A 72,089-nucleotide genomic window follows, 5' to 3' on the forward strand; every position below is an offset into this window, starting at 1 on the left:
CAATGAGCAGCAATCCCTGATTACAATGTGTGTATCTTTAATAGGGTCTGGCCAGTGGTTTAGTTTCACTTCCTGTCCTCGTCTTCTATGTATTCACGGGTAGAGTCTCCTAGGAGCAGTCACTTCACACGTCCTGACCGTGTCCTATAGACTACTTTGTTTCAGTTTGCGTGTATCCATTGGTTGATGTACCTGATTCGCATTCTGCCAGTTTGTCCCCAGACTTTCCCCCATTACCACAGTCACTGTCTCCGGTGGGGACGACATCATGACCTCTTCTCGTCGTGAGGTCACTTTCATCATGGGTGGGTCCCATTGGTTGTCCATTATAGAAATCGTAGTTCCTGACAGGAGTGATGCTGCTCTCTCTCCTAGTCATGGGGTCTCTTCTAGCTCGTGAGGGTCGTATGAACTGCCGATTCCTCCTGTATCTTTTCCTTCTCTACTTTCAACTTCATAGGTTCTACTCTTGAGTCTCTTGGTGACTGTTGCTTCTTTCCATTCTTGTGTCTTACTGTCAAGGGGCTGCATTCTCACCGTCTCTCCAAACTTAAAAGGCCTCAGAGGTGTCCAGTTCTGGTAGCTCTCGGCAATAACACTCCTTGTCCTCCATCAGTTGTAGCTCTTTATTTAGAGAGTATCCTTTGGGCTTGAGTAATGAATCACAAGTGGGCACCAGTGTTGCTGTACGTCTCCCCATCAGTCTCTGTACAGGGCTCATAGTCAGTCCCTCCTGAGGTGTGTTCCGGATATTCAAGAGTCCTAGGTACATATCTTCTTTCGCCTTCAGGCTTCGTTCTTCACAGTCTACCACTGCCTCAGCAGGCCCATTGGCCTTGCTGATGCCTGGGCTTGATGTTCATGGTATATGTTCCAAGCTTTGGTAAACTATCTGAAGTGCCCAGATGTGAACTGTGGTCCATTGTCACTAATCAACGTTTCAGGAGTGCCATGCCGGCCAAACTGACCTTTGAGTTTGTGAACAACAGCCTCAGCATCGGCTACCGGTAAGTAAATTTCTATGAACTGACTGAAATAGTCCACAGTCACTAAGTAGTCTCGATGACAGATTGTGAACATGTCTGTCCCTACCTTTTTCCATGGTCTATCTGGTACATCAAGCATATACAGTGGTTCAGGGGTTTATCTATTAGATAAGGAGGAACAAATGTCGCAAGTATATATCCACTGTCTAATTTCTGCTGACATTCCAGGCCAAAAAATTCGTTCCCTTGCGCGTCTCAAACATGACTTTATTCCAGAATGTCCTGCATGGAATTTATGAATAATGCCACTCCTCAGTTCCTTAGGAATTATGACTCTCCCACCTGTCAATAACACGCCATCCTGTACTGTCATTTCATCCCTATAACTGAAACATGGCAACACACTCTTAGGGACATTACATCTGTTATTTGGCCACCCTCTAAAAACTACAAGTTTTAACTGGCTTGAGACTTCATCATTCTCGGTAGCCTCTCTTACTTCAGATAGTCTTCCAGCCATGAAAGGAGTGTAACTCAAATTATGTACCGGCAACGTCATTTCTTGAGGACTATCCACGGGAGCTCTTGATAATGTATCAGCTACAGCAACATCTTTGCCAGATTTATGGCTCAGTTTGTAGTGATATAACTTTGTTCCCATCAACATTGCCTGCAGTCGTTTAGGGGCACGAGACAAAAGCTTATCCCTGATGTCGACAAGAGGCTTGTGATCTGGTATGACATGTACAAAGTGGCCAAAAGTGTAGTGATGGAATTTCTAGAGTCCATACACAACTGCAAGCATTTCCTTATCTTATTTGTGCATAGTTTTTCTCTGCTTCACTCAAAGATCTACTGGCAAAAGCAACAGGCTTCCCTTCTTGTAGGAGCACAGAACCAAGTCCATATTCACTGGGATAAATTTTAAGTGTTAGCTCTTTATTTGGATCATAGAACATCAGTAGGGAACTTGCAGCTATCATATCTTTAACCTTTTCAAAAGCCTGATCATCTGCACATGACCAGATTCAAGGCACATCACTCTTTAGAAGATTGTGAAGAGGGTGCAGGATATCGTGCACATTAGGGAGGAACTTGGACATGTAGTTCACCATGCCTAGAAAGGATCTAAGGCCAGTTTTGGAATCTGGGGCCGGAAAATTCCTTATTACTCTTATGTTGTCAAGGTCAGGTAGAAGGCCCTCTTTGGTGATCCGCAACTCAATTTTGTCCTTGTTAAGCTGAATATTGTTCTCTCTACAGCACTTCAAGAAATTCTTTATATTAGTGTCATGGTCAGCAGTGTCTGCCCCATGTATTATAACATCATCAGCAATGCAGACAACTCCCTTCAAACCTGTCAGAATCTCAAGTAGTCTCTTTTGAAATATTTCAGAAGATACATTTAATCCAAAAGGTAGACGCAGCCACCTATATCTCCCATGACATGTCTGAAATGTTGTTAAGTAGCTAGATGGGGTATCAAGTTTCACATGCCAATAGCCTGATGCTAGGTCAACTTTTGATAAAAACCCTAGACTGGCCCAATTCATGAAGAGTGTCTTCAAGAATGGGGAGTGTGTAATGTTCTCTCTGGAGAGCCTTATTCAATTCTCTTGGATCTATGCAAATTCTAATTTTCCCGTCCTTTGGGGGGCTTACTACAACTTGGCTGACCCAGGGAGTTGGTTCATCAACAGGTTCTATTACTTTCATTTTGACTAGTCTCTCTAGCTATTGGCATGTGTCTGTCAGGCATAATTACAGGCTTCACACTCGGGTCAACCTTGAGGGACTGTATACCTGGAAACGTCCCCAAGGATCCTCTCATTACATCTGAATACTCATTTTCTATCTTTACATTATTCACTCTCTCAAAATTTCCCACTTTTACCTCAACAAGTCCCATCATCTGGCTAGCTTTCATTCCCAAAAGAGGGGTAAGGTTCTCTTTGAAAACAACATAGTCAATGGCATACTTTTGACCAGTTACAGGGTTATATACAGTCCTAGTGCACATCCCCATCGGAACCTGACTGCCTTGGTTCCACGTTCTGAGAATCACATCCGAGGGACAGACATTCTTGGCAAAGCTGAGAGGGGGGTATTCACGGTGGAACCAGTATCTACTTGAAAAACTATATTCCTACCTCTTCTTCTCATTCTACACTTGGCCTCTCGACTGCTAGTATCATGTGGCCTGGAATTAGGGCTATCAGGAGACACAGAATGTATAAAATCAGTTGCTTCCTCAGCTGATGATAATTCAGAGTCAGAATTATTACAGTCAGCAACTTGCACCCTATGGATCTTCTGGCCTTTCTTCTGTGCTATTTTTTCTCCCCTGTTTGACTTTTCTGGGACTTGCAAACACTAGCAAAATGATTGAGGATACCATATGATGCACACTTCTTACCACATGCTGGGCATTTATCTTTAGCAAAAACATGTTTGTGGCCATAATACTTAGAATCCCTTTTGAGTCTTTGGTCATCAGAGGCTAAACCTATTTTATTTACCACATCGCCTCTCATCATTCTGTTTTGTGCTGTGGCGTTATCTGCACCTTTGCACATGTCTACACATTTCTCTAGTGTGAGGTCCCTTACCTTAAGTAGCTCTGTCTGCAAACACGATTCTTTAATGCCTAGAACAACATAGTCCCTGACCATTGAAGGCAAACAATTTTCACAATACACACATGGTTTTACAAGGGATCTAAGGCTGGAATAAGATTGATCAAAAGATTCACCCTCTTCCTGGTTTCTATTGTTAAAGATACATCTTTCGTATACTTCATTCACTTGCCTGACAGCATACTCTTCAAACTTTGTCATAATTTCCCCTACAGTCCTTTCAGACTCCTCAGCTGTAAACACAAATCTGTTGTAAACCTTAAGAGCATCATCTGCCAGTACATGTATAAACAGAGCTACCTGAACTACCTTATCATGTGTGTCCAATTGAGAAATAACAGCAAAGTCTTTCCACCTCATTCTCACCAATATTGGGGCCCAGAGTCAAGGGTTGTGGTGGCTTAATTCCTGGTATGGGGCTAGCTGCCATCGCAACTGCGGTGGAACACTTTGCTCTGAGATGAAGCAGGATGCAGGAGTGTTGACTAACGTTGCTAGCGGCAGCAGTCACCTTCCCATGGGCGTCTCAGTAGTGATAGCACATCTAGAGGTCACTGTCGGTCTGCAGCAGGCTAGGGCTAGGCGACTCTTGGGCTTATCAGCAGTCTGGGCAGGGGTTAGGCTCAGCTGGCTGGCGGCGTTCGATTCAAACACTGCCCTTACTCACGTCTTCTCAGCTTATCACCAATTTCTTTGTGTTCCTCCTCACTGAGCATCCCACCACTGCTCACCATCGTGCGTGTTCATCAAAGTTTGTGGGTCTGTTGTGAGTATTAGGGCAGAGAGACACAACTTGGGAGGTACAGGGATTACTTGGCCGCCATGATGAACAACAACAATACAAACAAAACACTATCAAGAAGCGCAGTGTGCCACATTTGAATTATCACTTAACAGCCACCATTACATCACAGCACTGCAAGTGGATGCCCATCACCACTGGAAGAGAAGGGACATGTGAGGAAAAGGCAGGAGGAAAAGTGGGAAATGAATATTGCGAAGAAAAAGCGCAATCTTGGTGAAGAATACATGGCATATGGCACAAAGAAAGTGATGCCAGTAAGACAAGTTGGCCCAGCCTGCAACGATGGTTGCTTTGGAATATTAGGCATGGATGTTATCGAAGGCATTTTTAAGAATTTTTGGGCCATTGGGAACTTTGATGCCCAAAATGCTTACCTCCAGGGCCATATCCGTACTTAGGAGGTAAAAAGAAAACGTACCAATGCTGAAGTGAGCCGATGGCCCATTACTTTATTTTTTTGTTAAGGTGCGTGGCAGTGATTTCCGGGTGTGCTGCAAAGCCTTCACCTCTATGTTCGGACTTGGCGAAAAGAACATGAAATTACTTATTAAGAGGGTGAGGGGATCACCAAGTGGAACACAAGTAACAGACAAACGTGGAAAACACCCCTCACCTCAAGCTATTGGTGGTGTGAAGTTGCAATGTGTTCATGAGCATGTTGCAACACTTCCATTGACTGCCAGCCACTACGGCCATGCCACCACCCCTCATCAACGCTACCTGAAGTTTGGAACGAGCATCTCTGATGTGTTGTTCCAGTATAAGCAGTGGATGTTCACTAATTACCCAGGGAAGCAAACAGTGTAGGAGCAGTTTTACTACACAGTCTTCATGCTGGACTATTACATCGTGTTCTCAACACCCAGGACCGATGTTTGCACCACCTGTGAGAGGCTGGACCGGCAAGTTAGGAATGGGATGGAAGAAGGCAGTGAAATCACTGGCCTGGAGACAGAGTTAGCAGAGCACAAGGCTTCTGCTCTGCTGCCTCGTGACCTGCAACGGGCTGAAAATTGGGACTTCAGTGACGAGGTGAAGGTCATTGCCATCGACCTTCAGCAAAATCTTCCCTGTCCACGTCTGCAAGCCAGTGTTGCCTACTACAAGCAGAAGTTGTGGGTGTACAACTTCTGCATTTATGACATCAATCAGCAGGAGGCAATGATGTTTGTCAGGGACGAGGTGACGGATGGCTGTGGCTCTAACCAGGTGGCCAGCTGTCTCATCAAGTGGCTGGACATCAAGATCGGCCAGCAAGGACAGGATTTCATGACCCTGCGCATCTTTGGCGATAACTGTGCAGGACGAAATAAGAACATTAACATGATGTTAATGGCTCTGCAACAGGTGCATGCCAAACGCCTATCACGAGTGGAGTTTGTGTTCATGAAGCTTGGTCACTCCTACCTCCCCTGTGATTGTGTATTTGGCCACATCGAGAAGAAAGTGCGCCAGACTGCCATCAGCAGCAGCACCAAGGAGTACTGCCACCTCCGTCAAGAGACACTTCCCTGTGGTGGCAATGAAGAGGGAAGAGTTTAAAGATGTGAAGGTCCTGAAGTAGCGTTGATAGAGCAGAAGGCACCAGGCTTCTCTCAGGCATGTCAGATGGTGGTGGATGTCAGCTACAGGCAAGGATACTTGATCAAGTCCATCTGTGCTTACTTCCCAGATGTCCCTGCCAGCATTACGAGAGTCAGCCTTATGAGGGCAAAGGAGTCATTCACACTTAGCAAATTCAGTCTCTCAAATGTGACACTGTGTGAAAAGTACCTTCATGAATGACTTTTAACACCGGAGAAGTGTGCCAACCTGCTTTCCCTGACATGCCTGCTGGAAGCTGCAGCCAAGCAGTGGCTCCAGTCTCTCCTCGACCGCCAGCAGGAGCTTCGGCAGCAAGGGACACCAGTGCAGGAGGAACAGGCAGAGGTTGACCCTGATGACAGCACACTGTTTTATGAGACTGCAGCCTCGTTCCTCCACAGCTCCATAGTGCCATAACACACCGCCTCCCATGACCCCTTCATTGACTTATGGACCGAAAATGGATTATCCTTTGCAGAATGCTTGGAAAACATACAACTTTACAACTACTGCAGCCACTACACTACTGGTGAGTTATCCATAATCTGATTTATCAGTTTTGCTCATTTTTATGGTATTGGTTCGTTGGGCCCTTGAGGCAGGCACACACACATACAGACAGATAGATAGACAAACAGATAAACAGGCATTACTTTTTATTGATCATCATTCATTAACTTTTCATACATGTTACATGCATTACCTGTGGATGCATAATGTGTCAGAAATCGCACCCAAATTTCGGCTTTAAAAACCACCCCTAATTTCATTGCATTTTTAAAAATAGAAAATATTAAATTTTTTCAAAATAATCCTAACCACCAACTTTGTCAAGCCCAGAAGTATAATTCCACCAAAAATGAACACTGCAGCATTATTATTAACGGAGATAATTTGACTGGAATATTGCTGAACTTTGGGGGTGGTTTCTGATCACTTTTGTTTTGAGCTTGTTTGGCCCTTAAGATGCGCGACCCCTCGGATAACCATAACTAGTAACCCCATACTATATAACTATACCTTATAACCCCATACTGTATAACCATACCTTGTAACCCCATACTGTGAAAGCCCTGCCTGGGCTCCTAACCTCACCAAAACACACTACAACACTCTACAGACCATACAGAACAAGGCCCTAAAAATAAACACAGGCTACACAGCTACTACACCCACAGACCACCTACATCAAGAAACCAACGTCCTCAAAGTCAAGACATGAGAGGCACCCAGTTTCTTGCTTCAGCCTCCACAAACACACAACATCCACTATATTACATGACTGCCTAGGGAGCAACTACTACTACTACTACCCCATACTGTGTAACCATATATCAATGATATCTTAAAATTGCAAACTAGAACTAACAGTGTATAAGTATATAAGTTTACAGTATATATGTATCTAGTAATGAGTGCCTCACCTACGTGACAATTATTGTATTATCAGCTGAATTCATCAACTGCAAATGCAAGCATGCCAGCTCCCACCGCACTGACATCTGGATTCCTCGTAACTGAGGACACAAGAGGGGGTGGAACAAATTGGTAACAGCAGTGAGTCGTATCTCATTCACAGCACCTCTGTACAGTATATTCTCTGTGAAATAGTCCCTTGGCCACACCTCGCTTGTGCCAGTGCTCTGTTCCTGCTCCGCTCCAGTCACAACACCTACCACACTCCTTTCTGTTCACCTGCCTTGTTGTTGTGTTGCCTACGTATTTCTGGGTGAGATCCTCCTACAGTGAGTTCCTGAATTTCACCACTACACCAATCTTCAGCCCCCATCAATCCTCACCAGCAGTTGCACGGCTTAAGAATCAATAAGCCACTCACTATCGCATACCAGTTCTCACGCCGCTCTTGTTTTAGGAAATTATAACCGTTACACAACCCTCCACATCCCAACTGCCTAGCTCTCACCCCCCTTGCACTTTGCTGACCCAGCCCCCCACCAGCCTGCACCCTAACCAGCCAGCCCCACTACTACACCCAGCATTTGCCTCTCCACCCCACCACCTAAGTCACCTTCCCTAGGTCTTTGGCCAGCCAACCAGTGAAGTCTACGTCAACGTTGCCTTCTTCAATCAACATCTTAGTTGCGATCATCTGATGCTCCAGGTTGCCTCTGATTGGTGGATTTCAGTAGTGACATCAATATCCTCTCTATCCAACTAGAGTCTCGGTTCCTTTGCGTGGGAGGGGCTCGCCTCACTGAAGTGGCTCCTCCAGCCGCATAAGTTCACTTCCTTTAGCGATGCTTCCTATTCAATACCGTACATGTAAATAGATTGTTTAATTTCATCTGTCCATACCTGACTTTCAGTAGAGTTCAACCTGCGGATATTCTCTACAGATGATGACTCATATTATCTTTCATTTGTTTTTATTCACTGTATCGCATCCACTATATTAATCAGTCCTCTCGCCCACTTCATTCATCAAACTCCTCTCTCACTTTATTCTCCCTTCGCCCAAGCGATTTTCTATCATATCCGCCTTCATTGTTCATATTCCCCTTCACTATAGTTGCATATATTCCATATTCCCTCATACTTTCACTGTATAATATATTTTTTCATTCTCATAACTATTAATATCAATTTTCTAACTTTATTACGTATTTAAAAAAAAAATAATAATCGTTCTCCTGTTCACCAGCAACTTGAGACTGAAAGTGAACATGTTAATCTCGGTGATGTAAATACTTTGATTCATCTCCAGAGCGGAAAGTCGTAAGTAAAACCCACTGTATACAACACCTGCCACTGAACTCTCACGCCACTCTCACTACCACCACTACTAACACTACTATAACTATTCTAGAAAATCCTGATAATTTTCTTCCAGATAAAATAAATCCATATACATCATCTTCTCTGAATCATTCTCTAGAAATTCTCTCTGCCCATTTTCCAACTACTCCATCCAGTTTCTCTACTACGTCATCACAGCTCCCAACTCAGCCACAAAGAACTACTACTTTCTCTGCATCTCAGTACATTACTTGCTTTCATAACTTCTCAACTTCAAACTCTTCCTGCGATGGCGAACCCGACTTCCCTTCCACACTCCATATATTTGGACGACTGTAACCGACCAAAATAAACCACTGAAGATAACTCTGTCTGTCTATGACTTCCTCAGAGAAGTCGAAACTGATATTCACAATTGACAAATCACGACTGAACCCCTTCAAATCTCCTATCTTCAAGGCCGGTTACATGAAGGAAAATCACAAATGGGAGCTGTGATTAGAGCTGTCTGCTTTGATCGCTCTAATACATTTGATGAATTCTGTCAGAAATTAATACAGCTCTGTTGTACACATTCCAAGGCCGGGTCTCTCTTTGGTATCTAATTTTCTCAGTCAAATGTAGGAGGATATGCAAATTCGAACTAAAGATGCAACACTGAGGTAGCAGCTGCATCAAAAGTTACAGGCTCAGAGATAAGCCAGTTGTTGCGAGATACTCCATGGGTAACTCGTAGTGATGGAAATTATGTACTTCAATTGCACGATTTTGAAGACTTAATGGGTTACCTTAGAATTATCAATTGGCTGGATGGTAAACAACAGGAAGTAGCCTTACAGACTGGCTTTAATCCATCAGACGAGTTGTTAGGCGTCTCAACGGGTATAGCCAAAAAACTGGGACCAAAAATCACTCGCCAGGCAAGTACTCGCACCTCAACCTCTCACGCCCCGGACGGAAATGAAAAAGTCTTTCATACCTCTACCGCCTCATCAGATTTCTCACGTTCACGACTGACTGCCAGAGGCAAACCTAACACTGTCTGTTCCTACTCGCAATGCCGATCGCCAGCAAGTGGTCAAGACCAGTCCAATGTACGACGGGGCAAAAAAAAAAAAAACTTGATTGTGCGCTGGGACTGCGGTTCTGCCGGTCATTGAGAATCAAGCTGTTATCACAAACATGGACGGAACCACTCACAAGGGCGAGAGCACGCACCTTCGCGATTGTGTCATCCTACTTGCAAGTATCACAAGGACTGTACTATTTACACCACTGATGGGTGTCGTTACCTTGCAAGAGACCAGTCAGGGGAAGAGGAGTGCCCTTATCGGAAAATGTCACATAACAGATCAACTCCCCATTCGCCAGAAAGGGCCTCTAACTTCTTTCAGTATAGTTATTCTGGGGTGGAGCAAAGGAGTCAAAACATCATTTTCATGGACACAGGATCAATGGTAACTTTAATCTCAGAAACCTCTGTAACCAGCAGTAGGAGAACAATTAGAAAGGTCGGGATCCTTGAACCACCTGATATTCACCTGTGTAGTGTGAATGGCTCAGAGTTTAATGTCAAAGGAAGTCACTGTAGAGATACAACTTGATGAAACCTTAAAATCCTTCATAGCAGAGTTTCATGTAACAAATTATCTCAAGTATCCTGCAGATACACTTACTGGTTTACCCACCATGGCTCAACAATCCATTACCCTAATACCTGCTTGTGGTATTGACATTAAAGCCTTCCCAGTAACTACCATGGAGTGCCCACGTCCTGTACTTTCCCAAATAAACTCAGTCATTTAGTCTAACGTGACACCACCACCACCTGAGAGTGAAGAAGTAATTTCATTAACATCTAATGACACCCCCTCTAAGCATTCAATAGTGGCTCATGACAACCCCTCTAACAGTGACACAATTGCTGACTCAAATAAGTCTCATTTAACTACATCAAATAGTTTGAATGACGTTACACAGTGCGTGGAGATGAGGCAAGCCGTAACAAAATAGTGCACACGTTTGTTGCTGCATGAGTTTACAAAACTCTCTGTTCGTGTTGTGGGTGCGAAAAAAGGAATGGGTGTACTATTATTACCAGAGATATGTTTTGTGAATGGAATAACTTTCAAGTCAACATTGTGCACCGTGTTGGAGGATAATTTGTGTTATCTCTACTTGTTACATGTCACAAATGCACCACTGAAGCTTAAAAGTGGTATAAAGATTGGGGATTTCCTGGTATACCCATTGACCGTTAAGGTGTGCCAGGATGTATCACTCTCCCTACTTACTAACCCCTCCATGGCCAATGGTCCGGAATTTTATGTGCACCGCAGGCCAACGCCAAGGATATTTTCTGAAGTTTTGATAACTTATTTTTTTTCTTGCCGTATTGAAGAGAAAGTTCAGACGCACCTAACAGTGCAAATCGCAGCTTCCTAGACCCATCCTATGGCTTGCAATGGAGCACAAAAGTTGCAGAAATATTGGCAACCGATATCTCCCGCGAAGAGATGCTGCTGAGCTGCAACATCGCAGATGTTGTTATCATTTTTTTTAACACCCCAAACCAATGTGAATGGTGCTGAAATGTTGTGCATATATTAGATGTGATGATATCAAATCATGCTAGTAAATAATGTTAGGATTGGCTAAAACAATTATGAATATTTTTCACCTTTTTTATATAAAATATGTTTATGGTTGTGTCGAGTTATTTTTTATGTTATCACTGTGCCCATGCTTGGAAAAGGGAGTGAAAGCGTTGAATTTTCAGCCCTAGTGAGAAAATTGCCTGTCCCCGGAGGCTAGTCTCTCCCACGAGGGATGAAAGTGGAGGGTCAGATCCGAAGAGGAATAGGGAGTCACAACCTGCAGCTCCCACACCACATGCATGGCTAAAAACAGAATTGTAAGGCAGTTTCAAAACTACGAATAAGTCTAATTATTACGAATGGAGAAACAAAGCAGAAATAAACATGTTTACAGACGGGAGGAAATGTATTTTTCCGTAATAACACGTTCACCTTTTTCTATCATTTTACCTTGTTATATTCGCAATAAATGTTGCTGTCTGTCTGTCCTGAGTGTGGGAAAGAATGATATTTTCTGCCTGAGTAAGGAAAAAGTGTACAGCTGGATGTTTCCCAACACTTTACACGGTCAGAATTGCAAGACGACCTGCCATTCGCAACTCGCACAGGCTGATAAGCAGGAGGGGAAGGAAGTTCTTTCCATCCACACAAGTATCACGTGAACACAGAAAACTTTCCTGTTATGCTTGTAAAAGGCAAAAAATATGTAAAATGATTCAAACCACTGCAACAAACCTGAGCAAATAGGTAAAGATACCAGACAAAAATTAATTTTTCTTTTATTTTCATGACTTTTTTGTTTATGCCTGTGTTTATTTATAATCGTAAACAGGGTGGTTGTGTGTGTTTTGCAAGGCAGGGGAAATTTGGTATTTTCTGTATGGGTGGAGATAATAGATGTAACTGTGTGTGTTTAGGCATGGCCACGAGCGAAAAAATCATGCACCCACTCTTCTTAGCAGCAGGTGGTGAACTGAAGGATGAGGTGTGAGAGCGGTAAGTGAAGGTCAGTCTCATGTCTCAGATGTTCGTTCACTTCCCGAAAGTTTTCACAGTTTTCTACATGTCGCACTGCATCGAATGATCCAAACCAGTACAACAAACCTGAGCAAATAGGTGAAGACACCAAGACAAAAACGTATTTTTCACTTATCATGTCTTTTTTGTTTGCGCCTGTATTTATTCATAATCGTAAACAGGTGGTTGTGTGTGTTTTGCAAGAGAGGACAAAGATATTTTCTTCCTGGGTCGAGATAATGGGTGTAGTTGTGCTTGTTTAAGCATTGGGCAGGAGCTAAAAAATCGAAAATCCACTCATCACAGCAGCAGGCTCTGAACTGCTTGATGAGGAGTATGGGAGTGTAGTGTAGGTCAGTCTGAAGACGTTCATAACGTTCATTCACTTCCCAAAAAATTTTGCCATTATTTATAGGCTGCGCTCAGACGATGCCTGCAGCCATTTATCGGCTTCACGTCATTCAGTGCTGGCGGCCACAGAGGGGTTAAGGATGATGATTGTGAACCATCTGGTGTGTATGCCATCAACTCTAAGGGATCTGCAATAACTCACCTGACCTAGTTTCATAAACATCTTCCAGTCATTTCCCACAGCATAAGGATTAATTAGTCAATCTTTTGCAGACTTATCGACGTAATAGCCTTACCTGGGGAACCTATGGGTAGGACGGATCTAGTGCAACATCACATACAACTAGTGCCAGGAATTCAGCCAACTTACATACCAGCATATCGATTACCCCACAGTTCGAGAGAAGAAACAGACCAGATAGTACGAAATATGTTATATATATCAGGACCTTCTTGAGCACTTTGTCAGTCCATGCAATAGCCCACTTTTCCTAGTTCCAAAGAAGGCCGGACAATTTAGACCAGTAGTGGACTATCGTAAAGTAAATTCGTCATTGTACCCAATCGTTTTCCATTGCCAGTTTTAACTGATTTCTTAGAGTCAGTAGGTGAGAACAACGTGGTATTTACATCCCTTGACCTACTCAGTGGCTAGTGATAAGTAGAAATGGAAGAGTCGTCTTCCCTGTAACAGCATTTAACATCCCCTCTGGCCATTTTCAGTTCAAGAGGCTTCCTTTTGGATTAAGGAATGCCCCTTTAGTATCCATGAGACTCATTCATTCAGCCTTCAGTTGCATGATTGGCCACTCTCTTTTTGCCTACTTGGATGCAATAAATGTAGTGAGCAAGTCTATCCCAGAACAATTTACTAAACTTCAACAAGTATTTGATTGCCTTCAGATGGCTGGTCTAAAATTTTACCTCAGTAAATGTGACTCCTAAGAAAAAAAATTAAATTCCTAAGGTATGTAGTTCATACTGCAGCTATTCACCCTTTCGTGCATGGAAAAGTTAATAAGTTTTGTGGGACATGATGCACCTGCTTTTCTCCCCTCCCCCCCACCTGCCACGCGCTCCAAATATGTGTATTCTCGGCTTATTTTCACCACCCAACATATTTATTTTGCCACAAAACCCACATATTCCTATTCGTCGATGTTTAGTCTACACGATAAGCAAAACATACCAAAAAAAAAACAAAAAAAAACACATGCAATACATACATCATGGCTGTGTGAATAAACATTCAAGAGCATACATTTCTCTTCCCAACATCATAAGTCGAACGTTTACTATTCAATCTCTACAGGAATACCATCACTGGAAAGAGAATTTTATTAACTTTCAAATGTCGGAGGTCCCAGTTTGATACGAAGTATGGTGTTCGAGTAATAAGCGAAAAAATAAAACCCATTTCCGACAGACAACAGATTTTTCTGTTCGGGGAGCTCGTGAAAAAATTTTCGTGCCACTGTCATGTTTTTTATTTTATCATCCTATGCAGAATTTAATTGGCTTTCATTTGAGCGCACAATGGTGATCTTAGGCCACATAGTTTTTTTTAGAATAATACAAAAAACTACAGTGCACCCATGTCGTGTTGTGACTGTAGGGCAGTTTCCTGCCTTCCTCTAAGCTACTGCAAGTATTTCACCAATTGTTTGTACACTAGATATGCACAGTATTTTCACATGATCCACTGTCACTATTATTATAGCTGAATACTCACATTTGGTGCAGGGTAGAGGCAGTGTAGTTGATTAGAAACAGTGGCATAATCTTCGTTGGGCCAACAGTTGATAACGACCAGGATTGCTTCACAAACACCAAATATCCTATTGCAAACACCAAAGCTAATCACAACAGTGCCCAAACACTATACATAAGCACAACTGGTATAGTGACATGTGTTGCACAGCCGGGATGGGAGAAAGAGTGGAAATTTAAAGGGACAGAGCCATGCAGTACCTTGCCCACTCACAGCTCATTTGGTACTGAATAACCTGTCCGCTCTAATGCTGGCATCGGGACCCACAGTTGCCAACTCATTACTTTTGACAAGGAGCAGGGAAGCTATGACGCCTCCAAAAATGATGCCGATCAGCTGAAAACTTTTCCTCTGACAAAAGTTTTTATGTTTTAATGATGCCAAAAGCATCAACAGGTATAGTTGCAGCCACACCCATATGACGACAAACGCGTCATCGTGTACAAAGGGGTTCATACTACTGAAGATAAGATAAAGGCAGTCATCAACTTCTCAGAACCTACCAGCACAGATGCTGTTAGGAGTTTTCTTGGTCTGAGTGCTTAGTACAGGCGATTTATTAAAGGTTATGCACAGATCGCCATCCCTCTGAATCAGTTACTATAGAAGAATGCTCCTTTTATGTGGACTAAAGATCAGTCACAAGCCTTCAAAGCACTGAAAATAACCCTTGTAAATGCCCCAGCCTTAGCATTCCCTGAAAATAAGAAACAGTTCCTTCTGTGCACAGATGCATCAGGTGCAGAAATTGGTGTAGTACTGATGCAACTAGATCAGGCATCCAGAAAGCATGTAATAGTGTAGGCCTATGCTAGTCACTCCCTCAGCCCTGCGGAACGTAATTCCAGTGTTATGGATTTGGAATCCCTAGCAGTGGTCAAGTCCCTGAAACAATTCAGAGATACAGTATAGCATATGGTTTCCCAATGCATATCCAGACAGACCACCTCCCTATTTGTGATTTGTTCAGAAGAAACCTTACAGGTTGGCTGGCTCAATTGTCAGTCATCATCCAAGACTTTAATCCAGCCTTTCATTACGTGTCAGGGAAATTGAATGTTGTCACAGATGCACTTTCACACCATGTAGCGGCTCCAGTATCATCATATCAGCCAAACGAAACTTCTAGCACCACTTTAACCTCTGAGGTCGTTCAAAATTGTCAGTACAGACACCCTGTATGGTCCAAGGTAATTTATTTCCTAGAATCAGGAGATAATTCGACATTACTCCTCTGCCAGTCCCAACAGATGAGTTCGTGTTAAGTAATGCTATCTTGTACAGGAAAACATTACTTACAGGAAACGACATACCCATTAGGGAAGTACATCAACTCGTTTTCCATACTGACCTAATACCTGCAGTACTCCAAATCATTCATAACACTTCTCATTCTTCCCATCCAGGTAAAGATCGATGTTTGAGACAAACATGTCTCAGATACTATTGGCCCACAATGCGGCGAGACATTAACATGCACTGCAACTCTTGTATTTCTTGTAATCACCACAAAGGATCAACTGGATCACCTGCATCGCTCATGCCATATCTAATTCCATCACACCCATGGGACACTATCTCTATCGACCTCCTCAAATTACCCCTTACAGAGTCTCGCACAGAGTATTTATTTGTAGCAGCAGATCACATCACGCTACTGTGTCCCCATGGCTTTCCCACATCAGACTGCGAAAATTGCTACACGTGCTTTCATAGACCATGTCATTAAGCTTTCCCTACCCAGTCTACTATTATTAAAGATAATGGCATGTAGTTTAACAACAGTTTCCTGGTAGAAAATTGTAAGCAGTACAAAATCAACAAATGTAATGTTATTCCTAACCATTCAGGTTCAAATGGCCTCTTACAGTGCCATACCCAAAAGGTTATCAACTGTCTAGGATCACAAAGTGCGTCCTTGGATGAGTGGATATCCCAAGTTCCAGCCTCTATAAATAGATCCATCAGTGCTTCTATTGGCGAATCTCTCTTCTTTGTCTTATATGGATTCGATAAAAACCTCCTCTATTCTATGTTATCATCAAGGCCTGGTCCACTCTGTAACATGGACGACTATGTAAAGGTGAAAATGTAAAATTTCCAGAAAAGACATCAGTGTGTACAAGCAAATTTGGCTTCATCTCTGGAGAGCATGTTGCAATGCCAGCATAAGTCTGCCTTACCTATCAGTATCAATATTAGAGATCTGGTATTTGCTCGTTCATTTACATGCATCTCAAAATTGGATGACAAATATACGGGCCCACAATGTGTAATAACTCGACAGGGTAACAAGTTTGAAAAACAGGAATTGTCAACGAGAGATACCAAGTGGGTGCATGCAAACGATCTTGAGTGTGCACCGACAGGTTTGCATGTTGGAGGAGTCACTTACACAAACTACATGTACGTGCAATATGGTGAGCAAAGATTTCTTTCAAGTGCAAAAAAATGTAATTGTGATATGAAGTACAGTATAAATGCTTTGAACATAAGTTGTAGGGTTAGTATTATAACTGATACCAGAAGACAGTAAAGAAAAACAAGCAACATAACTTTTTCAGGACACGTACAGAGCATAGTGCCACTCGGTTACAGCTGGAAAACCAGTGGTGAGCCATATAGACAGGTTGATGACTCATGTGTTTGACGGTTCTCAAGGAAAAGTGGAATGAAGTGTGGAAAAATTTAGGTGTTTGCGAAGGAAGGGCGATCAATGTTACAATCACCACTCCAGTTAGTGCTGCCAACGCTAGCCAGGCTGGCCAAAGTGACTGCCAGCATGCACACTTGGAGACTCCCCATCAAAACACCAACAACCACTCATCTATTCATTACTCATCAATGGGACAGCCTGGAACCCTGGGATGGTTTCATTTGCAAGGAAATGAGTTGGTGAGTAATATGGTTTTTAAATTATTTCTCGAACTTTTGCACTTTTGCAGATATAAAGGTTTGAAAGAGAGAGAGAGAGAGAGAGAGAGAGAGAGAGAGACTTTACCAGGAATGCCCGTAGTGAAAGAGCACTAGGCTCAAAATTTGCCCAGCCTATAAGGATTAATAACTCTCCCCTGAAGATATGAAAGCACTGGAGATATTTATCGTTTTCTTTTCCTTGCATATATACATATATATATATATATATATATATATATATATATATATATATATATATATACAGATAGATAGATATAGATATAGATAGATAGATAGATGGATAGATAGATGGATATGTCTGACCACTACCTTGTGGAGAGAAAGTTGAGACTAGGTATGAGATGGGTGAGAGCTAGGAGAGTTAGATGTAGTAGGGAGCTTTTGAAGTGAGTGAGCTCTATAAAAGAGAGAAAATGATACAGTATCAGGATAAGTTGAAAGATGAGTGGAACCCAGTGAAACGTCAGGAAAATGGCAGTGTGGATAAATGTGTTGGGAGAGTTGAATGATTCTTTGCTCACGATGGAGGAAATGCGGGAGGCAGTAAAGGAGATGTAAGCAGGGAAAGCTGCTGGTATGGACAAGCGTGCTGTGGAATGTCTGAAAGGTGGTGGAGCAACTATTGTTGCATGGTCAGTAAGACTGCTGAATGTGTGTTTTGTGAGCAGTATGGTGTCGATTGACTGGACAAGTGCTTGTGCAGTTCCGTTGTATAAAGGTAAGGGTGATAAGTATGAATGTACAAGTTTTAGTGGTATAAGTCTGTTGAGTGTTGTAGGTAATGTGTATGGTAAAGTATTAATTTAGAGAGTTAGAGTGGGTACAGAGGGAGTGATTGGTGATGAGCAGTGTGGCTTTAGGAGAGGGTGGGGATCCATGGATCAGGTGTTTGCTGTGAGACAGTTATGTGAAAAATAATTAGCAAAAGGTAAGGATGTGTTTTGGGCGTTCATGATAGAACTGATAAGGAGGCTTTATGGACTGTTTTGAGATTGTATGGACTTGTTGGTAGGTTGTTAAAACGAGTGAAAAGTTTTTATGCAAAAATTAGAGCGTGTGTAAGAGTAGGGAATACTATGAATTTGTTGTTGTTGTGGAATATTCGCCCCGCACTTGTTGGGGCACAGGCAAACAAAGAGCCCGTCAGGGAAGAAGCAGAAACAAGCTCTCCAATGAAAGCATAGCGGGGACGGCAAACTGGCGAACGAGGAAAAGGCGGCAGAGGCAGGGGAAAGTGCGTTGGTTGGTGGTGAGATAGGTTGGCCGATGATCGACGAGTTAGGGCGGGGCTTGACGGTAGATGGTGAGGCCGGCTGCACAATGGTCTAAACGAGGGCAGGGCGGGACGAGAGCCAAGTAGACAGTACGGCGCCGATGGAGGAGGCACCAAAGAGCTCAGGTGGAAACCCCCCCGACGCTGCCCTCAACCTCCACGCCCCTGATGGAAAAGGCGAAAAACACTCGCCCAGCTCTCCAGCAGCAGGAGGTGAAAGCACAGAGGGGAGGCCTGGTCCTGGCCGTCACAGATGGCACAGCCCCGGTCCAGGTCGTGGCGGAGGGAGGGTCGTCGGCTGGGTAGTCTAGGGCGGAGGAGCCTTGATCTTCTGATGGACAGACCAGGGCACTCCCTCAGATAGAAACGATGGGCCCGTCCCTTGGCTGGTACGGCTGCTGTAGAGAGATGTTCCCACCGGGAGGTCTTGCCGCGACGAGAGATGGGCTGCGAGTGATATATACTGTGAGAGATTGGTTTCTCGTGAAGGTGGGGCTGTGGCAGGGTTGTGTGACATTGCCTTGGTTAATATTTATATAGATGGTGTTGTAATGGAGGTAAATGTGAGAGTGCTAGGTGGAGGCTTGAGTTTGGTGAATGATAATGATAGAGACTGGAATCTGAATCAGCTGCTGTTTTGCGGATGATACTGCATTGGTGGCTGGTTCGGAGGAGAGATTGAGACAGTTAGTACAGGAGTTGGAAGGGTGTGTGAAAGGAGGAAATTGAGAGTAAATGAGAATAAGAGTTAACTGATGAAGTGTGCAAGGTTGGTAGATGGTAGGAGGATGAATATAGTTTTGAATGGTGAGTTGCTTGAGTGAGGTAGGGCGTTTTAAGTATTTGGGGTCACATGCTGCTGTGGGTGGAAGAATAGATGTAGAAGTAAAGTTTCAAAAAAGTAGAAAAGGTGTTGGGAGGAATGAAAAGTATTTAGATGTCGTTTGCTTAGAATGGATGTAAAGAGGCTGTATGAGGGTGTATGAAGTGAGTTATATGGGGCTGAGACATGGAATATGGGTGTAGCAGAAAGAAAAGTTTGAATGTAATGGAGATGAGGTGTCTGAGGAGTATGTGTGGAGTAACGCATATGGATCAAGTAAGAAATGATGAAGTGTGAAGGAGAACTGAAGTTATGCAGGAGATGGCTGATTAAGTTGAGCAGAGAGCTTTGCAATAGTTTAGGCGTATGGAAAGAATGGATGAAGAGCAATTGATGACGATAAATGGATCAGATGTGAGAGGTCTAAGGCTGAGACGAAGACAACGAAGAAACTGTGAATGAATGAATGGTGATGCAGCCATGAGGGGATATTCTCATGCATTAGATCTGATCAGCTGATCAGGTCAGCTGCGGGTAAGGGATGGGTCCCTGATCACGTGGCAGATGTAAACCAGCTCTGCTGTCGGGCCCTGCTGCAGATGTCGCTGATTGCACTGCACAGTTGACCCACGTCTGATGTGGAGGATGAGGATCTGTACCATCTCCCCTTGGGGACTAAGATATGAATAAATGTGTGTGTGCAGATGAGTAAATTGGCAATGTGTTGTCCTGTCTCAGCTACCTATCTTTCTTTGGGGGAAGCAGGAAGCAACATATATATATATATATATATATATATATATATATATATATATCGGCTACCTCTCTTTCTTTGGGGGAAGCAGCCTATATATATATATATATATATATTGAAATATCCACACGGTAGGGTGAACCCGACACCACCACCCCAGGAGGGAAATACAAGGGGGTGACACCCACCTCATGAAGAGATGACGGGGAGGTTGTTTTCCCTAACACGTCGTCCAGGCAAGAGCAACATATTTCCCACGTGACCCGATGCCCCTCTTTCCCGCAGCCAGACTACCCAGCAGTGTACAGTAAAAGTACACTTCGCTTCAGTGGAGGGAACACTCGCAAGAATCGGGGTGGGACTTGCAGTGGCAAGATGCCAAATAAACCCTCGAATGCCGAGTCCACCGGATCGGTTCCACTAAGAAAGAGGATTAAGGAGGAGCCTCGAGGTTTGTTACACCCCAAGGGAGTAGTGGCACAGTAGACTCCACCGGGTATACTGTGGGTGGAGTGACCACCGGTTCTCCATCCTCTGCCACCGACCTTCGAGAGCCGGTACATCGGCTCTTCCACCAGACGACCTTCACTGGTACTCTCCAGGAGGGAGGCAGGCCCTGGGGTAGACTCCGTCGGAGATACCACTCGGGACTGACCACCAGTCGTCCCCCAGGGCCGCCCCAACCCCAATGGACGGAGGATAGACTCCACCAGACCTGCGGCTTAGGCCGGGAGCGGCCACCGGGCCTCTTCCTCCCTACGTACCTGAGACAGGTGTCCCAGTCCCTATGGCGAAAGAGCAGTGTCCACTGGAGCTGTGGCTATTGCCGGGAGAGCCCACCAGGTGCCATCTTCCAGTTGCCAGGGTCTGTGGTCCCTGGAGGAGTCCCCTCAGACTCCCCTTCTACCCCTGTCCCTAGTAGGAGCACAGACAGTGCCCAGTGGGGCTGCCTAGTGGAGGAAGTGTTCCCCGGACCTCCCAGTTACACCCCGGACTGAAGTTTTGGCAGGGGTTGTCAGGCCCGCCAAGTAGGAGAGCAGGCCCTCAGCCACTCTCCCTCCACGAGTCCCAGGGCTCCTACAGAGGGAAGCGCCTCTTGCTCCACCTGTCCCTCCTGTGGCAGAGCAAGGTGCTGCTATACCCGCCTATCCCCCCAAGAGGGTGAAATCTGCTACCCTGCAGGTACCCCACCGGAGACCAGACCAGGCGAGACGTCCCTAAGGCCAGGTGTCCTGTCCTTGCAGCCCCGTCCTCCCAAGGCGCTGCCAGACTCCGCTGGAGTGAGTGGCCACAGTCCATCCATGATGGCCTCCTCCTGCAGATGAGGCTGCAGCCCCAGGAGCCAGTGGGCCTCTCCTGACGCCTACTGCAGCCGCCAGACCTCCCCCAGTGCAGGTGGCCACAGTTCTCCCCTGATGGCCGCCCCTGCCAGACATAACAGTGGCTCACCCATGACGCTGCCCTCGCCGCAGCCAACCTTCGGCCCGGGCCTCCCCAGGTCCGCCGCCAGGACCCCGACGACAACTAGGGGCCAGCGCCGTGCGGCACACTTCTTGGCCCTCTTCGGCCCTAGACCAGAAAGCCCTGCCTCCTGCAGGGCCTCTACGGCAAGGGAGCCACCCACCACACGACCCACCAACTCCTCCAGGACTCATAGCGACCCTACAGGTGATCTACCCCTGTATTACACTCTGGATGGCCCACCCCCAATGCCTGGCCACCACCTGAGGTTCCCGGCGTAGGGCCTCCTGCCGCCGGTGACCCATGCCTTCCTCTCCGCCAGTGCTGTGAGTAAACAACTCTGAGGTTGTGTGTTCCCTAGTGTTCATGAGCCCACCTCAGTGGACCAGCCTCTTTTCCCTTCTCACCCTCAGTCCACCCCCTCTCTCTCGTGCTCCCCCAGTGTTGTTCCCCCTATGTAGAATTTTGAACTCTCGTACCTATAACCTTATGCGCGGAGTGCGTGGCGCTAGGCCACAGGTTGCCCCCAAGTGTGACTCTCACCCCCCAGTGTTACATATGGACCAACAGCACCAGTTCCCACTCCTGTTCTCTCATCCCCCCTTGTGTTGTCTCTGCTGCACCAAACCCCAAGTGATATACCCCCAGTTACCTGCCATGTCAGAAATCCCATATTACCAGCCCCTCCCCCCCTCCCCCTGAGCCCCTCACGCGCAGATAGATCCTAAGTGCTGTATTCTCTTGTCCTCTGCAATGTGCACATAGCATGAGGATAGCTAGGGTATCGCCCATGTCATGCAGATGCATATAACTAGCATAGGAAACCGTTTATGTTACCCAACTGCAATATAAGGATTTGAGTATATCCTGCCGTCTATGTCACGTGTTTGGGTATATTGAGATACTGTATACTTGACTGTCTTTGTCATATGTCTGAGACCTAGTGCATTATGTGAACCATACCTGTGACACTGTGTGGGAATTATTCCGTGTCAAGAAAAGTAGGATACTGTGTAGGGGTCAAACTTGCTGAACTAGGTGGAAGTAGTTATTGCAAGAGGTAGCCTTCTGAGATTACCTGGTTACTGTATGTTTCAGGGTTTTGATCACAGATTGTGTATGTGTCATTGGCTATTGTTAGTATAAAAGTGTACCTATTGACCAGTGGTGCCTGGACTTTCCTTGCTTGCCTGTACCTGACCCGGTCAAGAACAAAGAACCCAAGGTTGTACCGTACCTGTGCCCGAGAAGTCAGGACTCGGAATACGCTGCATAACACTGGTGGTTAGCGGTGATTCTTGACCCGGTGATGGAACAGCAAGGAATAAAAAATTCGCAGACATGGCGGCCAAACCACATGTACAACTTTCCAAGTATGATTCCGAACTCTATGGCATACACACCTATATGTCTATGATCAAAGCTATACTAGATATATGTTATGAAATGACCGGTAGAAGATAGCCATTACACTCCCCCACCTTGGAAAAACTGTTTCAAGTATAGTCTCGAAAATAGTCCCGGAGTTGAAATGGGACCAGTTTCAACAAATTGTGACCCAAGCCGTCACACCCTCGTTAGCGAAAGTTGTCGCCTTCTCCCAGCTGGACGTGCAATAATACAATGGGAACCTTGACAACACCCTCATTCAAACCTGACGTCTCATCACCATCGCCTACATGGAGGCAGATATACAAACCCGGAACCATCATGTATTCAATATCCTGCTAAGGATACTCCCCAGCATCGTCAGGGAACATTTTACCATATATAACCCAACCGGGGATATCGACAGGGACATCCAGTTGGTAAGACACCTACTCGCCGCCCACACCACCCCCCAACAATTAGGGGCGATAAGCAGAATCACCACCCACAAACCACCTCCCACCAAGCCTCAAAGGCCCCCCGCAAACCTGCCACCCCCAGAACCTCCGGTCCTACCAAGAGCCATCCCCACCAAAAAACACCCCACTCCCAGGGAGACATCCAACCTCATCTCCATTAACCTCTGGGAGTTCACTGCATGCAGCCATTGCTGCCCCATATGCCACATTCGGGAACAGCTGAAAGCTGCCAGGTGTAGGGCAGCAAACCAGGGGCGCTGCAAGGTGTCGGCCATTGAGGACGACCCACCAGACAAACCATCCCCCCCCATTGATGCCCGCAACATTGAATAGGCAGAACTAGCTGGCGAGAGGGAGGGCGCCTTACCCCAACTGGATGTTTAGGACTGCCCTAGCACCTCCCCATGGTGGTGGGGGCCACCTAACACAAATATTGCCCCCCAAATCTACGATAAGGTCAGGTTGAATGAGGTGAAAGCTCGACTGCTGGTTGATACGGGAGAAGCCAGACCTTGCTTATACCATCATTTCTACTCCCATCATGCCAGAGCCTTCGGCCCTCTCCTTCCCACCTCAGCCCACCTCGTAGACGCGGGGAATGGCCCCCTGCCTATCCGTGGGTAGACACAGGCCCTCCGTGTCCAGACACACCAGACAGCAACTGCCCAACATCAGTTGATTATATTTTACTCCACTTGCCGTGCCTATGATGGTTACCTGGGGTTGGATCTGTTACAGAAACTCAGCACCAACATTGATTGCCACGGAAGGTGGTTGCACTTCAACAAACCACCAGATCCACCCCCACAACCCCTCTGTATGTGCCACACCACAACACTACCACCCTCACCGGACACCCCTGACACCCCCCCCGTGCTCCCTCTCATTCCCCCGCCCGACCCCATATCCAATCCTCCTGCTTCATCCCCTACCTTCCCCGCTACCATCGCCTCCACCATCACCATCCCCCCCCCACCACGAGGCCTGTCTCCCCTTGCACCGACCCACCGGAACCCACGTAGTGTTCTCCCCAACTTCTCCAGCAGGTGCCACCACCTCCTGTCTCCTGTCCCCCACCTTCCTCCCTCCCCACCTCACCACAGTCCGCATGGCGAATCTATCCACATCACCCCTCACTCTCCCTAAGGGCTCAGCAGTGGGTGAGATGCAAGGAGCTGAGCCCTGCACAGCCCCCCCATCACCTCCCCTGCCCTGCCCCCTCTCCCCAACTACTTCTCCCCCCAACAAGCAAATGATCTGAGATGCCTCCACCTGGAGTTTCAGAACATCTTGTTGGGACCCACAGACGTCAGCCACACCACCCCTCTGTCCCACGAGATACACATGATGGCGCCCCCCATCCAGCAACCCTCACACTGGAAAAATCCCAAGCAATGGGTGGAAGAAGACTGGCAGGTCCAGGACATGTTGAATGCCAGCGTCATATCACCCTCAACCAGCCCGTGGTCCTCCCCTGTTGTCATCTTAAAGAAGAAAGACGGGTTTTGCGTGGACTACCGTCGCCTTAATGATGTCACAATGAAGGATGCCACCCCCCTACCCAGAATCGACGACTCTCTGGACTCCCTTTACGGGCCACCTTGGTTCTCTACATTGGACCTCCAGTCAGGATACTGGCAGGTCCCCGTACATCCCGAGGACTGAGGAAAAAATGTTTTTTTCACTAGCAATGGGAAGCACTACAAATTTAATGTGCTCCCCTTCAGCCTCCGCAATGCCCCAGCCACATTCTCCCAACTGATGGAGTCTGTGCTCAGTAGCCTCACCTGGGAGATCTGCCTTGCCTGCCTTGATGACATTATCATCTACCTGGGCCAACCACCTCCACCGCCTATGCTAGATCTTCTTCAGGATATGCCAAGCCAGGCTCAAACTCCACCCATTTAAGTGCGTCTTGGACCAGAGATTAGTCTCCTTTCTGGAGCACGTCATATCTAGGGAAGGCATCACTCCTGACACCAAGAAACTCAGGGCCATCGCCGAACTCCCCCTGCCCAGAAATATACACGAGATCCGAGCATTCATAGGCCTCGCCTCCTACTACCAGTGCTTTGTGAAAGGATTTGCAACCATTGCCAAGCCGCTGCATGATCACCAAAAAGGGGGAGCCTTTCACATGGACAGGAGATTGCCTCCAGGCCTTCTGGACTCTCAAAAACAAGTTAATCACAGCCCCTGTAGTGGTAATCCCTGATTATACTATCCCCTTCTACTTGTACACTGACATCTCGCTATTGGCTATCGGTGCTGTTCTAGCTGAAGCACAAGACAGCAAGGAACACATCGCCTGTGCCAGCATCACTCTTAACTTGGCGGAACACAACTATGCAGCTACAAAACTGGAGTGCCTCGGCATCATATGGGCACTCTAGTACTTCCGCACTTACCTGGCGGGGCCTAACATTACCATCATCACAGATCATCAGTCCCTCCAATGGTTGCGCTAGTCCGACACCAAGAATCGCAGATGATCCTCTGGAGAGAGACCCTAGAAGAATATAACTTAGACATTGCATACCGACCAGGCAAACTCCACACAAATGCCAACGCCCTCTCCAGACGCCATCCAGGCCACACCCACCCTTGTGCAGCAATGGCAGGCCCAGGATCGCCCCGACTGGATGCCAGCCCATCTCTTCTCCAAGTTGCAACGGCATGGCGACCTCTTATGCACCCACTCTGGTTACATTGCTCTTGACCCTGATGCCACCCTGGACACCCTCACACACCTCCACGCTGATAACAAGATCCACCTCGGCACGAAGAAATTACTCCAGGTCTTTAATGACACCTTCTGGTCCCCAAACCCCTCCAAACTCATGCAACAAGTTGTGCAGGCCTGTCTTGCATGCACCCTAGGAAAAGATACCACCCACGCCAGGCCCCTCTCGCCACCTCATAGCCAACAAATCGTGGCAGCTGCTATCCATTGATGTTGTTGACCCCCTCCCACTTAAATCAGGCTACCGATACATAATTACGTTCATGGACACATACCCTAAATTTCTGATAGCATGCCCGGTGAAAGAACATCACACCCTCGCCATCGCTGATGCCCTGACTTGTCATGTGTTCCCGTATTTCGGTATTCCCCAGGCCCTTCACTCCGATATTCCACCAGAATTCACAGGCAAAATCTGGCCAGAACTATTTACTCTCATCGGATATAACATCTCCCATTCTTCCCCATACTGGGCGAAGGGAAACAGCATCTGCGAGTGCAGCCACCACACTCTGCTCAATCAAGTGCGGACCAGAATTCTAGCCACACAAAGTGATGACTGGCCAGCACATGTCAAAATAATATAATGAGGCATGAACACCTGCCCATGTGAGGACAGAATCACACCACATGAGTGGGCATTTGGTAAGGCACCCCTGCTGCTACCCCTCAGATGTCACCTACAAGTCCCCACCAACCCTACCTCATCCAACCCCCTGCATCACCTCAAACAAATGCTCCAACACCTTCAAGCCACACAAGATCTAGCCCCCAATGCTACATCTAACACCTACCAACCCTTACAAACCGGGCGATTTCGTCATGGTCGCAGCCCTACCCAACCCACACAAGCTAGCCCCCCGCTATACAGGCCACTACGAATTAGTGAGTGTCCCCAACCCTTACCTAGTCATGATCAGATACCACAACACCACCCGTACCCACCGGCACCGCCAAGTGTGTCGCTCCCTGACACCAAACACACTGCCCCCTCCACCACACAGCCCACTGGCCCCGCCTCGCACCTTCCCTTTGGCGCTGGAAAATTCCTATACCTGCTACCTTTCCCCTTCCTTCTACCCCAGCACTCCCACCATGTCCACCACTCCCAGTCTGCCCACCACCACCCCCTCGCTCGCACCTGGGCCTCCGACATGCACCCCCTCGCTCGCACCTGGGCCTCCGACATCCACCCCCTCGCTCGCACCTGGGCCTCCGACATCCACCCCCTCCCCATACTGTACCCCTACCCTGCCTTCCCCCTCGAGCCCCGCACCACCCCCGTGCCCCTCCCGCCACCTCCCTGTTGCCCTCTTCCTCTCCAACCTCCACCAGCCAGCACTCACCAAACCTCGTCTCCACACTCGCCCGCACTACTGATGCCCGTGCCCCACCTCAACACCCCTCATTACCACAACCACCATCCACGGCACCTCAACCCTCCACACCATCTGCGTGCTCACCCCCTGCCACCTCTTGCCTGCCCACACCTGTCCTCACCACCACCCGCACCAGATCTGGCCGTCTATCCTGCCCACCCACCCTACCATCCACCTGTACCCCTAATACCGCTCCCCTCATCCCCAAATCATGCCACTCGCCAGGGAATATCCCAATTGCCAGCCCTACTAAGCCGATTAGCCGGAGACGTCCTCATAAAAGCACAACAGCCTCCTCCCTCTCCAGTCTCCAGCCAGACATCATCCATTGTGCCCCTCCACCGATATCACCCGACATGAGAATCAAACACATTCTCTCGACCCTGCACCAAGGGCTCAAGCGCAGCATCAAGGGCACCGCCCAGCATCTCCACCTCCTGTGGCATACACCCGTACCATCGACCCTCACCATTGTCTACTCCCCGTACCACCAACCCAACCAGCAGATCACCCACTGGACAACTCTCCTACACCACCTCACGCATCACACCGCCAAAGCCAAATTTTTTCAACTCCAGTTACGGAGACATGATTTTTACCCCCACAATGGTAGTGAAATACCCACGTGGTGGGGTGAACCCGATGCCACCACCCCAGGGAGGAGAGTACAAAGGGGTGACACCCACCCCACAAGGAGATGATGGGGAGGTTGTTTTTCCTGACACGCTGTCCAGGCAAGAGCGACATATTTCCCCCTTGACCCAACACCCCTCTCCCCCGCAGCCAGACTACCCAGCAGTGTACAGTAATAGTACACTAAACTTCAGTGGAGGGTACACACACCGGAATCATGGTGGGACTTGCAGTGGCAAGATCTCAAACAAACCCTTGGACGCTGAGACCATCAGATCGGCCTCCACTGAGAACGAGGACTCAGAAGGAGCCTCGAGATTTGTTACAACCCAAGGGAGCAGCAGCACAGTACGCTCCACCGGGTATACTGTGGGTGGAGTGACCACCGGTTCTCCACCCTCTGCCACCCACCTTTGGGAGCCGGCACGTCGGCACGTCCACCAGACGACCTTCGCCAGTACTCACCAGGAGGGAGGTAGGCCCCGGGGTAGACTCCACCGGATATACCACTCGGGACTGACCACCAGTCATCCCCCAGGGCTGCCCCAACCCTGACGGATGGAGGATAGGCTCCACCGGAGCTGCGGCTTAGGCTGGGAGTGCCCACTGGGCCTCTTCCTCCTGACGTCCCTGAGACAGGCATCCCAATCCTTACGGCAGAAGAGCAGTCTCCACCGGAGCTGTGGCTATCGCCGGGAGAGCCCACCAGGTGCCTTCTTCCAGTCGCCAGGATCTGTGGTCCCTGAAGAAGTCCCCTCAGACTCCCCCTCCACCCCTGTCCCCAGTAGGAGAGCAGACAGTGCCCAATGGGGCTTCCTGGCGGAGAGAATGTTCCCTGGACCTCCCATGCACACCCTGGACAGGAGTTTCGGCAGGGCTTGTCAGGCCTGCCAAGTAGGAGAGCAGGACCTCGGCCACTTTCCCTATGCGAGTCCAAGGGCTCCTATATAGGGAAGCGCCTTTTGCTCTGCCTGCCCATTCTGTGGCAGACCGAGGTGTCCCTCTCCCCACCTCTCTCTCCGAGAGGGTGGGATCTGCTACCCTGCTAGTACCCTGCCTGAGACCAGACCGGCAAAGCGTCCCTGAGGCCATGTGTCCTGTCAATGCAGCCCCGTCCTCCCCAGGCGCTGCCGGACTCCGCTGGAGTGAGAGGCCACAGTCCATCCGTGATGGCCTCCTCCCACAGACGAGGCAGCAGCCCCAGGAGCCAGCAGGCCTCCCCAGTCATCTGCTACAGCCGCCAGACCTCCCCTGGCGCAGGTGGCCGCGGTTCTCCTCTGATGGCCACCCCTGCTGGACGTGACAGTGGCCCAGCCAGGGCACTGCCCTCGCCACAGCTGACCTTTGGCCCAGGCCTGCCCAGATCCGCTCCCAGGACCCCGACAACTACTAGGGGCCAGCGCTGTGCGGTGCGCCTCTTGGCCCTCTTCGGCCCTGGCCCAGAAAGCCCCACCTCCTGCAGGGCCTCTACGACAAGGGAGCCACCCACCTCGCCACCCACCAACTCCTCCAGGACTCGTGGCGACCCTACAGGTGATCTACCCTTGATTGCACTCCGTACAGCCCACCCCCAATGCCTAGCTGCCACCTGAGGTTCCCGGTGTAGGGCCTCCTGCTGCCCGTGACCCATGCCTTCCTCTCCGCCAGTGCTGTGAGTAAGCATTTCTAAGGTTGTGTGTCCCCTAGTGTTCGTGAGCCCACCCCAGTGGACTAGCCCCTTTTCCCTTCTCACCCTCAGTGCACCCCCCCTCTCGTGCTCCCCCAGCGTTTCCCCTCCCGTGTGAAATTGTGAACTCTTGTACCTATAACCTTATACGCAGAGTGCGTGGCGCTAGGCCACGGATTGCCCCCAAGTGTGACTCTACCTCCCCAGTGTTACATACAGACTAACAACACCAGTGTCCCCCATTCCTTCCCCCCCCTTGTGTTGTCCCCTGTCCCCCAAACCCCAAGTAATACCCCCAGTTACCTGCCCTGTCAGAAATCCTATATTACAAGCCCCCTCCCCCCCTCCCCCTGAGCCCCTCATGCGCTGATAGATCCTAAGTGCTATATTCTCTCGTCCACTGTAATGCACACGTAGCATAAGGATAACTAGGGTATTGCCCATGTCACGCGGATGCATATAACTAGCAGGGGAAACCGTTTATGTTACGCGACTGTATATAATAGGATCTGAGTATACCCTGCCGTCTGTGTCACATGTCTGGGTATATTGAGATATACTTGACTGTCTTTGTCTTATGTCTGAGACCTAGTGCACCTGGTGTATCGTGTGATCCATACCCTGTGACACTGTTTGGGAATTATTCTATGTCAAGAAAGGTAGAATACTGTAAAGGTCAAACTTATTGAACTAGGTGGAAGTATTTACTGTAAGAGGTAGCTTTCTGAGATTACCTGGTTATTGTATGTTTTAGGGTTTTGATCACAGATTGTGTGTGTGTCATTGTCAATTGTTAATATATAAGTGTGCCTTTTGACCAATGGTGTTTGGACTTTCCTTGCTTGCCTGTGACTGACACGGTCGAGAACAAAGAACCCAAGGTTGCTCCATACTGTACCTGTGTACGAGAAGTCAGGACTCAGAATATCGGTGTGGGCGTGCGAGAAGGCTGTATGATGTCCCCATGGTTCTTCAATATATATGTATGTATATGTATATATATATATATATATATATATATATATATATATATGGGGTGATAAGAGAAGTAAAAACACGAGTAATGGAGAGAGGGATGGCGTTGGTAATTAATGCTGATGGATGGAATATCTCAAACTTGTTATATGGTGATGATGCAGTACTTCTTGCAAATACAGGACAAGAACTTGGTAGGCTAGTGCAGAGTTTTGCTGATGTCTGTGAGCATCGTTCCTTGAGAGTAAATGTAGAAAAGAGTAAAGTGATGATTATTGAGAGAGAAGATGACTACTAGTGTGATGTTACAGTGAATGGAGAGAGACTGGAAATTGTGAGAGAGTTCTAATTCCTGGGTACAGTGATGGAAAAGATAGGAAAATGTGCAAAAGAAGTTGAAAGTTGAGTGACACAAGAAAGAAAGGTAGCTACTGCAATGAAGGACTTCATAAGAAACAGAGGCTTGAGTGTTGCTGCTGCACGATGCTTACATGAAGCAGTGTTAGTGCCAGCTTTAACATATAGATGTAAGACTATGGAGTGGCATGAAAATGAAAAGTCAAGAGTAAGAGCAGTGGAGATGACACTGCTGAGGAATTTATGTGGAATATAGAGGGTGGATAGGATTCGAAATAATATGATTCGTGAAAGATGTGGAGCGAGGAAGTCGGTGGACACCAGAATCGAGGAGAGTGTACTGAGATTGTATGGTCATGTGGAGAGAATGGATAACAAAAGAGTAGTGAAAAAGGTATACCTGAGCGAATTTGAAGGAGGGAGGAGGCGAGGTAGGCCCAGGAGAAGATGGAGAGATATGGTGGATGAGAGTGTGAGGAAGAGAGGTTAGGAAGTTGGTGAGGCAAGGGAACTGACAAGAGATCGAGCTGGCTGGATGAACTTTGTGAGAAGAAGTGCATGATCAGGGATTTGGCACCCCTTTTTAACGTGGCAGCATCTGGATTGACTCAGTCGGATACATTTATGTGAAGCTACAGAAAGTGACGAATGTTTTTGGCGTATCTGACAGGGCCAGGATTCCAGAGGCTTGCATGATGAGTGATTGGAAGCGTGGCCCATTGAATTGGGCAAGACTGGGCTGACTGAACATTGCGACTCCTCGCCCTGCCCTAGGGTGGGAGAGGAGGTCCGGATGATGATGATGATGATGATGTTATATATATATATATATATATATATATATATATATATATATATATATGTGTGTGTGTGTGTGTGTGTGTGTGTGTGTGTAAATCGCAAATACAGCAAGAAAAATGAGAAAGTGAACTACCAAGCTTTTTTCAGCTCTTTCAAGACGTAATTATTCAGGGTAAATGCCAATGAAGAATGAACGAAAGCTGGGTAATCAACTTTATCTCTCTCTCTCTCTCTCTCTCTCTCTCTCTCTATATATATATATATATATATATATGGAGCCTCTGTGGTACAGTGGTAAAGTGTGCATTTCGTACACGGGTGAGCCAGGGTTGGCGCCCCACCAGGGTAATAAACTTTGGGAGCATTCACCTGGCCATGTACTGCATTGGCGAACACAAGGGGTGCTGTGGTTGAACCAGTGTCGCTTACTATAAAGTATGCTTGCACCCAGTCGGCTTGGGCAGGCCGATTACACTTGGGTCACAGACTACACACACATCCAAAGGCACTCCAACACTAAAATTACACTTACAAGCACTTCTCACCTGACATACAATCTCTACGAGACAGCCTAAGCCACTTGATAGAGATGCAATGGCTGTATCGTCCCGACTTTGGTCGGGATAGGCCGGTCCTGCAGTGGATACTCAAACGGCTGCTGCTGCTGATTATATATATAGATATATATATATATATATATATATATATATGTATATATAATATATATATATATATATATATATATATATATATATATATATATATATATATATATATATATTTATGCGAGGAAGAAGGAACCAAAGGCCATGAGCCCGCAGTAACAGTTCCCTCCAAGAGAAAAACAAAATACAATAGAGAGCCAAATTCAAGATCCGATCATTTTGAGATGCCTGGACACACTGCGTTTGAAAGACTGGAGGTCATAGGCAGCAGGAAATACAGACAGAGGGAGACAGTTCCAGAGCTGACCTGTTGCATAAATGAAAGACTGGGAGTAACGGTTAACTCTTGCATTAGAGAGTTGGACAGAAAAGGGATGAGAGTTTGCTGCCAGACGGGTGCTACGCGCCCGTCGTAGAGGTGGAGGAATGCAAGCAGACAGTTCAGAGGAGCAGTGACCATTAAAGTAGCGATAGAAAAGAGATAAAGATGCAACATATATATATATATATATATATATATATATATATATATATATATATATGTGTGTGTGTGTGTGTGTGTGTGTGTGTGTGTGTGTAAATCGCAAATATCTGTGACATAATATGCATATACCTTGCAAGGAAAATGGCAAAGTGAACTACCGAGCTTTCGTCAGCTGTTTCAAGTATCAAATGAACAAGTACCTACCCATTCTAGGTTGGTTGGAATAGTTACCCCTATCATAGAAAACATGAGAACAGCATCGCAGGTCCAGAGAAGACGGTACCAGGTGTGGGGAAGGTCACCTGTACAGAGCACTTTTAAGCTCAGGTGAGCACTTTTTTGTGATTTACCCTTGTTTCTCATAAAAAGCATAGGTTTAGGCCAAAAATAAAAATCGCCGGGACTGGGGGGAGGGGGGGAGGGGCATTGGTGAAAAATCGGCCAGGATGCGGCAGGTAAAGTAAAGAGTGCAGCCATGCTGGGGGGAAAGTATTTCCCACAGGAAATGAACCTTGCAGCGCCATTCCACCATCACGTGGGTCACCACACCTGGTACCAGTGTTCCACCCTAAGTTGCTCCTGAGTAGTAATGTAGCGAACATACTGTTGTACACTCATGATCACTAATCTCTGACCAGAGAGTTAGCCAAAGTCGTGGGAAGGAGTAAGCTACACAGTCAGACACACTCCACCATTGTTTCAGAAAGGTTTAGTGCTCCAATGAACAATTTTCTAAGCATCACTGCAGCACTTTTGTTTCACACATTATATTACTTTCTCAAGTAATATATGCATGGTAAGAAATAAACAAATTTGGTTATATCTGTTATTTTTAGTCTACAGTGAGTGCCTGATGATATTTAAATTTCATACTGTGTTTTGTGTGTATGCTCCAACAGAGGATCGAGTGGCAAGAGTGAAAGATGAGTTTTGGGCGAGAGCAGAAGCATGTATGGACAAGTTTGAGAGGAGTGAGAGAATGCTGTTGATTGGAGACATGAATGGCAAAGTTGGGAATGTACGAGTGGATGGAGTGGTTGGTCAGTGGGGTGTGCCAGCTGAAGTAGATGGGAATGGTAGTGCTTTGGTGGACATCTGTGCTTGTAAGGGGTTGGCAATAGCCAACACCTACTTTCGTCATGAGATGATCCACCGGTATACATGGAGAGTAATGAGGAGGATGGATGGTGAACTTGTTGAACGAAAGGCAATGATAGACTACGTGTGTGTGGATGAGCGAATGAGAAGACAAGTGTTGGATGCAAGAGTGTGGAGAGGGTGGGGGAATGGAGTCTCGGACCATCACTTAGTGATGGCCAAGGTAGAGCTGCAAAGAAAGTGGTTGAGGAGACGAAGGGGAAGACAGGAGGAAGCAGCTCCTGTGGGAAGAGTGGAGAATTTGCAAGATAGTGAGAAAATAACAGAGTATAAGAGCATAGTGGAAGAAAGATTGGGAAGGTATGAGCTAGGGCAGATGGTAGGGGTGGAAGACGTATGTAAGATATTCACAGAAGAGATAAGCGCAGCGTTTGAGGTGGTTTGTGGAGTGAGGAGGAGATGCAAGGGTGTGCAAGGGACAGCATGGTAGAATGATGAGGTGAAACGAGCTGTGGAACAAAAGAAGAAGGCATATGGTGAATGGTTGGCGAGTAGAGGTAGGGGAGAAGATGAGAGAGAGAAGAGAGAGGTATTTGTGAGAGGAGAAGGGAGGTTAAGAGACTGGTGAAGGAGAGTAAGAAGAAAGTGGATGAAGAGTTTGGGAGGAATCTGAGTGTGAAATGGAGGGAGAGTAAGAAATTGTTTTGGAAGGAGGTAAAGAAAGTAAGGCAGTGTGAAAGGGGAAATAGTAGGGGAGTGAAAGATAGGAATAATAGATTGTTGGTGGAGAAGAGAGAGAAATTGAGGAGATGGAAGGAGCACTTTGAGGATTTGTTGAATGTAGAGAGTGAGAGCAGTGTGAGTATAAGTGGTTGGGGAATGGCTGGGAGAAGAAAAGATGAGAGGAGGGAGGAAGTGATCAGTAGGTCGGAAGTAGTGGAAGCAATGAAGAAGATTAAGCTGGGAAAGGCCCCAGGAATTGATGGAGTGTGTGGTGAAATGCTTAGGTATGGGGGTAAGATTGTTGTGGAGTGGATATGGAAGCTGTGTAGATTGGCTTGGGAAGTGGGAAGGGTTCCAGAGGACTGGAAATCAGGTATAATTGTTCCTCTGTACAAAGGAAAAGGGGAGAGAGAAGTATGTGGTACCATAGGGGTATTTGCCTTCTTAGTGTGACTGGTAAAATATATGGTAGAATACTCATTGATAGGATTAGGCATATGACAGAGGAGCTAGATGGAGAAGAACAAGAGGGATTTACGAAGGGAAAAGGGTGTGTAGATCAGATATTTGTTCTAAGATGTTTAGTGGAGAAGTATCTAGAGAAGGGAAGGAAAGTGTATGCTGCATTCATGGACTTGGAGAAAGCTTATGACAGAATAGATAGGCGAGGTATGTGGAAGGTATTAAGAATATATGGAGTGGAGGGGAAATTGTTGAGTGCTGTGAAGAGTATGTACGAGGGAGCTAGGGCTACGGTGCGAGTGGATGGTGAGCTGAGTGAGTTCTTTGATCTCAATGTGGGACTGAAACAGGGGTGTGTGATGTCTCCATGGCTGTTTAATATATATATATATGGATGGGGTTGTAAAGGAGGTGCAAGGTAGGGCAGTGGATGTGGGGGTGGCCCTAATGAATGAGGGTGAGATTTGGAAGCTTCCGGTGTTGCTGTTTGCTGATGATACAGTATTGTTGAGTGAAGATGAATGGGAGTTGGAAGGCTTGGTGAATGAATCTGGGACAGTGTGTAGGAGGAGGAAGCTGAAAGTTAATGTAAACAAAAGTAAAGTTATGGTGTTTGAGAGGAATGAAGTCACAGAGTGTGCAGTGAGGTTGGATGGTGAGGATATGGAGAATGTGAGAGCACTCAAGTAGCCTACTTGGGTAGTGTGATGAGTAAGGATGGAACTTTGGGGGATGAAGTACATGAAAGGGTACAGCAGGGAAGAAAGGTTGTTGGTACACTGAAAGCAGTGATGAGAAATAGGGAGGTGAGTATGGAAGTTAAGAAGTCACTGCATGATGGTATTGTGATCCCTACCCTGACGTATGGAAGCGAGGCGTGGACCTTGCTAGAGGGGAACAAGTCAAGAGTGAGAGCAGTGGAAATGAATTACTTGAGAGGAGCATGTGGAGTGACGTGGAGGGACAGGTTGACGAATGAAGAAGTGAAGGAACGTTGTGGGGTAGATGTGGATGTGGTTGAAAAGATTAGGAGAAATACACTGAGGTGGTTTCGACATGTGGAGAGAATGGAGAATGAAAGACTGACTAAGAGGGTGTATGTAGGTGAGGTGGAGGGAGGGAGAGGGAGGGTAGACCGAGGATGAGGTGGAGGGATGGAGTTGAGAGGTATATGAGGGAGGGGGGGGTGAGTTGGGGGGAGGGTAGTCATATGGTGGGTGACAGAGTGACTTGAAGGCGTTTTGTCTGCAGCCACCCTCTGCGGGATTAGGGCGTCGGGCTATAGATAGATAGATAGATAGTTTTATTAATCTGTTAATTATTTCACTGGCCTATTTCTTGAGGCGAACCTTTAACCCGCTGTGTGCCAGCTATTTTTAGCCCTATGGGTCGCCCCAGTGCCGGCCATTTTTCGACCTTTTTTTTTTCCCCCCTAAAATGATTGATTTTTATGCGAGAAAGCCATTTTCTATATGAGGTATATTCAGGTATTTTTGCTGTGAAGGTAAAGCAATGTTCAGTACACTTTTCTGATTACTTATTACTTCAACATCTATCACAATTTGTGTGTCTTTCTCACTGTGAATGCATTATCTTACACTTACTTGTAGACAGGTACAACCTTGCTTCATTACGTACAATCCTGGCACTTACAAGAAGGTATTTACAACTTGACTTCATTATATAGTCCTTACACTTATAAGAATATATTTACATCTTACACTTACATGAAAATATTTACAAAATGCCTTCACTATGTACAGCACTGGGTGAGGCACACAGGCAGAGTGAGGCAGAGCGAGCATGAGGAGGGGGAAGCGAGTGAGTATATGGCCTTGACATCCTGGGGGATGGTAGAGGAACAGTTACCATACATGCCTTCCAATTTTTACCCATGAATCTTGAAAAATGAGGTCACAGTGAATGTTTTTATTCTAGACCGTTTTAAATCGGCACTGGCACTGGCCGCGGAATTATGTCAGACTGTTTTAAAACGGCACTGGCATATGGGTTAACCAAGCTGTTGGTAAGTGATTGCAGAGAAATATCCAGAGATGCCACAGCAGCCGGCATCCACACTACATATTCTAATTAACACGCCATGTCCCGTTGATGTGAATGAACATCCATACGTTTTGTCACTGCCAATCCCGTTGATGTACATAAACGCGAATCAGTTGCAAGGTCCCTAATTTGCACAATTTTCAATTTTCGCGAGTGATTTTTGGTACGTATACATGAGACACCTTCCTCTACAAGATGCCAGGCAGGGACAATGTCTTACCCAGCATGACCACCCCCACATGCCACTGTCTCGGCAATTCACCTGTTACCAGTGACCTGGCCAGTAAAGACATGTTGTGCCACAGTATGAAATTCAGGGACAGAGTGATTCCCCAATCGATGACAATGTGGAGGACAAACTTTACATAGCATTAGAGGAAGGAACGGTCAGAAATGATGATCAGGTAATGTCGCCAAAAAAAGGTCAGGTATGTTGATGTGTTTCATGAGTGAAACAATGCTTATATTGCCTATATTACTATGTGAAAACCAATCTACTCTCATACTACATATAAATTCGTACCAAATGCATAAATAAAAACCGTTTATGAGTGGTGTGGAATGGTTACCGTACCTTCCCATAGAACTCATTTTCTTTGGAGCCAGCCTGATAGAAAACACAGTAAGGTGACAAGGTACTGCTACCTGTATCGAGTATTTTAAACCTCAGGTGAGCGATTTCCCTATGATTTTTCGATGTTTCTCACCAAAAGCAGAGGTTTGAGCCAAAAAAATTTTTGTCCAAAAATGGTTGGGATTGGGGGGAGTCAATGGTGGAAAAGTGGTCGAGACGGGGCGGGTTAAGAATGCTTTATAATACTTATATCATTGACACAAATTTACTATTACTACTACTTTGAACTAAATGTTTTCCTCTAGTGATAACCAGCCCCATTGCCCATAGATATAAAAAAGCCTAGATACCGCATGACAATACTTTAAAGATGCGTCTGTGCGGCCACCATCTTGGAACGGTCAAGGCAGACAATGTTGTGTTCCCGACAATGGGCAAAGTTGACCACTATTTATCTAGAAATGCAGCAGCACTGTGCTGCTTGTGGGTGTAGAATACGTCGGAATATATCTATGGTGGCTTGAGCGGCTCAACTGTCTGGTTATGCAAACATCCCTCAGCTGCTTCCCCATCCCCCAAAAGGAGATGGTGAGTTGCAGAAGGTAAATTTAAGCCTGCAGTCCACCGAGTTCACGTTTCAGATGAACCAGAAACCACAACCATTAACATCACAATAACAGCCACCACCTCCACAACAACCACCACCACCACCACAACCACCACCACCACCACAACCACCACCACCACCACAACAACAGCAATCACTTCCACCAGCACCACATCCACCACCACAACCACCACCTCCACAACAACCACCACCACCACAACAACAGCAATCACTTCCACCAGCACCACATCCACCACCACAACCACCAACACCACAACAACAGCAATAATATCCACAACCACCACCATAACAACAATCATCACCACAACAATAACATCCATAACCACCACCATAACAACAATCATCACCACAAAAACAACCACCACCACCACAAGAACAACCACCAGAACAGCAACAACCACCAACACCACAACAACAGCAATAACATCCACAACCACCACCATAACAACAATCATCACCACAACAGCAATAACATCCACAACCACCACCATAACAACAATCATCACCACAAAAACAACCACCACCACCACAAGAACAACCACCAGAACAACAACAACCACCATCACAACCACCACCACCACCACAACAATCACCACCACCACAACAGCAACCACCACCACCACCACCACAACAGCAACCACCACCACCACCACCACCACCACCACAACAACAACAACAGCAATAACATCCACAACCACCACCATAACAATCATCACCACAACAACAACAACCAGAACAACAACAACCACCACAACAACAATCACCACCACCACAACAGCAACCACCACCACCACCACCACAACAACAGTAATAACATCCACAACCACCACCATAACAATCATCCCCACAACAACCACCAAAACAACAACCACCAGAACAACCACCACCACCACAACAACAATCACCACCACCACAACAGCAACCACCACCACCACCACCACCACCACCACCACCACAACAACAACAACAACATCAACAACCACAGCAACAACAACAGCAATAACCACCACCACCAACAATCACCACCACCACCACCACCACTACAACAACAACAGCCACAACAATAATCACCACCCCAACAACAACCACCACCAGCACCACAACCACCACCACCACAACAACAACCACCACCACTACCACCACAACAACCACCACCACCACTACCACCACAACAACAACCACCACCACTACCACCACAACAACAACCACCAGCACCACAACAATAACAACCACTACCACCAGCACCACTTCCACCACCACAACAGCAACAACATCCACAACCGCCATCATAACAACAATCACCACCACAACAACAATCACCACCAGTACAACAACCACAACCATCACAAAAACAACCACCACCATCACAAAAACAACCACCACCATCACCACAACCACCAGAACAACAACAACCACCATCACAACCACCACCACCACCACAACAATCACCACCACCACAACAGCAACCACCACCACCACCACAACAACAACAGCAATAACATCCACAACCACCACCATAACAACAATCATCACCACAACAACAACAACCAGAACAACAACAACCACCACAACAACAATCACCACCACCACAACAGCAACCACCACCACCACCACCACAACAACAGCAACAACATCCACAACCGCCATCATAACAACAATCACCACCACAACAACAATCACCACCAGTACAACAACCACAACCATCACAAAAACAACCACCACCATCACAACAATAACCACCACCACAACAACAACCACAAAAACCACCACCACCACAACAATCACCATCACCATGACGACTCCATCACCACAACCACCACCACAACAACAACCACAACAACAAATATACCACCACCACAACAACAACCACAACAACAAATATACCACCACCACAACAACAACCACAACAACAAATATACCACCACAACAACAAATATACCACCACAACAACAACAACAACAACAACCACAACAACAAATATACCACCACAACAACAAATATACCACCACAACAACAACAACCACAATAACCACCACAACAACAAATATACCACCACAACAACAACCACAATAACCACCACAACAACAAATATACCACCACAGCAACAACCATAACAACAATCACCACAACAATAACCACCATCACAACGACAACCACCACAATAACCACCACAGCAACAACCACAACAACAATCACCACAACTGTAACCACCACAACAACCATCACCACAACAACCACCACCACCACCACCAATGCAACAACCACCAACACAACAACCACCACCACCATAACAACAACAACCAACACAACCATAACCACCACCACCACCAAAATACCAACAGCAACAACGACAACAACCACAAAAACCATTACCACAACAACCACCTTCACCACCACCACCACCACCACAACAACAACAGCAACAACCATTACAACCATCACAACAATGATTACCACAACCACCACCACCACAACAACTACAACATCCACCGCCACCACCACCACAACCACCACAACGGCAACATCAACCACAATCACCACCACAACAGCCACCATTATAACCACCATCACAACAACCACCACCACAACAACTACCACTAACACAACAACAACCACAATTAACACAACAACCAGCACCAACACAATAACCACCACCACCACAAGAACAAAAACCACCATCACCACCACCACCACAACAACAACAGAAACCACCATCACCACCACCACCACCACCACCACCACAGCAACAACCACCACTACCACAACAATAACCATCATCACCACCACCACCACAACAATAACCACCTTCACCGCCTCCACCACAACAACATTCATTTTCATAGTTTGAATTCACTCTAAAACAAGCCCCACTATTACATGTTTGACAGCTCCAAGATGGTGGCCGCAAAGACGCATAGCCACTGTACTGAAGAATGGGCATGCGGTACGGTATCTAGTCTTATTTATATCTATGCCGTTGCCATCCAGTGGAAGTGGTTACCCTATTCCAATGCGACGTCTTAGCTGCATGCCCCCTTTGGTCAAAATGTTTGCCAGTTAAGGACGTTAATTCATTAATATTTTTTACGATATATATGATGCCAATACCCACATAGAGTAGCAAATTTTTTTTACTTCTTGGAAATTGCTAAACTGCAGACTGATTGAAGAAATGTCAGCCCCTGTCGATAAACACAGATTATAATATTGTGGAGGAGAAACCATAAGAATATGGTAGGATCAAAGATATGAAAAGCAGAACTCTTCAGATCACCTGGTTACAGTTCTTTGCCCCGCCCAGTAGTGCGGAGGCTGTGTTCCAATGCTTGGCTCGTGTGTGGTCAAAACACTGCCCGCCACGCGTCTCTGGTCAGAGATTAGTAATCATGACTGTACATATTTCTTTTACTTTATAATAGCTTCATAGTTGGTGAGAGTTACTTCTTTGTACTAAATTTTATGCTTCAGTATTTACGTGTATCTTTTTAATATATTTATTGTATTTATACTTATTCATGTCCTTCTCCTTCGTTATTTTGTGTACAGTCACATGTTAGTTCGTTTGCCCGTTTACTATAAATGTATTTGTTTTGCCAAGTTTTTATCCTTATACTTCTTCGTTTACGTGTATCATTATATTTACTTTTTCCGTCACTGGTGAAAATAATTATCACTATCTTGTAATGTTTTGTTTAGTGTATTCTATATATATATATATATATATATATATATATATATATATATATATATATATATATTAGTGGTAGGTGGTGGCGACCATCATCCACTCACTTGATGTAGTGCTGCCTACTTCTTCCTTAGCCTTTATCATTTTTTGTTCTGTGCCTATCCTCCTCTCTTCCCATTTCTCCCATGTTTCCTGTCACTTCTTATTGTTTTTCTTTCCTTTACAGATTTACATTGAGTGACAAGCCAAATGGTTTCCTGTAAGCCAAGAAACCATTTACAACGCTGGGTGGTAACCATATAACCAAACCATACATGCTCCCTACGTGTCAACAAGTGGGTTGGTGGAAGGTTAGTGCCCCTCCCCGTAAAACAAATAACTCAAAGTCAAATGGCCACCCCTTCCGGTATTACGGCGTCTGGCAATATATATATATATATATATATATATATATATATATATATATATATATAGATAGATAGATAGATATAGATATAGATAGATAGATAGTAAACGTTTGTTTGTCTTGTTTTCTTCTCTCATTCACTTACTGTGCTCATTTATCAACTGCTGTCTTGTTTAACTTACCCATCAAAATTTTTCCCACGATTACATTCACCTCACTCTTTACCAGAGTTAATTTTTTCTCATATTCCGTTTTCGTTTTTCGTCCTTTAGATATCTACTCGCCCACACCTTTTCCATGTCCTCTTCCAGTTCGCATCATTTTTCTTCCTTCATTTTTTCAATAACCTTTCAACTTTGAGTGCTTCCCCCGCACAATTTCCCAATCTCTAATGATCCCAGTTTCATTTTCATTGCCTCTGCCATTCAGTCTGTGCCTGGATCTTTTCCTTTCATATTCCTCTCGCATCTTCGATGCTTCTAGCTTTCTCTCCTTTCCCCCAAATCTTTGCCTTGTCTCTCTGCTTCGCTCCCACCGGACACACAAGAATCGTGAGAGTGATAGCAAGTGTGTGTGTGTGTGTGTGTGTGTGTGTGTGTGTGTGTGGCCAGGAAGGGGAATGTTTCAGAGAGCTGAGTGAAATGACAACAGGTACATTCTGTATCCACTTCAGTTCTTCCACTTTCCTTTATTTTTATTTTGTTTCCATGTCTTGCAGCCATAGAAAAGTCCCTCTCCATATTGTGCATAAAATATTCTTCCCCTTCGTACATTTACGAAAGCTGTTATGCATTCAGATCACATGAATGCACCTGATGAGTGAAAGCATCAGTTCACCAAATAACACTATCTGCTGCCGCAGACAGTTGAGTTCATTCCTGGAACATAATTAATGTGGTTAACGAATGGATAATATTCAACCAGCGTGAGAGAAACAACTTTAAAGTTTCGTTTTCATTTATCAGCCAGTATTGCTAACTTGGTACTATCAGGGATGAGGCAAAATTATCATATCGTTATTTCGTCCACCATCCTGCCATTGAGTCATGTAATAGGTAGCAGTATCACAATTTCTACGTCCCATAAGCTGTGCCGCGTGAGGCAGTGATTTAGTTTACTATTTCGTTCTCGAATCATTGTGTTCAAAAGTTCATGACTTCTGTTTAAATAAGGTATCCCAGATCAAGACTCGGACATGAATGCTTCAGTGTGATGCAATCTGCTGTCTACTGTCCTCTTTTAGGAAGTTAATCCTTCTGCCTAGAGACTGTAACCTGGTATGTCGTGACCCTAACTGTAGGTTTTCCAGAAGCGTTGGGCTTAAATTGCTACACCACATCCTGACCAACAGACTATATATTACGAAATAGAGTGATTATATATATATATATATATATATATATATATATATATATATATATATATAGGAGAGAGAGAGAGAGAGAGAGAGAGAGAGAGAGAGAGAGAGAGAGAGACTGAATAAATGAGAAAAATGAAAGTGGCGACAGAGAGTGGAAGAGACGCCAGGTAAAGAGAAGTAGGTGAGAATAGACAGGAAATGATGAAAAATAAGATACAGAACGCAAGGGAACGAGGAGGATAAGAGGATGATGAGAATGATTGTGGGGAGGAGGGGAATGAGGACAGGGAAGAAGTATAAGGTGAGTGAAGAGGTGGAAGAGGCAGGAGAAAAGAAAATGGTGAAATACAGGAAATGATCAGGCTTAGAGACCTGAAAATGAAATGAAAATGAAATGGTAAAAGAAACATGAAAGATGTAGAACGAGGATGAAATGGAGAACAATGAATAATTATTAGGAGACACCAAACGTTGGACAGAAATGAGAAGGATAAGAAGGTGGTAGAGAGAGAGAGAGAGAGAGAGAGAGAGAGAAGGTAGGATGGAGGCGTCAGAGGAGGACGAGAAGTAAATCTCGGTATTTAAAGTCATAGAAACCTGCAAACTTGACACAAGACCTCTTTGACCCCGTTCACTTTATATGATGCTGTACACGGCTGCTCATACGACAGGTGGTGGAAGAGGGAAAAAGCGGACTTTGGTGGGAGTAATGACTGTGGTGATATAGATTAAGTCTGCGATATTGGTGCTTCTTTTAGAGCTTATGAAGTAGGATTATTGGTGACAATACTGAGGTCCTGAATATGGTGACTGGTGATGCAACGTATGTTGTAGCGGTGCTTCATGTGGAGGTAATGGAGTAATATTAATGGATACCATTATTGTTTATTCTGCTGATTATGGCTTGGTAATTTTTAAGTCATTATAGCAGTAATTTTCCATATTTCAGACATTTATTTGGGTTGCTGGATTTAGCTTCCCTTATTTCGGTAAATGTGTCATACTGTAGGCAACCATTTCATTATGATCATTGCAGATGTGGAATAGTTAGGGTACAAAGGTTTATTTTGTACTTATGTGAAGTTTAAGCAGTGATGGCGTATACACTTACATTAGCATAATTGTTTTTCGTCATTCTCGTATGAGCTCGACGTACTCCTGGAGGGTCACAAATCGTAGAGTTATAGATGTTCTACTTCGATGTGTTCGTGTTTTAGGCAGGAATTAAGTCAGTGTGTGTGTGTATATGTTTTTATCTTCATTTGTTAATTTTATCGGTATATAATTTTTGTCTCTGGTACATCCTTAAAGTAATGTATGCTACCCAATTCGTTATAGAAAACTTTGCGTGTTTGCTTTTTTTTATATAAATAATATCACATGCACCCTTTTCTTTCTTTCACTCATCATCTTCTTCATCTTTTAACCCCTTAAAAGCGGGGTTGTCGGAAGTGTACCATGCGCGTCCTGTGGGGATAACTGCGCTCCGACTGACTTTTTATAAATATTTGCCAAAAATCAGTTATTTGTCCTAGAATATTATAATTACATAAGGCACATACCTTCAGCTTTCTCCTGGGATGTTTGTTGAGCCTTCGTCGACTACCTTAGGACTTGTGGAGACTTCTGAAGTTGGGTAACGAAGTCTCCACTTTACACTTCCCGATACTCCGTAATATGGTTACCACCGCCTGATGTTATAACTACAAACTCTATTCTATGAATTTGAGTAGTTTGAAATCCATATTCCAAAAAAAAAAAAACTGTGAAAGCAACGTAAATTACGAGTGCATACGAGCTTTCCACCCACGCTCATGTCCCTGATGGTATTCTGAGGCGGAGCTGTCATTTATTATTCATAAACACACTCACACTTCAATTTCCTAGTACTTTATTAAACTTATTTATATATACAGTATTTATCCATAAGTTTCTTTCAGTACTAGTAGTTTATTTTCACTCCTGGCATTCACTTTCTCGTTCAGTAAACTAGCGTAGATAGCGAAAGTTTTCACTTTCACTTTCGTTACTCCAAGTATTTATACACGCTAGAGCAAAGCTTTCACTTTCACTTTCATTACTCCAAGTATTTATACTCGTATTCTTATATTACTAACTATTTACATTTCTATTTACATTATTCTATTTACATTATTTATATTTCTATTTTATTTACACTGTGTTATGCACTGTATCTTGCAGTAACTTATAAAACTATTTTCCACTGTTCAGTTATATTTACATTCATTGCTTTCACTTAATATTTACACATTATTTACATTTCCACTTGCACTGTTTTAGAGTCACCAGAAAGATCGTAGTCACTGTCCATCATTATCATTGATAAAATAGCCAGTTCACGTCCCACAGCAGAGTCACTTAGCCCTTTACCCCTTCCCACCCAAGGTTTAGTAAGGGGTAAAGGTCACAGGCCCCTTTGCAGGGGGCTACGGACAGGCGCGAATCGGACGTGGTTTCACCTTGAAAGACGACAGTTAACTGAATTATGTGGCCTAGGGGTAGGGAAGGGTTGACAATGCCAGCGTGGTGACAGCTGCTAATTTATATGCTATAAAATGATTGGCAGGAAATCTAGACAATACATAATAAATTAGGTAGTTCCAGGTGAATGAAAATATCACTTAGGCTTCTCCCTTCCTTTCTTATATATATTTCTGTTATGAGAATAGGTCATAAGGCATGTTTCAAGGGTAAATAAACAGGGAAAATTAGCGAACGAGTGCACGTGGGGTGTTGCCAGGTGATAATTATCCCATTCCAGACATATGTCAGTATCAATTACCTTTTGTCTTTCTTTTATATATTATTATGTATAAGAATAGGACATAGGGCACATTTCAGTGGATAAAATGAGTGGAAGAACCCATCCAGGATTTGTGTAGCGCAGCACAGCTGGACTGGCAGGAGGAGAGGGTAATGGAGGGGAGGTAAGGAGGGGAGTCAAGGACAGGGAGAAAAATGGCTAAATTGTCAACAGTGGATGGGAGTGCAGATGACATTAGCAGAACTGAGTATAGCTGGACGCTGGTAGTACTGATAGATGATACAAGCCACCACCTGAAAGCCCGGGCAAATTCAAATTCAAAATTACACAGAATCACAAGAGTGACCTCCCACTGTATGATCCCTTGCTCCCGAGCATCACGAAAGCGACACCCCGCAGTTAAGGGGTTAATCAAACTCACTGTCATCAGGACCATAATTCTTTGATCCATGTCTTCTGCTTATTATTCTTGATGCTTTCTTCCCCCTCGTCCTCTGTTTTCTTATAATCTTTATCGCCCCTCACGTGTGTTTCCTATCTTCTTTCTGTCATTAATCGTCTCTCTCCCGGTTGTTTTTCTCTTGTAATATTTCCACATTTTTCCTCAGGTATCAACCTTTTCGTATCTTCTATATCTCAATAAGTTAAAATATATATATATATATATATATATATATATATATATATATATATTCTGTCGTACTTTGATATTTTTATCTGTATTCTTTTCCTCACCCGAAAATCATTCCTGCTTAACACTTTCCATTAGTTGACATATTTTCCATTTGTTTCTCGTTATTTTGTTAAGGTAACTAAAGCACGACTCTAGTAGCGCTGTAGTGAACGAAGGCAGTGTCTAACCCTTCTAGATCGACTAATCTCACCTACGGAACATAATTTTGTCTGATCGTTAAAAGATAGAATGAAAAATATGTCAGTTGACTTAAATGATTAATAGACATTATGAGGTCCTGTCTGATTTGATATTTACACAGTTGATATGGCCATGATCTAATTAGCTTCATAACATTCATTTCCTTTTATTTCTTTTATCTTTTCCTCCTGGTGTCCATTCTGATTTCAGAATGTGTTATCACGTTCCATTCATACTGTCCAGGATTTTTCTTTTCAGTCTTCCTGCAGTATAAACTGTTTCTTTATCTCCTTATATGTGGCATGTACTTTTCCTCTCATATGTGGCATATACTTTCCTGGCATTTTTATTACTTTTCTAATATCAGTATCCCTGCCATCATCCGTCTCCTCTTTACACCTCCTCTTTATCCTTGTATTATCAACATAATTATCCATGTTATCTTAAGTCTCTGCCACCCACTTCCTTCCTTATCCTACACCCTTCTTTACAGGGTCTGTGAGGTGCTATAGATAAGAGGTCTCATTACCCTCAATTTGCACAAATATTGCCACACAAATTGCACTTCACTCTTCCCTGTCCTCCTACCAGCACCATAGATTTAGCTTGCCTCTTACCACTTCCCTCGGATCTCCCTCACTTTTCTTGTTTTATGAGTGAGGGTTGAGCGCTGCATCTGAAGTGATGGATATGATGTGTGAGTGAACTGGACTGTCAAATTTACTTCATCATAAATTTCACCTTTTTTACCATCATTCCCATATAAACCAGCTACACCCACTAGTTGTCAACCTCCACCCACCTTTTTCCTTGAAAGATCTGTTCTTGTTTTGACAAATTTTCCTCCTTGCTCCACTATTCTTTTCACGGACCTATTTTTGCTCATCGACATAGTTTCCTACTGGACCTACTTTTTGCCAATGATCCCACTTTATCCCATGGGACTACTTTATCCTCAGAGAACTATTTTAATCTAATGTCACAATGGACCTATAATTCCTTTTGGAATTATTTTCTCCATTAACCTACTCTCAACAATGGACTGTTTCTCCTTTGAGCTATTTTCCCTCCATGGACATACTTTCCTCACTGGAACTACAGTATTTCCACCATTGATTTATTTTTCCAAATGGACCAGTTTTCTCCTCATGGGGAAACACTGGACCTATTACATCCTATGGACTTACTTTGCCTGTGGCTTTACTTTTTACCCAGTGGACCGATGTTCACACTGGGGCCGATTTCTCCGATGCCATATTCCACCACGGACTTATTTCCTCACACAGATCTATTCCTAAATGGACCTATTCATCCCATGGACCCAGCTTTCCACTGTCCACCCACCTACCCACCCCGTCCACCCTCACACCCTGTCCACCCCAAAGCCCATCCACCCTTCCCAGTCAGCCTCCCCACCCCACTCAACCCCATCCCACGAACCCCACCCACCCAATCCACTCAGCCACCTCACCCATCCATTCATTCACCCTTCTTACCCACCCAAGCAACCTGTCCACCTGTTCAATCAACATCTCCACTCACCCTACCGACCACTCCACCCAGCATACTAGTTAACTACCCGGGAACCAAGCTCCATCAATAGGATGCCCTACAATTTCTACACACACACACACACACACTCACCACGGACGCACGCATGCACTCACGCTCGCGCGCGAAAGCACAAATGCTATTGTGGTACAGATATTTGTCGCCTAAACTTTGATGTTTGTCTCATTAATATTTTCCCCTCTTCCTCTGCCTCTTTCCACCTTCAACCTCTCCCTCATTTTTTCATTTCGTGTGTTTGCTTTCTTTCTACTCCTCATTCTTTTACCTGTTTTCCTTATGAAATTTCTTCTTTTTCACTTTATTTTCCCTTCATTCACAGCTCCCGTCCTTCATCTCTGTCTTCCTATTTTCTCTGTCTTTTTTTTTCGCCTCCCTTTCCGGTATCATCCTGCCACGTCTGTCTAGTTCTCCTTTCAGTCTTTCATACTCGTTCCTTCTCTGCCACCATTTCTCCCAGTTTCTCTTTCTCGCTTTCGTTTTTCTCCTTCCTTCTTTATTTCCGGTCCATGGAGACTGTTACCGCCCTGTCTGATAGTCAAATATTTATCATCCCCTATCGTACTTTAAGCATCACGTACTCATTAACTGTTTGCTAAATTCTGTATAAAATTCGGATTATGGTACACAATTTACAACAAGTAAATTCATATTAAATCAAGACCATTAAATTATAGTTTGTATTTATCTTTATATAACCAGTCTCTTAAATATTTTTCATCTACTGCTAATCACATTTTCATATGCACGTACTTGATACTCTTGTTCACCCACCCCTTTAGTTGTCTACATTCACAAGTTGTATTTTTTCGCACCAGGTAATTCGTCTTCTTCCATTCGTATTTTTCATTCATGCTTGTGTCATTTTGTGGTGTTTAGTTCGTATCGTTCCTTTGCTTTCGTGATATTCCCTTCGTGGCATCATATTCATTCCTCCTTCCTTCCTAAGCTAGTCTTCTTTGAATACTTATGATTTTTGTTTGCATTGTTATTGAGTTCATCTTTCCCTTTGTGTCATACCTCCTACTCTCATCTTCCTCCAGCCTTAACTTTTTCCATCACTGTTCTTTACCCTTGTTGACATCAATTTAATTGCCTCTTCCCCCTGTGCATACAGGTATTTGTTTTTTTAGTTATGTTTCATCTGCCTTTTCTTCTTCAAATCGAATATATCCTTGTTTCATTTTTCCAAGCACCCCCTCCCTCTTTTTTCCCAATTCAGTTTTTTTTTTTTTTTTTATACCACTCTTGCTTTTTTTCATAATCTATTCTCTCAACCTTCATAAATTAAAATCCTTCCAATCATTCTCATTTTCCTTCAAACTTCTGTCAGTGCCATACTTTTTCTTTTATTTTATTTTCTTTCCTTCCTTCACCCAATCTCATTTCCATCCCTTCCATACTTTTAACGCTTGCCAACTTCTTCATGCTACTCTATTACTCCCTTCCCAGTTTCTCCTATGCCTACGGTTCACTTTCATTGCTTTTACTATTCCCCTTTTTGTCCTTTATTGCTTCTTGCACTTAACCTCGTACTTTTCGCACTTCATCACTCCCCTCCATCTCTCCTTATATTCCTCCTCCATATAACGTTTATCTTTGACTCTCATCCTCATTTCCTCAATATCTCTCCCTCCTTCCTCATCTTTGTCATACACGTTCCTTGTCTCGTCCATGTGCACCACGCCCAAGGGACACACCGAAGTCGTGGTGTAGAAACTTCGTAGCTTCTTGTAAAGTGTTTTGTAGATCAGTTATGCATAAGTTATAGTCTTGGACGACAGGTAGTTATAAGTGAGTAGGTTTGTAGGTAAATAATCTTAGTTCCCATTGTCATGCAATGACAGGAGAGGTAAAGATGAGTATGGGACTATGTATAATTTTATTTGTCTTGAAAAGATTAACATAAGTCTCACACCAGTGAAGTATAAAGTAGAGTCCCACTATTACTCCCAGACTTGTCTCGCTAGACGCTTTCTTCTCTCTTCCTCTCTGTACAACCTTTCGGTTCTATAGTTAGCCCCCTTCTTCTCTCATCCTCTCTGTACAACCTTTCAGTTCTATAGCTAGTCCCCTTCTTCTCTCTTCCTCTCTGTACAATCTTCCGGTTCTATAGCTAGCTCCCTTCTGCCATCTCCTCCTCTTTCTTTCCGTATATAAGAACTTCCATCAAGTGGGCTACACTGTTGTCGAAATGTTCTAGAAGCCTGTGTGTGTGTGTGTGTGTGTGTGTGTGTGTGTGTGTGTGTGTTTGTGTGTGTGTATGGTCACGAGGCACTGTTTGTGAGCTATTGTGCTGACTATATTATGTATGTTGCTAGTCATTATGTATTAAGATATTTTATAGTCCTGACATCGCTCGGTCACGCCAGCTGGCGATCCTCCGACAGCATTCATCATTGACATGCTCTAGTCTTCTAATACATAATATTAAATATAATATTGAATAGACATAATATTCATGATAATATTGTAATGACCTAATAATATTCTAGAATCATATTACATTATAAACATATTGTATACATAATGGAGCAAATGCACTATAGTTAAAATGAGTATGGAATATTGTATAACATATTGTAAAATGTGTATGTATGACAGGCACATATGTGCAAAAAATAGTTCAGAGTTAAGATTATATTAAGAGTTACCAGTAAATTTGTATTTTATACAGATATAATAATATTAATTCAATTGTTGTCCCTTTTAAAAACAAAATTAACAATATTTACAAAATATTTACACTTCATTCAGAGGATCTCACTTGAATGTTTACTCTTCCTCCAGCAAATACTGACCCCAAGTTTGCAATTCTTGCATGCATTCTGTGCATTGCGAACAGCACTACTGCAAATACAATACAGAAGATTATAAAGACAGTAGGTGCTGGGCTATACACATAATATCTTAATACATAATAACTAGTAACATACATAATATAGTCTAGAGGTTAAGTCAATGTCAAACCCAGCGGCCAAAGGAAATAACGCTACCACCTCTCTGCAATGTCTCACATCAGCACAATAGCCCACAAACAGCGCCTCGTGACCATATACACGGACTATAGTATGTATGTTGCTAGTTATTATGTGTGTGTGTGTGGGAGTGATAGCAAGTGTGTCCAGGTGAGAGAGAGAGAGAGAGAGAGAGAGAGAGAGAGAGAGAGAGAGAGAGAGAGAGAGAGAGAGAAACATATCCACCACCAAAGACAGGAAAATGAAGAAATGGATTGAGATCAAAGAGGGAAGATGCAGAAAATAGACAATTAACAGAGAGAAATGGAAAGGCATATTACTGTTTCTAAGAAAGTACTACATGAACATTAACCCTAGACTTCGGCTATACTGTATTCTGACTTTACCCGCTCCCATGCGGGGGTGAATTCACAGTCTCACCTGTTTTCAAGGCCTCATATCTCAGCTAATATTATACCAAAAGGGTCACCAATCCTTTGCCTTTCTACTGTAAATAACCGCTGAAGACTAGGCACTGGTGTTGAGGAATGAGTAGATGAAGAACATGGGTAACTTTTTGTGCCACTCACTGGCCGTGTCCTGAGGTATGGTCTTATCCTTGGCTCAGGTGTGCTGTCTAGCAGATAGTTTCCTTTCCACTGTCACTTCCCCTGGCACAATGTACACAGCGGTGTGTCGCGGAGAGGTAAAAAGGGCAATGAACTTCACTGTAACTGCACTTACAACCAAATATATATATATATATATAGCATAGTCTTATCACTAACGTATGGAAGTGAAGCTTGGACCTTGCTGAAGGGACAGAAGTCAAGAGTGAGAGCAGTGGAAATGAGTTATTTGACAGGAGCATGTGGAGTCACATGAAGAGACAATACTGACAAATGAGGAAATGAAGGAGCATTGTGGTGTGGATGTGAATATGATAGGAAACGTTAGGAGAAACACACTGAGGTGGTTTGGCCATGTGGAGAGGATGGAGAGTGAGAGACTGACGAGGAGGGTGTATGTGAGTGAGGTGGAGGCAGGGAAGAGGGAGGGAGAGGCCGAGAATGAGATGGTATGGAGAGGTATATGAGAGAGAGGGGGAGGTGAGCTGGGAGCGGTGCAGTGAAATGGCGGGGAACAGGGCGACATGGACGCTTTTTGTCTGTGGCCACCTCTTACAGGATTAACCCTAGATAAGTAATGTGGGGTCTCAGAGACCCCAGTCCCCGAAATCTAATTTTTAAAAATATGAGCATAAGGTCTACAGATCTGTCCGTCTCATTACCTAACTGCCTAGTGATGCTATTCATGGGAATGATGGGGTCATAGCTGAACCTGGCTCTGATTTTGCTCTATAGAGCCATTGGGGTATGTTCGACCCCAGATTACCTATAATGTAACCTCAGTTGAGCCCTCTTGTGATTTTTTTATTTCAATTTGAGGTCTTTTTCCTTTTGTATACAGAAGGTCCCAACATCGGTCTACTGCAGACCACCCAAGGAATCATGATATTACTTTTCAATTTTGCAAGATTTAATTTAAAAATTTTTATACCTAAAATTTAACCATTTTTGTATAAACTTAAAAATATATATATTTTTTCGATTAAACTTTATTTTTTCTGGCCCTATTTACAGATAAGGGGTGAATTATTTGTGTATTGAACCATTTTGAAATATCTCAAACGGAAGTTTTTTTTTTTTTTTTTTTCCGTGGGGTCTGTCAGACGAGTGTTAGTCTAATATGACCTTAAGTAAATTCACATAAGTTACTTACGAGTTTTAGGTGCAATTAATATTCTTACTCACCAGTAATTACTCTCATTATCTCCTAGCTAATTCCCCCAAGATTTGACCAAATTATAAAGGTTACTTAGCTAGAAAGAGTCGGACAACAGATGACGACGACCCTGATGTTGCGGTCAGTTGCCTGGGGCATCCATGGGTCCTTAGGTGCGTATTTACAGCGTGCAGCTTCAACGGGCTTAGGAACTAGAGTAAGCAAACATGGCGAGTGTCTTCTCCCTCATAGGATTGTAGAGATGCTAACTATTAATTAATCACAAGGCTAAATAGTTTAATTACTTCATGGAATATACAAGGTGAATCCAACTTAATTTAATCCTAGTTTTAATTATGCTAAAGCCAAATACTTCCTTTATCTATGGAAATAGATAAACGAAATATTTGGCTTTAGTATTGAGTTATCCCCATACCCTGAAGATTGGGTCTATGAATGTGCGTGGATGTAGTTCGATTGAGGCTAAAAGGGAGGAGATTGGGAGAATTTTGAAATATCTCAAACAGAAGTTTTTTTTTTTTTTCCGTGGGGTCTGTCAGACCCCACGTTACCTAATATAGTAACAAAATCAAGATTACCTTACAAGGGTTAAGGCATCTGGCAATAGATCAATAGACTTATCATAACTTCGCATATTACTTTCTTTGGAGTACTTTTACATATAATACAGCTTAATTCTCTAATTCTATACGCTAATGCAAATATACAAATGACTTCCTTACATTTCTGTTTTCCTGGTTATACTTTTCAGTGGTGTTATTTCAGTTTTGATTATCTTTGTTTTACTTATTTTTACCAAAGCACATTTTCTATTTACATACACTATTTACACACACTATATACTCACACTATTATATACAGTACACTATATACAAAGCCTCACACATACATATGCTTGGTAGATTATGAGCCTATGATAACTGAAAAAAAACAAAAGTGTTAGGGGCGGTGCCGGGCATTCAGGCAGGATGGAGTGTCTGTACGTGGCTCCCGCTGCAAATATTTCCGTTTTGACTTTCGTCCTCCTCACCTTCCTCCTCATCCTCAGACTCCTCAGATGACTGACTCACCGAAAGGGTAAGGAGATACACAGTAGGCTGCAGGGTCGTCAGGGTCACTCTCCAGGTGCATGAGGTGCGAACGGGACGAGCATGATGGGCGAACGAAATCAGACAGTTGGAGTTAGACCTCATCATATTCATTCTAGCACTGCTCTTGGATGGCTAACCTTGGCTACTCACAGCCACCCCAGAGCCCGGTGGTGCAAAAAAAAAAAAAAAGTGGGATTTTCAAACTGTGGCAGGAAGGAGCTGTTGGATCGGTCTGACACCCAGGGGTCTCCCAGAACCCCGCATGCTTCGGATCGATCCAACACCTGAATCGTATGGATTAAAGAAGAATTATGCAAGGAAAAAAATAGGGTATAGAAAATATACAATAAAAACAAATTAAAATAAGGGAGAAATAAGCGAGACTGAAAAAAAAAAATGAAGGAAATGGTTTACCTTAAGAGAGAAGCTTTGCAGATCCGGAGAGGGCAGGAAGATCTGCGTAGAACCGGAGAAAAATAAAAGTGAATAGCAAATAAAAATATAGAATAGGAAGGACAATGTGACACTATACCAGAATGGAGGAGCTGAAGAGCAGGAAGAATATAGTGTTTTTCAATACAAAAGCGAAGGAAAAACAATAAAGTAGGATAACCAGACAGCAGAGAAAACCGAAGAAGCAGAAGATGGATAGCAGAGAATGAAGAGGGAAAAAGGAGACAATTAACAATACCATATGAAATAGACAAGGACGCAGGAATGTAAATAGTAAGTGACAAGAATTTCAGTCCGAGAAGGATAACTGGAGGGTGATGATAGAGGGAGAAAAGAAAATTAATCTCTGTGCAGTAAAAAAGAGAAGGGGGCGACGGAAGCAGAAAAACAGATGGAAATTGCAGTATACATGTTCAAATAAGAGAAACTAGGAGAAGGGGGATACAAATTTTCATATGAAGATAACGACGAAAAGCGTAGCCTAGAACGACCAGGAAGAAGTGAAGAAATGTAACTTTTGTGGCATTTGCTACAGCGTCTCCAAATTTATGAATACGATCTACTGCAGGTTGGAGTTAAGTTACTCCTCCATTCCTGCATCCTGCTTTCGGGGCATGGGGTAGCATGTGAATGATGACTGTATAATCGGACATCGGTGTAACATCAGGAAAGCTACACTGTCCAACATGAGAGAAGAAATATTTATTAAAAAGCAGCAAACTTGGTGACAAGGACGGGAATATTTAATCCCTGCGATGAACTAGACGATGAAATGAGTATGCTAGCAGTAAAAAAGAAACCTGAATGTGCAAAGAAGGCTAAACACATGAGATACCAATGAAAAGAGAAGAGGGTGACGAAGAGCTGAAAGAATTAAACCAAATTCTTATAGAAAATGAGGAAGGAAAAGCTGGAATAGAAAAACTAGAGAAAATAAAAAGGGATAGAAGGTTAGACAGTGGACAAAAACGAAACAGCAGAATTTAAAAGCGTATAGTAAAATCGTAAAAATTATGGAAAGAAGGAAGGAGAACGAGGTATATATGAGAAGGTGACAGCGGAAGCACAGGTGCGTGAAGAAAAGGATTATTTCCATAATATATTTGAGAGAGAGAGAGAGAGAGAGAGAGAGAGAGAGAGAGAGAGAGAGAGAGAGAGAGAGAGGGAGAGAGACAGACAGACAGGCAAGAAAACAGAAGAACTGGGCAGTAAATAGAGAGGACACATGAAAGATGATGGTGTGTAAAAAAGAACGAGGATTTGGAAAAAATGGAAAGAGTAAGAAATAAAAAGAAATAATGAGTAAAAAAGGTTAATAAACAGAAGAAGAAAAGAACAAGAAAAAGAAGACAAGATGGAACGAAGAAAACAAGATGAAGAAGAAATGAGGAGGAAAGAGAGGAAGAGGAAGAACAAAAAAGAAGAAAAAACAACGAAAAACAAGAGGAGGAGGAGGAATACGGAGGTTTACAAGGGAAAGCAAGCAGCAACAGACTTTATGGTCCTTTCGAGGCTGCTTGTAACAGAGTACAGTAGACTATGAATACAAGATCTAGTTCTACATGCTGAAGGAGATTGGTAGTAAATCATGAAGGCTCCCCCCCGCCTCCAAACCCTCCAGGAAGAATGCGAGAAAGACCACCATGCAGCATGGAAAAACTGACATGGAAATTTCATATGAAAGACTGAAAAGGAAAAGTTACATTCTATAATACTTTATCTATAAGCTACCTGTAAGAGAGTGTAATTAAGTAAAATGAATAATAAAATGAATAAGTATATAAGGCATGACATTATATACGGATATGGTGAGTTAACGGGCGTCTGAAGACATAGCCTGGAAATTGCACTGTGCAGTGTGGATGTTCAGGGGTGATGTGGCAGCTTTGCCTGGTGCTTTTAAGGCAGGCTGCAATCAATCAGACACCAGCTCTGTTCACGCCACCGTGACAAGGAACTTTCCCATGCAGGACATGTACACAAGTTTCCTCCTGAAGCAGTGACCCCTAGTACATTTAAAAAAAAATCCCGATGGTGGTCACTTACCTAACGGGGACCCTCAGTGATCCACAGCCCCTCACAGGTCAAAAGTAAAAGTAGTGACCATTAACTCAGGACTATCTGTGCAGATTCTAGTCTGTGCTTATGCTACTGTATTTGCATTAAATAAACTGATAAATATATAATGACGTGACGTGATGTGATGTGCAGGTACACTAAGTTTATGGAGTGTCTTGTAGACAGGACGGGACTGAACTTATGTGTAGCTGGTAAAAGTAAGTTATTCGGACAGGAACAGAGTCAGCTGAGGATTCTAATCCAAGTACTTGTCTATTCCATTTTAAATGTCTTAATGGAGATACTGTTCACGGTATCTGGGGGTAACCTGTTCCAGATATTTACGACCCTGTTGAAGAAGAAGTATTTTGCTTCATGGAATTGGAAACGCTTTCCAAGTACTGAGCCCTGGGGAATGCCACTAATCACTTTACACCATTTGGATTCCTTTCCGTTTGACTCGACCAGGTTATTTCAAAATATTTATTCATGTCTATGTTGTCATATCCCTTCATGATTTTGAAAACTTCAGTAAGGTCACCTCTTAACCTGCATTTCCTTAGACTGAATAATTTAAGTTCTTCAAGGCGTTCCTCATATGGTATGTTTCTCATTCATGGTATCATTTTTTTATTCTTCGCTGTATTTTCTCTAAGTTTTCTATGTCTTTTCTGTAATACGGAGACTAGAACTGCACTCAATACTCGAGATGGGGGCACATTAGTGAGTTGTACAAGGCAAGTATGACTTTTCCTGATTTAAAACGAAAGTTCTTCCAATAAAGCCCACAAAATTATTTGCAATTTTACCTTCCTCAGTGCAATGCTTACTCGGTTTTAGGTCATTTGATATTATTACACCAAGGTCTTCTTCATTGTCTGTACTTAATAATTGGATACTGTTCATTTTGTAGTTTGCATGGATGTTGTTATTTCCAATATGGAGTCCTTTGCATTTTTCTATGTTGAATTTCATTTTGCCATTTTTCTGCCATGCTTGTCAGTGTATTGAAGTCATTTTGTAACTGCTGTCACTTGTAGTTACTTTATTATTTTATTATCATCAGCAAATCTGAATATTTTACAATTTAAACCGTTATCTGTGTAGTTTATGTAAATATTAAAAAATATCGGTCCAAGTACTGAGCCCTGGGGAATGCCACTAATCACATTACGCCATTTGGATTCCTTTCCGTTTATTACAACTTGCTGTTTTCGGTGTGAAAGCCAGCCTTGTAACCATTTCTGCATATTTCCTTTTATTCCATGCACTTCTATTTTGCTTACAAGACGCATGTGAGGGATGGTGTCAAATGCTCTTTTGAAAGTCAAAGTAAATTATATCTACCGCTTTTGGAGTCATCATATGATTTGTAAACATCATGAAAGAAGTCCTGTCAGAAATTTTTATACACTCCTGTATCTGACGAGTGTTAGTCTAACATGACCTTAAGTAAATTCACATAAGTTACTTACGAGTTTTAGGTGTAATTAATATTCTTAATCACCAGTAATTACTCTCATTATCTCCTAGCTAATTCCCCCAAGATTTGGCCAAATCAGAAAGGTTACTTAGCTAGAAAGAGTCGGACAACAGATGACGACGACCCTGATGTTGCGGTCAGTTGCCTGGGGCATCCATGGGTCCTTAGGTGCGTATTTACAGCGTGCAGCTTCAACGGGCTTAGGAACTAAAGTAAGCAAACATGGCGAGTGTCTTCTCCCTCATAGGATTGTAGAGATGCTAACTATTAATTAATCACAAGGCTAAATACAGTTTAATTACTTCATGGAATATACAAGGTGAATCCAACTTAATTTAAACTTAGTTTTAATTATGCTAAAGCCAAATATTTCCTTTATCTATGTAAATAGATAAACGAAATATTTGGCTTTAGTATTGAGTTATCCCCATACCCTGAAGATTGGGTCTATGAATGTGCGTGGATGTAGTACGATTGAGGCTAAAAGGGAGGAGATTGGGAGAATGTTTGTGAGAAGAAAGTTTGATGTGTTAGCTTTGACAGAAACTAAGATGAAAAGGGAATGGTGAGTTTTAAGTTTGGAATGGAAGATTATCAGGTGTTGACAGAGGAAGGGCAAGAGAAGATGTGGCCTTGTTAGTGAGTCCGGAAGTACAGCAGTGTGTGATTGAATGGAAGGAGGTGTTATTGAGACTGGTGTGGGTGAAAGCGAAATCTGAATGTAAGTTGTGGGTGTTTGCGAGTGCATATGGGCCTGGTAGTGACAGGGATGAAGAAGAGAGGGAGTCTTTCTGGAATGATGTTGATGAGTGTCTGCAGAATTTTGTAGTGAATGTGAATGTGGTAATGATGGGAGATCTCAATGCTGGAGTGGGAAATGTAGCAGTTGAAGGTGTAGATGGTATGCACTGCGGTGCCTGGAACGAATGATAGGGATGTGTGTTGAGCGAGAGATGGTGATTGGAAATACTCTGTTTGAGAAGAAAGATATTTATAAGTATACATGGGTGAGACAGGAGGGTGGAAGGGTTGTTGATAGAGCATTGATGGACTATGTGGTTGTGTCCAGGTTGTTGGATGTGAGAGTTCTGAGAGGGGAGGGTGGAGATATGTCTGACCACTACCTGATGGAGGGAAAGTTAAGAGTAGGTAAGAGATGGGTAAGAGCTAGGAGAGTTAGGTGTGGCAGGGGGGTTTTGAAAGTGAGTGAGTTGGATAAAAGAGAGAAAATGATAGAGAATCAGGAGAAATTGAAAGATGAGTGGTATGCACTGAAAGATCAGGAAAATGGCAGTGTGGAGGAGGAATGGCAGTTGCTTAGGAGTGCTGTGGTGGGGCATGCAGAAGAGGTGTGTGGTGTGAGACTTGTGGGTGGTGGTGTAAGAAAAGGAAGTGATTGGTGGTGTGAGGAAGTAAGTATGGCTGTGGCTGAGAAGAGACGTGCATATGAAGTGTGGCTGCAGAGGAAGGATGTGTCATATGAGAGGTGTAAGGAAAAAAGGAATAGGACGAGAAGGGCTGTGCATGTTGCTAAAGTGGCAGCAGATGAGAGGTGGGGTAGGCGGTTGACTGGGAATTTTCACCAGAATAAGAAATTGTTCTGGAAGGAGGTGAAAAGGGTGCAAAAGGGTGAGTCTGGGAAGAAAGAGCGAGTAAAAGCAGAGGATGGAAGGATGTTAACTGAGATGGATGCAATAAGGAAGAGATGGGCAGAGTATTTTGAAAGACTGTTAAATGTAGAGGAGGAAAGGGTGGCTGAGATTATGGCGGTTGGAAGGGTGCAAGGAATAAATGTGTTGGGAGAGTTGAATGATTCTTTGATGATGAAGGAGGAAGTGCAGAAGGCAGTAAAGGAGATGAAAAAAATGAAAGCAGCAGGTATGGATAGGTGTGCTGTGGAGTGCCTGAAGGGTGGTGGAGCGACTATTGTTGACTGGTTAGTAAGATTGTTGAATGTGTGCTTTGTGAAAGGTATGGTGCCAGTTGACTTGGCAAGTGTTTGTATGGTCCCGTTGTATAAAGGCAAGGGTGATAAGTATGAATGTACTAGCTTTAAGGGAATAAGTCTGTTGAGTGTTGTAGGTAAGGTGTATGGTAGTGTTAATTAAGAGAGTTAGGGAGGGTACAGAGAGAGTGATTGGTGATGAGCAGTGTGGCTTTAGGAGAGGGAGGAGATGCGTGGATCAGGTGTTTGCTGTGAGACAAGTGTGTGAAAAGTATTTAGCGAAAGGCAAGGATGTGCTTTGGGCATTCATGGATTTAGAGAAAGCGTATGATAGAACTGATATGGAAGTGCTGTGGACTGTTTTATGACTGTATGGACTTGATGGTAGGTTACTAAAAGGAGTGAAAAGTTTTATGTAAATAGTAAAGCGTGTAAGAGTGGGAAATACTGTGAGTGATTGGTTTCTCGTGAAAGTGGGGCTGCAGCAGGGATGTGTGATGTCGCCTTGGTTGTTTAATATTTATATGGATGGTGTTGTAAGAGAGGTGAATGCAAGAGTTTTAGGTGGAGGTCTGAGTCTGGTGAACGTTGGTGGTAGAGAGTGGAATCGGAAGCCGCTGCTATTTGCAGATGATATTGCGCTGGTGGCTGATTCAGAGGATAGATTGAGACTGTTGGTAGAGGAGTTTCGATGGGTGTGTGAAAGGATGAAATTGAAAGTAAATAAGAATAAGAGTAAAGTGATGAAGTGTACGAGGTCAGTAGATGGTAGAAGGATGAATATAGTTTTGAATGATGTGTTGCATGAGGAGGTAGAGTGTTATAAGTATTTAGGGTCGCATGTTGCTGTGGATGGAAGAATAGATGCAGAAGTGAAGTTTAGAATGAATGAAGTAGGGAAGGTGCTGGGAGGAATGAATAAAGTATTTAGATGTCGTTCGCTTAGAATGGATGTAAGGAGAAGGCTGTATGAGGGTGTAGTGGTACCGACTCTGTTATATGGGGCTGAAACATGGAATATGGGTGTAGCAGAGAGGAAAAGTTTGAATCTAATGGAGATGAGGTGTCTCAGGAATATGTGTGGAGTGACATGTATGGATCGAATGAGAAATGATGAAGTGCGAAGGAGAACTGGAGCTGTTCAGGAGATGGCTGATTGAGTTGAACAGAGGGTGTCGCGATGGTCTTGGCATATGGAGAGAATGGATAATGAGCAATTGGTGAAAAAGATAACTAGATCTGATGTGAGAGGTGTAAAGCTGAAAGGGAGACCTGGAAATGGATGGATGGACAGTGTGAAGAGAGCGTTGGATGTGAGAGGGATGTCTGTTGAGCAAGGAAGAGTGGCTGTGTGTGACAGAAATAAATGGAGAGAAGTTGTGAATGAATAAATGACAATGCAGCCCTGAGGGGATATTCTCCTGCATTTGGTCTGATCAGCTAAATCAGGTCAGGTGCGGGTAAGGGGATGGGTCTATTATAATGTGGCAAGGGTAAACCAGCTCTGCTGTCGAGCCCTGCTGTGGATGTCACTGATTGCACTGCGCAGTTGACCTTCGTGCAATGTGGTGCAGTGAGGATCTATCCCTTCTCCCCTTTGGGGCTATGATGTGAATGAATGTGTTTGAATGGATGAGTAAATTGAGAGTGTGTCGTCCTGTCTCGGCTACCTCCCTTTCCCTTGGGGGAAGCAGCCTAGGCGTATAGATAGACAGATAGATGTAAATATGTATTAAATCTCATCAGCTTCTCACGTGAGAGCACGTAATCTCTCCATGCAAATGCAGTTAGGTGAATGGAAAATTCCTAATTTTTTACATGTATTTACACTATAGTTGTCCATAAAGGTTAAACACAGTAGCATTTAATTTATTAATAATAAGAGTTATTAAAGAGAACGTAATCTCTGAGTTAAAAAACCACTTGAATGGTTTTCCTCTGCTTTCAACAGGGACAACTTTTTTAAAAACTAAAGAGTGCAACCTCTCTGGGAGAAAATATTCCCCACAGTTTTGAGGCTGGGCGAAAGATGATATGCTGTATCATGGAATGTGACTCTTAGCCAGGAGTTCTCTCCATAGGTCACGAGAACCCTGTGTTGTGGCCCTTCTAGGTCGCACATCTTGACCAAATTGCTCTCCACCATCCACTGTGTCCAGCTTAGCCGTTAACTCCTGGGGTACCAGTTTATCAATAGTTTTTATATTGGTATATCCCCTACAATTAATTTTTACAAGTCTCAGCACCCCCTCTGAGTCTGGGTGCGTAGAGATCACTTTAGGTAATGACCACTGGGATCTTGGTTGTTCTGTTTTTGTTATGACCACATCTCCTATGTTTATAACTGACTTGTTGCTGGCAGCCTGAGCCCCATAAAATCTTTCTCTTAGGCTCAAAAGATATTGTTTGCTCCAATTTCTATTCCAGGTGTCCAATACCATTTTCAGACGTTGGTATTCCTCACCCAGATGTTGTTCTAATTCATTACTTTCTACTGTAGGATCATCTACTTCCTCCTGGATATCCACACAAGGCAACGGATAGAGCTTTCTGCCATATAACATATAAGCCGGTGTCAGCGCCTCAATCGAAACGCTAGTATCATCGAGATAGGTTAAAGGTCTATCATTAATGCTAGCCTCAATTTCAGTTATCACTATTCTCAACTCCTCTCTGGTGATCTTAGTTTTGTGTGAGGTTTTCCTAAGGCAGTTCTTCACAATACCACTCATTCGTTCGGTAAGACCATTTTGTCATGGTGCTCTAGGAGCTATGAACTGCTAGGTACAATTTTAGATTCCCAGCGCCGACTTAACCTTTGGGTTATTCATTATAATTAAAAGTAGAGGTGCTGCTCCAACGAAACTGGTTCTGTTGTAGCTGAATAATTTATTAGGACAAGACTTTCTAGCTGCAAATCTTCCTAATACATTCAGGAATGTCTCTGAACTTAAAACTTCTACCATTTCTAGATGGACTGCCCTTGTGTAGGTGTAAGTAAACAAACATACATACACCTTATGGGAAGTTCCCTCACCCATAACAGTTATAGCCCCTGTGTAATCGACTCCAGTTACTTTGAAGGGCTGACTTACATTTACCCTATCCCTTGGTATGGCAGGTGATCCTGGATAGACATATGGTCTTTGTTCATACCTCCTACATATAGTGCAACCTTTGAGATATTTCATTATGACCTTTCTTCCCTTAGGGATCCAATACCTTTCCCAGATTCGGCCAAAGTGTTGCGCACACGTCCGTGAAGAGTCAAATCATGGGCTTCCTTCACAATTAACTACACAAAATGATCATTCTTGGGTAACAATATAGGATGTTTAGTTTGGAGAGGCAAATCAGCCTTTATTATTCTCCCAAGGCATCTGATTAGACCCTTTCCGTCTAAGAACAATATCAAATATCTGATCAGCTTATTCTTTGTATTTTTTTTCAGCCAATATTCCATGGGATCAAACTTCTGAAGCCCCACTTTCTTATTCATAAATTTAACAACTAATTTAGTAGTGTTAATAAGTTGTCTTATTGATGTGAAATCTGCTTATGTCATTTACTTCTGGCTAAGGTAGTACAAGATTCAAGTTTACTACACTAACCTCAGCAATACGATACTGTTTCTGCTCAGGCCAATCATTACTGAGTAACCATTTAGGACCTTTAAAGCACAAGTTATCTGTGATCAGTCTCTTTACAGTCGAACCTCTCGAGAGCAGATCATCTGGGTTTTACTTGAAGGATACATGGATGAATTTAAATTTGGAAGACAGTACTTTAATAGTCTTCAATCTATTGTGCACAAAAGGAATTTTGCTGTCTTCTTCCCTATCCAGTAAAGACAAACCTCACTGTCAGTCCATATACAGATAACCTCAAACTGAATATCAAGAGTAGTGGTTATATACCTAGCCAACTTAGTTGCTACTTCTATGGAAGCCAGTTCCATTTGAGGTAGAGTTCTTCCTTTAATTGGCACAATGCTGGCTTTGGACATGATAATCTAACTATCGTCTCCTGATGTGCAATAAGCTACTACTCTATATGCCCTTCGAGAAGCATCACAAAATATGTGTGAGAGTGACTTCTCGTTACTCTTTATTTTCCTGGGAATACATATGCTTGATCTGGTTTTAAACTCCTTTCTAATCTGTTCCCATTGTTCCACAGATGTCTCACCCAATTCAGTGTCCCAGTCTAAATTTTCTTGCCAAGCCTCCTGCACTAAAGATTTGCCTTTAATATCTATAGGACTGACCAATCCTAATGGGTCAAATAACGTGGAGACCTGACTTAACAAGGACCTCTTGATGAGAGTGACATCAGAGAACTTAACTGGTTTCAACTAATTTCATCAATTCTTGTATCCCAGTTAAGACCCAACACATTTTGAGTTTTGGGAATGTCATTATTTGGATATTACTCTTGTATTTTACTCCTCAAAAGCGGTGAATTTGTATTCAAGCTCTGTAACGACAAATTTGCCTTCCCACATTCGGAACTGGCTACTTCATAAGCCTTCAATGCTTCTGTCTCTGTATCAGCAACACCTTGCAAATTATCCATATAAAAAGCATGCCGTATTTCTGTGCATTTGGCATTTCCAAAATGATGCTTTAAAGTGTTGCAAAATAGGAAAGGACTAGCACAAGAGCCAAAGAGCTCCGATCGGACTATCCTCATTTTGAGGGTCTTGAGGGCAGAGGAATTTTGTAAATTCCCCATCCTTCTTTCTCAATCCTATTCTGAGAAAAGCCTTACTAATATCTGCTGTATAAGCATAAGCTTTCTCTCTAAATCTCAGCAACACATTCCCTAACTTCTCTGTTAGTGTAAGTCCAGAGTATTGGCAATCATTCAAGCTAGCTGATCCTTTGGAAGCTCTACTACTACAGTTGAAAACTATCCTTATGGGAGTTGTTACTGAATCCTTGCTTGCAGCATGATGTGATTAATAATGTCCCTCTTTGTGTTAACAGGGACTTCTACCTCTTTTATAAAATAATTCTTCAATTGATCTTTTATAATATTATCATACATGGTTAGATGTTCTGGTTTATCTCTCAGCTTTCTTAGAAGAAAATTTAACTGAGCCTTGGCTGCTTGGTAATTTGTTGGTAACTACGAATGATTTAGTTTCCATGGTAATCCTACCCAATACTGTCCATCCTTAAATTCCACAGACTTGTTATACAAATCCAAAGTTAATTTATCTTCAGGGGTTGGTTCCTCGGAGTGTATTCTTACATTATCTAGGTCCCACAATTTGTGTACAGGTTAAATTTTTTCATCCAGCAAGTCATTTATCTGAGTCAGTTCTAACGCTGCTCCTATTCTAGCTACCATCAATGACTGTGTGGGGGTAATAAAGATTGAGTCTACTAGTTTGGCCTCTCTTTTAGCTTGCTTTGGAAAAGGCAACTGACCCGTAATAAGGTTACTTCCTCGACTCTTGAACAACCGTACTTTATTCTTCTTGAAAGTCCTATGTAGGAATTTTCCACGGTAATCTGAACCAATTATCATTTTTATGGGCCCCACAGTATCTGATTTCACATTCTGTTTAGCCAGCCTTATCTCCTTCAGTCCCATTATTTATATACTTGTCTCCATACCCAATACAGCTGCTGTCATATAGCATTTATATCTGCCTAGTTGTATTACAGATCTAAGTAAATCAAAGGACTGAGCTTTCTTAGTAAAGAATCCTGTAATGGCTACATTTACCTTGCCAATAATAGGTAACATTAGTTTCTTCACAATGTCTGCAGAAATGAAGGTTTTGTGTGCACCCGTATCAAAAAGAGTACATGCTAATATGTTTCTATTGTCGATCACTACCTTCACATCTGGAGTAGACTGTAGCACCAGTCGAGCAGGGCAGTACTCCCAAGGTGGATGGAGAGCTGATGATAGGGAGAGCTGGAGCTCCTGATTCATCAGCCCTTGGGACTAGGTCCCGACCATCCCCCTTTGCTGAACTTTTTCAGTGACTCAGTAACACAGAGAGTAGGCCAGCATGCTCTCCAGTACAAGTTTCTGTAACTATCAACACCAGACTACATGCACATTACACACCACAATTTCTTTTCAAAATTTAAAAAGAAAAAATGGCATCAAATAACATAGCCTCGGAGTCCCCAGGGGGGGGAGGGACCATAAATGCCCCCACCTTCTGCCCCTCTCCTGGTGATGACTCAAGATGCCTGGAACCACTGTCTGACTCTCTTCTTCATTTCTGCAACATTTGTGGCCTTTCCTCTAACTATCGCTCTGTTGAGCACCACCTCTCCTTCTCTAAACCTCACCTTCTTTTTCTAACTGAGACTCAGCTGTCTGAGGCAACTGACAGCAGACCCTTTTCTGTATCCTCCTACTTTCTCTATACTCATTTCAAAGCCAAAGGTGGCTGTTATGTATATATACGCAACAACTTATCTTGCTCTCATGTTCCTGAACTTGATTCTTCCGAATTCTCTACACTCTGGCTTCGGCTTTCCTGTCATTCTCTGACTAAATATATCTGTGCTGTTTACTTATCTCCTAATTCTACTGACTACCAAAAATTCTTTGACTATCTTACTTCTACGATGGAACACATTCTATCCATTTCTCCTTTCTCTGAAATCTCCGTTCTAGGAGATTTCAATGTTCACCACCACTTTTGGCTCTCCTCTCCTTTCACTGATCCACCTGGTGAACAAGCCTACACCTTTTCTATCCTTAATGACCTAGAGCAGCTTGTACAGCACCCTACCCGTATCCCTGATCGCCTTGGAGAGAGCTCCAACATACTTGATCTCTTCCTTACTACTAATCCTTCTGCTTACACTGTTAATCTTTTCTCTCCGTTGGGCTCCTCCGATCACAACCTTATCACCTTAACCTGTCCTATCGCTCCAGTACGGCTTACGGACCCTCCAAAGAAACGTCGTCTGTGGCACTTTGGAGCTGCGGACTGGGAGGCCCTCAGGCAGTACTTCTTTGATTTTCCCTGGAATGATCATTGCTTCTGTGGCCGGGAGCCATCTGGGTGTGCCTTGCGCATTACAGAGGTTATTCTTTCGGGCATGGAAGTACACATTTCTTTCTCATATCCTTTGACTAATGCACGAAAGCATTGGTTTAATCACGCTTGTTCTAATGCTGTCCACAACAAGGAGAGGGCCTATAAAAGGTACCGGAGCCAACCCACTCCTGAATCACATCTTTTATACGTTTCTGCCTGGAATCGTGCTAAGTCTGTTCTTCGCTCTGCTAAAAATAATTTCATCTGTACTAAGTGCTCTCAACTCTCTAACTCGAATTCTTCCCGCTCCTTCTGGCACCTTACCAAAAACCTTTCTAACAACTTTACCTCATCATCCTTCCCTCCACTTTTCTACTCTGATCTCTCTGTAGCTATTTCTTCTACTGATAAAGCAGATCTCTTCGCTCAGACTTTCTCCTCCAATTCCACCTTAGACGATTCCAGTGCTGTTCCTCCATCACTTCCCCCCTCTGACTTCTTCATGGCTGACATTAAAATTTCTTCAGCTGATGTATTTTCTGCTGTCACAGGCCTCAATACTAATAAGGCATATGGGCCTGATGGAGTCCCTCCTGTTGTTCTCAAGAACTGTGCTTCTGTGCTTACACCCTGCCTAGGCAAACTATTTCGCCTTTGTCTGTCAACTTGTACCTTTCCTTCTTGCTGGAAGTTTGCTCTCATTCAGCCAGTCCCAAAGAAGGGTGACCATTCCCAACCCTCTAACTATCGTCCAATTGCTTTAACATCCTGTATCTCAAAAGTTTTTGAGTCTGTTCTTAATAGAAAAATTTTAAAGCATCTTTCCTATCACAACCTTCTTTCTGATCGTCAGTATGGGTTCTGACAGGGACGCTCCACCGGCGATCTTCTCACCTACCTTTCAGACTCCTGGTCATCCTCCTTTTGGGACTTTGGCGAAAGCTTTGCCATTGCACTTGACATCTCTAAGGCTTTCGATCGAGTCTGGCATAAATCTTTAATTTCCAAACTGCCCTCTTACGGTTTCTATCCTTCTATCTGTGCCTTCATCTCTAGCTTCCTTTCTGGTCGTTCTATAGCCGCTGTTGTAGACGGCCATCGTTCTTCTCCTAGATCTATTAACAGTGGTGTTCCTCAGGGCTCTGTCCTATCACCAACTCTCTTTCTTTTATTCATCAATGACCTTCTAAGCTGTACATCTAACCCTATCCACTCATACACTGATGACTCCACCCTTCACCTTTCCATTCGATTCCCGCAACGTCCATCTCAGCAGTTACTTCAACAAACAAGGGATGAGGCTATGGCACACCTAATGTCTGACTTGGCTCATATCTCTAACTGGGGTAAAAATAATCTTGTTGTTTTTAATGCATCAAAGACTCAGTTTTTGCACCTATCAACCTGACAAAATCTTCCACAGGTATACCCACTGCATGCATTCCTCCACCCCTACGACGGGCGCGTAGCACCCGTCTAGAGCAAACTCTCATCCCTTTTCTGTCCAACTCTCTAATGCAAGAGTTAACCGTTACTCCCAGTCCTTCATTTATGCAATAGGTCAACTCTTGAACTGTCTCCCTCTGTCTGTATTTCCTACTTCCTATGATCTCCAGTTTTTCAAACGCAGTGTCCAGGCATCTGGAAATGATCAGATCTTTAATTCGGCTCTCTCTTATATTTTGTTTTTCTCTTGGAAGGAATAGTTTTGCAGGCTCGTTGCATTTGGTTCCTTCTTCCTCACATAAAAAAAAAAAAAAAAAAAAAATCTCCAATTGAAACTGCAGCTGGCATTACTACTGGAGTTTTAGGGCATAAAGCACTATGATGATCTTTTTTACATTTGAAACAAAGACTTAGTTCAATCTTGCAGTACGCTGAAGTGTGTTCGGAATTCATGCAAATTATGCAACACCCACATTCCTGAAGCTTTCCTACTCTAGAAGCATAATCAGGACAATGTTGACATGATGCACTGGAAAGTTGCACACCACAAAATGCACAAATCTTCCTGTCCTTTACCATGGAAAGTTTTACCTCCTTATTTTCAGCAGCTTGCCAATTCCTTGTCTTTAATATTTTATCATCAGATTTTAAAGAACCATGGAAAGTACCTATCTCTTCTTTAGGTACAGACTTAGCCGTCCCTGACTTAGGTTTCCCAACCACTTGGTTATTTTTTTTTTTCTGTATTTCAGTCTTCTGTTTAATTTCAGCAGGCTTTACACTTCCTTGCGACAGAGTTGCATTAAGCCTTCCTCAGTCTCCTCATAGGAGAAATTATCTTTTTTGGTTCCTACCATACAAGGCATCCTTGGTTCTAGGTAGAAGCTTTAAGGACACAGTTCTAGAAAGCACTCAGTCTGCTGCTTTAACATCTTCACAAGTACCTAAAGCCTTTAAATTATAGCTCATCACACTCCGAAAATTTTGCAAGGAATCAAAATCACGTTTAGGTATGGGTAATTCGATTAGAGCCTTCAGTAACTGGGTGATGACCTGCTCCCTGTCTTCATAATTCTAAGGATAGTCAGTGCCACCTCATAATTGTTTTCTTCCACAGGTAATTCCTTTATCAACTTGTAAGGTGTCCCCTTAACCTGTCCTAACAGATATGAGTGTTTATTCACAAGGGCGGGTCGAAAAGGAATCAACTTTGGGTTGCCAGGTTGAAACATAGAAAGGTGCTCCTTTACAATGACAAAAACGCTACGAAAAAAAATGTTTCGATATATACATGCCCATTCCAGCAACTTGGATCTAAAAATAGAGTTATTTATAAAAAAAAAAAAAAAGCATGCAATTTTTTCGGACGAACTAAAATGCAATTTCTGAGTTAAATTTCAATTTTAAGAATAAAGGCAACAGTTGAAATAAATGTATTCAAATCATATGAAGTGCATTATTTCATGAAAAAGAAAGGAATAGTAGAAATGGCATGAGCAATTGTTTACTTTCACGCTTCAGGAACAAGTTGCGAGATCGCTTACATTGGACGAGCATACCATGACGTGATTCATGCCCAAATACTTTGCTTGTGATGGATGTGACGTCCTTGACGCAGCATTTCACTCCTTGGGAATGGCAAGGGTACACGTCCATTACGATCACGTCATGGTATGCTCGTCCATTTGGTCCAGTCTATTCTTCAGCAATGAAGGAACTGTGGCAGAAGAAAGCTAAACCAGCTCAGTGTACTTCTTGGCATTGAAGTTTATCTTCAGTGCCGATTTTTCAAATATTCTAACTGAGGCTTGGTCATCATTCTCATTTATCTGTGCTTGTTTTTTTCAACTTGATCGCCATTGAGCGTACGCCAACATCTTCATCAGCAACAGCCGACAACAGGATGTTCTCTGGGTGACAGGAGTAGCTGTTATTGGCAAGCACAGGGCGAATGATCGCCTGATCCTCCAACGGCAGCTTTCGAAGGAGCTCCACCATGAAGAAAAAGTTTTTCACTTCATCTTGACACGAGCTGTTGGCTTTCACCCTGAACCACACAGGAGCATAGTAGTTCACAATGAATGAAACGAGATGTTTTAGGGTTGATGATGTTGCTCCTCTGACATGTAAAGTTGCAGTATGCGATTAGCTTTCGTAAGCCACCTGGCATGATTTAGCGGTCCTGGTTTGCAGATGGTCCCACACCTTCATTAGTATCTCCACTTGGCAATTGCACTGCCAAACATGCACGGCACAGGTAGCCCTGATCTCTGCTGAGATCATTTACATCTCCTGGAAA

This window comes from Coenobita brevimanus, chromosome 38 (genome assembly GCF_032717465.1).
Source record: "Coenobita brevimanus isolate Jiangsu-jjx chromosome 38, ASM3271746v2, whole genome shotgun sequence".
Classification (NCBI taxonomy): domain Eukaryota; kingdom Metazoa; phylum Arthropoda; class Malacostraca; order Decapoda; family Coenobitidae; genus Coenobita; species Coenobita brevimanus.